Source organism: Centropristis striata, chromosome 6 (assembly GCF_030273125.1).
Source record: "Centropristis striata isolate RG_2023a ecotype Rhode Island chromosome 6, C.striata_1.0, whole genome shotgun sequence".
NCBI classification, from domain to species: Eukaryota; Metazoa; Chordata; class Actinopteri; order Perciformes; family Serranidae; genus Centropristis; species Centropristis striata.
Window position 1 is genome coordinate 11,246,813 of NC_081522.1, and position 69,267 is coordinate 11,316,079.

A 69,267-nucleotide genomic window follows, 5' to 3' on the forward strand; every position below is an offset into this window, starting at 1 on the left:
CAGGCCCCCCAGAGGGGCTGCAAGCCTGTGAAAGCCAGGCCTGCAGCCTCAGTGGAGAGGCAGTGACACACTCCCTCTCACACAGCCTGCAGCAAAGATTAAAGATGTATGTTTAGGGCAGATCAAATAGAATGCAGAATCCACATGCCCACAGAGAGAAAAACAACACATTAAAAAAGATTTTAAATAAAACCATACATACTGTATGCTGGAGGCTTTGTCTGAGCCTGGAGTCGTAGTGGCTGATAACGTCCGTCAAGCCTGCAATCATCAAAAGGAACAGGCGTCATGAAAACTAGAGCTACTGGTTGTGATTTGTGCGTTTTAAGGACAATGCCATCCTGAGGGGGAACCATGAAAGAAGCTGCAAAAAAATGACGGCTGGTGTAGGATGCTCTTCATGTAAATTAGCGTATAATGGGAGTGCGTTGCCCCTTTGAGATGGCAATCAGTCCTTGCAGACACAGATAAGTGGCACCTGGGACTCTAAGGTGTCACATAGTATAGCTAGTTTTATCTTTAATGTGTGAGAGGAAAGTAAAGCATTAAAACCTGAAGAACAGAGACGAAAGGAAGTGTGTACTGTGTACTACTTAGTGCTGATGAAAGTGCCTGAAGTCCTTAAGGGTTTGGCAGTAAACACTACAAACAGACAATCCCCAGAGAGGCCTATCACCTCCCTCCTCCTCCTCCTTCTCCTCCTCTGCCTCCCTGAGGAAGAGCTCTTTGAGAGGGAACACCATTAAGACCACACTGAGGGTAAAGACGCAGCATTTCTTTGAAAAGAAAAAAGAAAAAAGTCAAACCAGATGCCAGTAACCTTCGAAATAGATGCAACGCTTGTGCTGACTTGTGCTCTATCAAGTATCTTTAACACTGGAAAAAGTCACAGCTGAAGGTGTGAAGTGGACACCCAGCCACCACATGACACAGCGATATCCAATCAGTGAACAACGTTTTGACACATCAGCAGCACTCCAGAGGGCCTGTGTCGACTCAAGTGTCCACATTCCTGCTCAGTGGGCGATCGGCCCAGCCAGGAACCACACACACACACACACACACACACACACACACACACACACACACACAAACTGAGACAGACATGTACAATGCACAGGGTGGAGCAATGTTTCCTGTGAGAAGTGGAGATGAAAGGTCGCATTATGGTGTCAGATTAGACATGGCTTTGAGTCCGGCCCTCTCAGAGTCTCGGTCAGACACATTAGAGGGACATGTTTTCCCATCGCCTCATTTGAGGTGCGCTTGTGAGCCTCGTGAAATCCTCTCCCCTCCTTACATCCCACTTCCATCGCCTCAGGCACTCACAGAGAAAGAGAGGCGAGAGTGAGAAAGAGAAAGAGTGTATGTGTGTGTATGTGTTTGTGTGTGTGTGTGTGTGTGTGTGTGTGAAAGAGAGCGAGGATTTCACGAATGCCTTCATCATTTAAACGGCTGTGCTGTCGCTGGAGCGCAGCATGAATAATTCAGTGAGACTGCTCCTTCTTCAAACAGACAAATAGAACAGGATTACGCCTCCACAAAGCAAACGGTAAACACCACAATCAAAACAACAGAATTAATTAGGTAATTAGGGAGACAAAATAAATGTGAAATAATGATAAACTCTTCTGAGACCACAGCTGCAACTCTGTTACAGTATGCAAATATGCAGATTCAAGAGTTCAGAATACATTACAGGCTCAGAGGATTGTTTGGAATGAGTGGCACTGGCATCCATTTTTTAAAATGATGAGATTCAACACATAATCCACATCCAAGCACACGGCTGAGGAGGAATTTCAAAAGTGTATTTGCAAGACAGCCTTCCACAAATCTATATGAAGCCAATCAAATCAGTGCTGATGAATATTCAAAGTCTTTTTCAGGAGATCATCAGCTGAGAATGCATTGCTTACTTAATGTTTGTATTACTTAAAACCCTATTCTAAATGGACTCATACTCTTATTAATGTTTGTATTTGAGAGTTGAAAGAGATTATAAATCTTGTCTGGTGAGAGTATATTTGTATATACACACTGACACCATTGAGTAGGGAAAAAAAACAGATGGCGGCTTACATAATTGAAGAATGAACAGCAATCCAGCTCAAGGATTTGTAGTTCATTTGCAGTCTAGAGTTAAGGCATTTATCTCCTCCTCATTCCAGCTGGAGTATTTCACTGCTCTATAGCCGATTAAAAGTGTAAGCAAAGAGAATCCTTCTCATCTCTGAGAAATCCAACCATGAAGAACAAGTGACAAAAGCGTGCAGAGTAGTGGGCCTACAGAGAATTTTGTTTGCCTTGTGATGTGGAAAGGTCAGGGCTAAACCTTCTGCTAGCAGCAATTAATGTCTTTGACTCGTGGTGCAGGAAGTACAGTGATCATCAGCCGACATCCTCGGCTTTCATCGCATGACAGAGCCTGGCACGGGGGGCTTAGGTGAATATGAGCTATCCATTTCAAGCAATATTTAAATCACATTTCCAATTTGCAGCCCTTGAACAGCAGTTTAGAGCGGGATGAGGAGGTTGAGGCATAATGACAGCTTCTCCGGGGTTTATTGAAAGTGATGAATGCTCAGAAGAGGGGATTGCTCGATGTGAATTCATGAATTTGAAAGAGATTATTTAAGCAGAGATCAATTTGAAAGTCCTACAGCTCAACATTGATGCAATGTTTCAAGAGCGCGCGCGCGCGCGCACACACACACACACACACACACACACACACACAAAGAAATCCTGAGCACGACCATGATCACTGAGCCCTTTTGCTGCTGGAACAAATTAGCTCTCTAAATCTGATAATGCCTTCATCCAAACCAGTTTCATCAGCGATATCAGGGCAAGGGGGGACACTACATGACACACTAGAGTGAAGAGACACTGTGCAGATACTCTGCAGCCTAATCTACCCACTGTATATGCAGCAGCAGCATGTAATGATGTATGAGTAAGAGGATGAAAAACAAGCCTTGATGTCCACCAAAGCAGCAGGGGTCACAAAAATAAGGAACAATCAGTAGCCGTTATGGCTCAGAGTGAGTACAAATTTACAGCCGAACTGCCTCTAAACTGCTGGGAGCAACTACATTAGCCATTGCTGAATACAAATCCCTGAATACAGCATTAAAGGCTCTACAAGACTGACTGGAATACGGTGCTATCAAAAGGACCACGGGAACAGATCCCCCGTGTAGGAGGAAAGAAAAGAAAATACATCACTAATAAATGAACATGAGATACAAAGAAGAAGGAAAATCTGGGACAAAAAGAATGAGGCGCACATATTTCGTGTGAATCCCGGAGTCAAATGGAATAGCGAATGAAGAGCTGCTGCTGCTGTCCTGCAGGGGCAGGGCGGCTGTTTTTCTACAGAAGCACATCCCCATCTCTGCCAGCACTCATTTACTGATCTCATTAATATCCCTACTCTGAGGAGGAGAGAGACAGCAGCCGTGAAACAGCCTCCCCCATCTCCTCCTCCCTCCATCCTCCATGTGCCTGTTCCACTGGGTCCCCCTCCTTCTCCTCTCATCTCCGCCTCTCTGTAGTTCAGTAATTGGGCTCAGCTCATTGTTATTCAAAACCCTGTAGAACCAATTAGCTGCAGACCCCCTGACCCTGGGTTGCTATGTAATGGTGCAAGCTAAAGACTCTAAGTGAGGAAGCCAAGAGCAAAGGTTTTAAATTCCTTTAGTTCCTGATTAATAATCCTGTCAGGGCGATCAGAGACATTAAAGAGAGACTCTGGTTAGGCTCCTGCTTTTATGGCTTCTCCCTCATTTCTAGGCTGTCCATTAAAGCTTAATGATGCCGAGGGTCGCTCTCTCTCCTCTGTCTTGTCAGATAAATGTACAGTTAACAGGATGATGAGGAATCCTGATCCTCCAGCAAACTGGGACAAAGCAGGCCCATGACCCTGCTGGGAAGTAATAGGGCAGCAGGGGAAAGATGAGCGGAGAGGACAACAGAGGCAGTGGTGGCGTGGATGGTGGACCGAGATGTCCGGCTGCCCCGGAGGATAAAGATGAAAGAGACGGGCGGACAGAACCTGGGGTGGAAGGCAGAGATGAGAGGGATGCAGATAACACCTCATGCAACATTGATGAGAAGACTAAAAGTAAAGGAAGAGCAGTAGTGGAGGCTGCAGGGACGGCCTGCTGCTACAAGTGATTTGTTCAGCAGGGATACAAGAGTGCAGATGTTGCAGTGCAATATTAGATTGCCACTGAGGAAAAATAACTAATCAGCTACGCAGGACGATTGTTTGTTTACACCTGTTTGTGTACGCTGATATTATAGGAGCATATGTCCATGAATTGCTTAATTTTGTATGAGATAAACATGTGACATCCTGAGGCAACATTTAAATACTAAACAGCTCTCCAAGGCTAAAAGCAGCTATAATGATATAAACAATGAATCACATTTCTACTTGTATGTGAAAGCAACACTTAAGTAAGGACCCCATAGAGAATTAACATCACCAGTCTCCCTCATTTCTGCCCTTTTCACCTTATTGTTGTAGTTTTACAGCCCACAACTTGACTGCTTTGCCTCTCACAGCTCTCACCAGCCAAAAGCTAGAAAAACTCACTGTATGCTACCAGCCCAGCACCAAACTGCAGACAAACAAAGTTAGCGGCTAGCTTGTGAACATTGTGAAGCACTACGCAGCTACAGAGTCAGATGTTTCCTGCAGGAGCTGATGCAGACCTTCTTGGAACTAAAAAGGAGAGTGAATATTGGACATTTGTTGTTCCCAGAAAAATGACTTCAAGAGAATGATAATGTTGCTCCGTGTCTGCTGAATGTGTAAATAAGCAAATCTTTGCTTTACCAGAAGTCAACTTAAAAGTTGAAAGCATGTTAATGTTTACTTCACTATGTTTCTCCTGCCAGCAAAAGTCTGTTATTGCAGATTTAAAACAAATGTTCAGCATATTGGACCTTCTTTTGCTGTCTTGCAGGATGTATATCTGTCCATCAATATGCAGCTAAAACCCAAACTGAGTTAGCTTAGCTTAGCATCAAAACAAGAAACAGGGAAAACCGATAGCCTGGCCTTCTCCAAAGCTTAGACTGAATAAAAGAAGTGATTGTAGTCACAGTGACATCACCCATTAGTTTGTGGACATTTTAAAGCCTCAAGTTTGACATTTTGGCTGTCGTCATCTTGTTATTTTGAAGCAAAAAGGGACCATATTTGCAAGAGAGGGTGAAGCAAAGTTATCAGATCAGTTAGCAGTAGTTTGCTTGATTAGCAAGGTGCCAAAAATGAACTCCTGACTCCTTAGAGTATTTTTAAGTAAAACCGAACACTGAGCAAGACATTTTTTAGGTGAAAAACATGAACACCCAAAACCAGACATCATGGTAGCAACTTGCCATATCCTAAAGCCAACCCTGCTTTATTCACAGATAGATATAGTGGTATTAATCTTCTCAAGAATATGAATAAGCATGTTTTTCCCAATGTCAATCTATTCCTTTAAAAGTCGACTGTGAAACTATCTAGTTAAATTTATTCAAAACCACAAATAGATCTATTTTTAGCTTGCTGATGGTCTTTCTAGTTGATAGTTTCAGTTTAATTTAAATGTATTAAATCCCCCCCGGGGCCAGAACCATCATCTCCAAATCGGTCCATATAAGGCCACCGACTTGTCTTGTTTGTGAATCATCTCTGCATGCGGTTACACATTTTGAACCATGAGGACGCCAAGCTCACACCTGTTTTCTGAAACCTGTTTGGAAAAGTTGTAATGTTTGCATTCCTAGTGCTGAAGTGCTTATTTGGTTGAGTTCTCCAGGCTTGGCCGAGAGTTGTGGGAGGATTCACATGCAATGCTGTAAACACTGGCTGCTTCAAGCCCTCTGACACTGATGCATCGCCTCCGAGGCTGCTATAAATCCTTTTACAACAAACTCCATAAAGCTCTTTGGTGCCTAAATATTTATGGTTGCCTGAGTTTCCCTTGAGGGTTGTTTTCTGTCAAAGTACCAACAGCACTAAGTCATGTGGAGCGACTCCAGACATCTTATCTGAGAGTCAGGGTAAAGGGCCTGGTGGTCTGGCCATTTCCACCAGAAGAGGAACACACAGGGAGGAAGGGCCACTAATGATTGCTTCTCCCTCCATCACTTCTCCTCACCGGCCTCCTCTGTTAGTGGACTCAATTGACCCGGCAAACAAACATACTGCTGCGTGACCTCTGCTGACCAGACAGACAAACAAACAAACTTTTCCATGTCAAAACTACCAAGCCCGCCTCTGTCAGGGACCACAAGGCAGTCACTGTAGGACAAACACGCCGGAAATATCGACGGACAGGAGACAATAACGACATGACAGGCTGTAACGCGACCTGGCTGCTGGATGACTCATGGATCGGGAGGTCAAATGGTGTTATCACTGCAGCACACGCCATCAGCGTTCGGATAAGAGATGGTTGGAGAGTAAATACAGGTGTGCCGACTGTGGATCTCATATGTGGGTGCCTTCCTGAAGCGTGTCATTTTGCCCATCGCAGTGGTGCTGTCAGCTGCTAAACACGGTAGCTCCTTGAAACAAGTGTCTCTAAAAAAGCAGCAGCGGGCCTGATGAGTCCTCAAGCATCCTCCCAGTGCTGTGATTACTGACGTTTACCCTCTTTAATATGTGTAATTCCCATTTTCTCTGATTCATGAGTAAGAGCCCTCAGGGGGACCACAGTAAGTGGCAGTCTGCCAAAGCCCTCCTGTAGGAAAGGCTCTAAGTCACTTCTCCCTCAGCAGTTAGATACAGCATGACAGTTACAGGTTGTCTCACTTCACCTTTATTATTGTTATTTGCATCTTGGAGCCCTGATGATAGCTTGATTATACAATGCCTAATGTTATGTGCTTCACATGCAGGTGTGACATAATTATGACTGCATACCTATAAAAAGGCACTGAAAAATAGTAAGAAGATGTTTCACAAACATTGGCTATAAATGTAATGCAAATTGCTAAATGGCCAGAACCCATTTAATGACCACTGCTTAGTTCGAACGGCATCACTGACCACAAAGGATGCTAACACAGGTATTTTCTTAATCCCTTTTTCCAATACATTCATATAAAAAGACTTTAAGTCATAAAAAACATGTGCACTTAAATGCAATATCATACAACATCCCTGCACAGATGTACATTAGTGAGGCTTAATATTTGTTTTGTACTGTATCAGAAATGAGGCAATTTATTTAATCTATTATCATTATACAAGAACATTTTTAAAAGTAATATTAAGGGCCCTATTTAAATGATCATAGCACATGGTCTAAAGTGCATGGTGCAAGTGCATTTGTTTGAGCCTGCACCTGGTGCATCGTGATTTATATTTGATTTTTTATTCATCCTCTGTTCCATGAACAACTCCATATCACTAAATATGTGCAAATGCACGGATAACTGATCATGTTCAGCTGTAACCTGGCCTGATTTCCTCATACTATCATACTCATACTGATAGTCTCATACTATCAGGTTGGCTCCAAAGATCAATAGGTGAACTGATCTGACTTTTTCAGTCCCAATACCGATCCAATACCAGTGTTTAATTTATAAACCATATGCTGCACTGTGTGGAAGTCACTGGGATCACTTTTTTATGTGTAAGGCAACATCTGGGTTGATTTAACATTGCTTTCCTAACATTGAACAAATACAAAAATAGATATAGCTTAACAAAACGTAAACGGGAATTAAAATCTCTGTATGTAATGTATATACTGTAAAAACATAGAATTTAATTTAATTGAACAGCCCCATTATACTGATACCAGATCCAGTTATTTGAGTCAGTATCGGCCCAGTAAGTGTCATAAGTATCGGGAAGCCCTACAACGATCTACATACAAGCACAGACAAACAGCCTGTTGTCAAAATAACATTTCCAGCTTCACTTTAACAACTAACAGAAATTGAGAAACAAGTCAATATAATATTGGATTTCTTCCACTTCCTGGCAGGAGGTACTCTTCATCTCCACCAGCAGAGAGGATGTGAGAGGTAGTGGTTTCATTTAATGTCTAGTTAGTGTATTCTTTTCATCTCTGGGTTACAGAGTGTGCTACAGGCCAAACACAGAAGGCCCACTGTTGGAGAACAGCTACATGATGACAGACCCACCAAGAATGTTGCCCTGACCGCCATATGTAATACAGCACCAGAGTTCCCTTATTAAGGAGTGAAATAATTTCCACCAAAGTGGTTGGTGGTGCTGACAGCTCAGATTAATGCTCTCTGTAAAACAGCCAGAATAACAACTGCTCCTGCACGCATCGTGAAAACCAGTACGTTTGGCTGAGGGAAGCCTGCCAGCTCTACAAATTCATGCATATTTGGGTCTGTGAACATCTGCCAGCGCAAATAATTTATGCTGTTCTCTCAGTTAAGGGGCAATGAATCCCCTCTGAAAAGTTTTCTCCAACTTCTACAGTAAGCCTGCACCGCCCCCTTCCCCCCCTCTCCCTGGTGTGAAGTGGTGCAGACACACGCTCCAACCACAGACCAGGCTGAATGAGGAGGATCCTGAGGCGTGTGGGAAAGTCCCAGGCACCACTTCAGTGGACCAAGAGCCAACTGTTTCCTGTCCCTCTTCAGGCCTCAGGGTTAAAGCGCTCTGTCAAGGCCATATCCATAACATCCTCCATGCTGCAGCATGAATGGAGCCTTGGGTGGGATCTCCAACAGCAGCCCCAGACGCAGAGCAGATATCTGCATGCACGCCTCGCTGTTGGGGCCCTGTAGACATGTTTCTCCACTGGAGCGGTGAATATCTTATAGCATCGTGGAGGTGGATCAAAACATTTGAGCTCGCTGACACGACGGCACTTCCAGAAGCTCTGTTGTTGTGTTCCAACACAATGGTATCAGGTGATTAAACATCCGAGGGGAGTCGTATTGATATTCAAAACGCCACCACTAACAGATGGCATATTAATCATTAATTGATTCTCTGCCATTTCTGTTTGATCTACAGTACAAAATTCTGGGCTAATTTAGCTCCACTGTGTGCTGCTTGGTGATGATAGCTCCACTATTTATGAGCTTAGAGGGAACCTATCATTTTCCTCTAAAATTATAATAATACACTGCTCTCTGTTCCTGTAGTCAACACACCCTGTTAGACATGAAGCCAGCTCATACTCCATTATATCAGCTTGCAAATTAAATAACAACCGTCAAAATATTTTCGTCATTATACACCTGACAACTAATTATAACTTATAAAAAGTACCTGGAAGTAAAACGAAAGTAGTAATTTAATAAATGAACACTTTGCCCTTTGACTCACACGGTTGAAATGCATGAAAGGAAAGCCTAGAAAAACCTTGGATTAACTCTGCCAAATGTGTGTGTATGTGTGTATAAGGCGAGGCAAAAAGCTGTCAAGAAACTCCCCTGCCCTCCCCATTACTCCCCTCGTCTTCACCCTCTCCTCCCAGTCCAAACCGCTCTCCTCCTCTCCTCCAACGGACTGGCAGGAGGTCAGCATCGGGCCAATCCCCGGCAGCCCCAGAAGGGAGCTGCTGTCAACAAGCAACATGGATAGTTTGAACACTGAGGGCAACGCAGTGGCACGCCGAGGTCAGGAGGAATCACTCAACCAAGAACTGACCAACAGCACAGTTGGAGGAGATGCAACTGTCATAGTTCAGGCCTCCTAATGAGATATCACCATTACATTCCTACAAATCTGAAGTATGCTGCTGCCTGTCCTGTTAAGTAATTCATTTTGAAAAGGCATGTTTCTATAAAACTCCAAATATGCTGTGTATTTCACTCAGTTCAATAACTTTTAATTCTCATTTATTTTTGCATCCATTGGAAGCAGTATTTTGTTGCCTTGTTGGCAGTGCAACTACAAGAGCATCATACACTTATTTATTAGGTACACCTGGCCAAAATAACTGCAGCCTGATACAGTAGTCCTGCAATAAATAATGCTTAGCTTCATGTTTTAGAGAGGTGTTGGTTCAACTTTTTGGGGGCCTTTTCGTGTTGTTATGTCAAGAAGTGTTTCTAATATTAAGTCTACCCTCTGCTATTTAAATGGAATGAACATTAAATCCAACATTCAAGTTTTTCCACAGAAGTAGTATTCATTGCAGGGCTTTTTGTATTGGACTGAATTAGTTTATCTGCCTAATAAACTAGTAACTGTTTGTGGCTCCTTCTCCTCTCTGCTCTCAGCTCAGCTGCCTATTTGTCAGCTAAGTCTGCCCTCTGCAGGTTGACAGCTGTGTTCCCTGCTTGAATCCAAAAAGATTTATTTATATCACAACTTTCTTAAAAATTGGTAGAAAAAAAGATGTTCTCAACCAGAGAGGTGCATTCCAGTACCCATACTACCATGCTATTTAGAAGACAGAAAATGATTTAGATGCAGGATGACAAAAACACCAAGAAAGTCCTACTATGTCATTTTTTTAGAAGTATGCAAGCTAGCATGCTTTTCTGGCCATTCTGACTCACAACCCTTTGTGCAGCATATATATGAGCCACAGGGTCAAAGTTCAAGGCGCAATACTATGATGGCAGAATATCCCGATTGTATGCATACTGCATGCAACAGTGCATACTTTGTACAGGCAGCTGCACCATGTAATAAAAGATATAGAAGTATTACATTTGGAATGCAGCATAAAAGAAAGCTGTTTAACAACAGTCAAAGGCCACTTGTTCTAGTTCATGCTACTGAACTTAGAAACAGTAAAACACAGCTTTTCACCAACAGCAAGACCTGTTCACACACATGCCATCCATAGATGTTCACCTCCATGCTCTCTGGCTTCATCAAACAGTCAAAAACGAACATGAAGGCACAGAAGAGCAATCAGAAAATTTTCCACATTTCCCTGTGTCCTGCTGTTGCAATGTTTGGGGACATCTTGATATTTAAAATTTTCCCTCAATTGTCCCTTCATTTAAATCTTACTAAGCAAGACAAAGACAACTAGATATGAATGACAAGTTAAACCTAATAACAGATTACTTAAATTTAGAAAAATATATAGAATCTAGAAGAAACACAGAAACAAATCATTGATTTCTGAGACTCACCAATGTTTCTTGTTTTTGCTTTTATCTTAAGTAAAAGAAACTGGACAAATGGTTGAAAGCACTCACAGATTGATTGTCCAATGCAAAGAAACATGGTTTTATATTTGAGACATGTAAAAACAAACCCACATAAATATCACATAATCAAACTTAAATTATTATATACTGTTCCTTTGAAAAAAAACTATTTACTTTAAGTTTAACAGTTGATTTCACTAATGCTGAAGTTCTTCTTACAGCCTTTTGTTTTTGTGGCATCTCTCCAGTTCTTGTGCATGTATAGGGGTATCTGCATATAGTAGACCTTTACTTATACAGTGTTTAGGGGACATTACCTATGCTAATAAACAATTGTGATCAGGAGGGATCAGGAGTTGATTTGAAAGGTTAGGAAAATTTGATGTATGGATGGACCTGGCTTCTTCTATTTTTTTTCTTAGCAAAAAACTAAGAGAACGTATCAGAGAAATTAAAGAGAATGTTGCAGCATGAGGATGAATATTTAATCATCCTACCTTAAGATCTGATGATTCTTTACGGCTTTTTCTTTTTCTCCAGCACCCCATCAATAAAATATAGCACCACATCGTCACAGTAAAACCAATTTATTAGCAGTCCTGCTAGTTATTACAATGTGCGATATTGTGTCTGCCTCATTATGTCCTGTTTTACTATTTGCTTATATTGCATTAAATGACTCCACTCGTATTATACATTTTCTTGAATGATATTTCTCTTTTGTGTTATAAAATTCAAAATAAAAAACAAAATTTAAAGAGCTTCTTTTCAGACCTATGCCTCTTGAGATACAAGTTGTTGTTCTTTTTAAATATGAGGCGGCAAAATCCTGGAAAGAGGATCCAGCCCCCTCAAGAGGTGTCAGAGGTTAAATGACACCTCTGCCCTGCATTTATTTAGTGAAGGAGGCTCTCAGAAATGTCTTATCAAAAAAATCTAAATTAACATAAGAGACAAATCTACAGCGCAGAGGTGCAATCATACCCAGACACTCAGATGTGGATCAAAGCTGAGGGGAGACAGGGGGGAATAGCAGATGAAAGAGGTACACATTAAGCTGTTTACTAAGGTGACATGAAAAGGTGTTTTAGCTCAGCATTCAGCCTAATGAGAGAGCTAGACGGAGGGTTATCTTATTAGATATTCAGAGATGCCAGTTCACAGCCTTTTACATCCCTGCTCCACATCAAAAGAAAACTCAATTTTCTGGCAAGGTGAAGTCTAATAATAGTGAGGTCCCTGTAGATTAAATCAACATTTAACTATTTCATTGACTCGGCCACTAACAAGCTGTGGTGATGTCTCAACACTTTCACACTAAGTGGTGTGTATCGTGAGTCAAGGACACTGGCTCCCAACCTGGAGGCCCTTGACTCCTAACATGGGGGTCAGGGCCCCTACAAGGGGTCATAAGATAAACTTGAGGGGTATCTGAATGATTGACAGAGGAGGAAAGCAGAACATCAGTCAGTACACCACTTTGGGCCAGAATGAAATATCTCAGCAACTACTGGATAGATTCCCATGGCATTTTGTCCAAACATCCATGTTCTCTGGAAGTCCAACCCTACAGACTTTAGAGATCCTCTGATTTTCCCTCTTGTGTAATCATGAGGTCAAACTTTTCATTGAAATGTCTCAACAAATTGGATGGATTGCCAATAAATTTCCATGCTTCCCTAAAGATGAACTGTAACAGATTTGTTAATCCCCTGGCTTTTTGTCCGGCCCCAGCAGCAGCAGTATCTGTGTCGGATCAAGTTTCATTGCCAGCCGGGCTCATCACACACACACATGATAAACCCAGAGTGTAAATTGAGCAAAGGCCCCAACTTGCTCTGCAGCGTCCACGATTTCTTAGTCTCCCACTGAGTCGAGTCCTGCACACAAAACCACTACTATGCCGCATTGAAAACAGATGGATCAAACAGTCCTTCCCCTTTATTTGGACTGCTCTCTGTTATTGGAAAGAATTTCAGCAAGAATTACCAAATCTGGCCACCTTTCAGGAAAACAAATGGACACAGATGTAGTTTTCCATTTTACAGGCTGTTTATGTCTTGCAAATTCCTTCTCCAGAAGAGCGGGGTATGTTCTTTCATGTTTTAATGGCTCAGAGTGACCGCAGCCCTTTGTGGCAAATACACTTTTCCAATACTAATGACATACAGTCACACAAGGCTCTGGCAGCAGTGTGCTACTGAGGCTGCGTGCCCACTGTGTAATTAGTCTACCACTAACTCCTAGTCTGGGGAAACATTCACGACCACATGAAACACTGACGGTTTTTCACCTCAGAGAGTCTCAAGCAGATGGATACGCTCTGGAGGAATCATAAAGAGCACAAATGGCTTTCATCAATCAGATAAACTGGTAACATTTGTTGTCTAATGGGAGAGGAGATCTCAGTGGTCCCTGCAGCAGTTTGTATAGGGCTTACTATCAGAGGAGAGAGGGATTGGATGACAATCTTTTTATTGGAGTGAATGTCTCTTATGTGTTCCTGCTTGAAGAAACAAATATCTGGAAAATATCAAAGAAGCCAACAGTTTCTGATCCCAGCACCTCACAGAAACACCACCACTGCACTCGCATTTGTTACTTAGCTGCACAACTGTGTGACTTTAATGTTGTACAATCCTGCCATCTGGTGGCTCGCACACAATATTACACCAAAGGAACCTTTTGGGGGAAATCAGTATTGAGAGCTTTCACATTTAAAACAACAAAAAAAATAGGTTTTATTATTATATTTATGCATCAAATGACAATGTCAAGCAAGGTTGCTCATAGTGATGAAAATTTTGAGACTTATCAATTGGATCTGCAGCTCCCATCAGCTTTACAAGCTCTAACTGAGTTTCAGATTATTGTTTAGCTGTCCAACTTGCAACTTTATGGTTCTGGTGCACTAACTGCTCTCAGTGTTGTTTTTGGCCACAGCAGGAAGCAGCTGTTTTCAGTGGAAAAGCTCTGATAAACCCACTGTACACTACCGGCTCAACATAAACAGCAGATGGACAAAGTGAGCAGCTAGCTGGAGCATTTAGCAGCTTAAGAGCCACATATTTCCCTCAGGAGTTCAGGAGTTGGTGGAGAACAAAACAAAAGCTAAAAGACAGTGGCTTACATTCATCAAATGGACATGAGGACAGAAACATGCAAACACATGAATGCTGATTAAATAAGAACCAGTTTGCTCACAAGTTGTTCCAATGAACTTGAAGCAACGACAAGGAATTTTCATTTTGTGTTGATTTTGGCAGCCGCCATGGACAAAAGTATTTATTATCTTGATCTGGCTAGTGTGTGTGTTGGTTTTGGAAACGAGTCAAAGACTGTGTGATGAAGAAATGTATCTATTTGTGACTTTATAAAAGTTTAATAACTGTAATATGCAGACAATGAAACAAAAACATTGCTTCAGCCACCAACATAACTTTATATATTGGTGTAAAACCACATCTAACAATGTATATCATAAATAAAATAGACATTACAAACCTATCTATGAGGAAGAGGGTTAAGTCAGGATCAGATCCTGCAATTCTCTCTGTCCGTTGAATGACCAACCAAGGTTGACTCATGTTTTCAACCGTGATCTGTCACTGTTGATATAATGTATTAACAGATATAATGTGAAAAATAAAATTCATCAATTCTTTTTAGATAAATCTTCGGCTGCTTCCTTTTAACTGGCTAACATACTTATCACTGGCAAACTTTGCCTAGGAAAATGAAAGCATAGGCTCTTTCAGCCTGGGTGCCATAGATCCAATTTTGTGGGGAATTGGACTGGAGACAGGCATTAAAAATAACTTTATAGAAAAAGCCAGACTTCTTGTTGATAGTTGTATTTGCTTATGTATCGATACAGAGGCTTCAGTATTACATTGAAACTGGTTTAACCAGTTAAAAGGTCATAGTAGCTGCTTTAAAAAGGACATATCAGTGTTGTGTTCATAACTAGTTTCTGCTGTCCCCAAGTGGCCAAAACAACAACAAGGAAAATTAGATATTGCAAGTTTAATGGAAAGGTTTTACATTTTGGGAAAAATTCTTATTTGCACTATTTGAGAGTTATGTACCAGATCGTTTCTTGGTCCAGACCAAAGTCTACTGGAAGATACTGATGCCAACCAAGACATATCCAGCTAATTCAGCACATGGCTAACTGCCAGTAAAACAGCATTTATCTTTTAACACTAAGTTTTGTTTTTTAGTGATTAATCAAACAAGATATATGTTAATGAGGTGCAGATGAGAGATCCAGGCTATAGCTGTTTAACCCCGTTTCCAGTTTTTATGATTAAAAAATCATGCAGTGGGGTGAAAAGTATAATATTATACTCTGAAATTGAGGGGACCAGGAAGATAAAGTAGTTTAAAGTGAAGAAACATATGTAAAATATGTTAAAATTGTACGGTACTTGAATAAAACTACTTTCCCCCACTGACTTTTTTTACACCAGCACAAAAAAGATCCAAAGCTTATTTGCTCTAATATATAAAACAGAACCATGCATAGATGCTGAAATATTCTGTTAAATCCAATGATTATCCCCAAAGGGTAATGAGCTCAGGACATTTCTGATCCCGGATCCAAGTTGTCCCTGCAGACCTGTGTGAAGTGTGCCTTTGGGTTGGCAGACCAGAACAGAGAAATGTGAAGGGAAACCTGCTGAAACCATCACTCAGCCTCCGAAGCAGCCTCATTAGCTGTGGCTGTATCATGCATATGTCTCTCTCATCTATGGGGTACAGACAGCACGAAGGCTCTGTGTCACCAGGGTCACATGAAAGCCCTCACACCAGAGGAAGGCCTCTCTGTGACCCTGCCTCCAACGCTGAGCGCGGAGTGTTAATCGCAGCAGTAAATGGAGCCAAGAAAGGAGCAGGCACTGAGGTGTCCCCCTGAACGGATCTGCAGAGGAGTCCTGTGTGTGCCGGTCTTTCTGATGGGCTGTTAAAAGCCATCAGGGCGCTGTGATCTGAGCACACTCCAGTGAAAACGCATATGTTCCTGGTTAAGGCTGGGGGAAATTGGATTAAAGAAATTCTTCTTGAAACGGTCTGAATTGTTCTTGCCATAACAACTGCGAGCAGCTGACACAGACCAAACCACAAATCAGTCTGAAACTAATATTATGTTTCTCTTTCTCATGTCAAAAAAGTCACAACAGTGGAAAAGGGGAGGGGGGACTCTGCTGAACACATTTTAGTTCAGAGAGGTGAGGAGGACAAAGGGACATGGCCTGGATTAAAAAGCCTATTACATTTCTTCAAACCCCTCAGCCTGCACCACATGCTTTCCATCACAAGGATATTATTCCACCACTGGACGCTGTTTTAGTGAATCCACACCATCGGAGCAGTAAGAAATCATCTCAGCCAGTACAAAGGGAAAAGGCTCACAGGTGTCTCTGTAACCTCAGAGCTCGATCACAATCACCACTTTGCCTGAAATTATTTTTTTAAGTGGAGTAATAAAAGCTTTGAGGCAGAACGGCTGCTCAGGCCCAAGAACGTTTCTATTAACACCACATGTTCAATTCATAGCAAGTAAGTTGCCAGATTTATGTCACTTTTTGTTAAAGAAAAGGTTGGAATCGTAGCTGCAGTCACAAAGCCACAATTAGCTGAAATAAGTCAGTGTGTGCATGATGCTCAAACATCACCAGATTAACTAAACAAACCGCACAGAGTAGGGACATGAGATGACAATATCAGGGATTTATCAAATACTCCCATAGATTGTGTATAAAGATACTAATATCTGTATGCAGTCTATGGTTAATCTCAGCAGAGCCATGAATGAGTGGATGTAGAGCAGGGAAGTAAGAAGAAAGTTCTTCAACTAAAACAAGTTTTAGAATAGCTTAATCCATCTACACAGGTGTTTTCTGCATGTATATACCACTCATAAAATGTTTACCATGTCATGTTGGTATCATTTTTTTCAGCACAACCTCATCTTAATGACCTGACAATTATTTTCTCACTTTGACTTACAACTTTTTGACACACCCGCCAAAAATTTTTGAAAATTATGTTGTTTTTTTAACCCAGGTTGAAAAGATTCCACAGAAGAGTTAAATGAGGATCAAGTTCTATATTTTTAAACGTAATATATTTGATCTTATCTCCACTTATATCTGATCTTACTTGGCCGATCATCATCGAACAAAAATTTGCTTCGTTTTTACGTCATGACGTTCTTAAGAAGTAATGCCCCGGCGCTTTCGTTGACACCAGAGGGTTTAACAGACCTAAATCCAATTAAAAGTCAGACATTCATCTGTCACAGCAGAGAGAGAGAGTGAGAGAGCGGTAGAAGTGGTACCTGTGTTTATCCACACACGTGCTGCCTGATTGGACTTGCTCACAGGACTGAAGGCGTGTCCCATTTCCTAGTTTTACACCCTCACTTCCTTTCTTCGCCTCCTAGTCCCGCCCACTAGATGCGAGAAGAGGAGGAGGAGGCGAGGAAGAAATGAGGAGAGGAGTCACACCATGGGACATCATTCAGAAGTGATTTTAAAGCGACACCTTTAATATGTCAAGTGTCTGTTCAATGTTCTTTTCGATTTAATTTCTCATTATTTTGACAAAAACTTTTACAATTACAAATACAAATTCTTAGGCAAAAAGACAACCTTTCTGAATTATAAGAGCTGTTAAAGCATAGGCTATAACCACCGTAAGTGTTACAGGATATTTATTCAACTGTTTTATTATTCTCTTATTACAATCAGTCCCCCTGGTGTGTTCTTAATTCTAGGTTCAAGTTGTATGACATTGTAGGGCCTTTACATATACAGTATGTATATGAAAAATATGCTGAAGAAGATAATCCAATAATTGTTGTATATGAGAATATTATTGGTGTGTTTGTACTGAAATAAGACTTCACTTTGAGGTTGGAGCATGAAAGATTATTGACTTTTAACTTTAAGCAGTCTACAAAATAATTTAATCTCCATAGACAGGTTTATAATCAAGTGTTAAAATAGAACTGTTAGGTGTCAACAGTTTTTCCACTTCTTTGATCTTTTTTGACAGGTACAATATTTGAGTAAGGTTCAAGAAAGGGATCATATGTATTTGTTAGATTTTATTAACTTGTAGACTGGATTATCATTGAATTATTAATGTTCAGTTGTTAATCATATAATTTGGATTTAAATATTTAACCAGCATTTATTGCAATATTACATTTTAACATTTAACAATGCAACTCGATTGGCCTATTTCTTTGATACTTGTTTTTCATATTAAATTAGAATTGCAAAATCAAGCATGCAATAAGCATTTAAAACAGTTGTTTTAAATGATTGATAAATAATTGATAGTTTTGCTTTGAGTGATTCCTAATGTATAAATGCAGCTTTTATTATGCAGTTTCAGAGTGTCAGTTCAAATAACTTACTTTTTTTGAAGTTACTGACCAAACATGGCTGCTCTATGAAACATCTAGCTTTTCAGGCAAAATGTTCTTTCTAAATCCACTCTGGTGCATTACTGTATTAAGCATTTTCATGAACAAGAGATTAGAAAATGTAAGACAAGAAAACGCCATTAATAATAAGAAATTTAATCCCTGTTGATGTAAAAAAAAAAAAGAAAAAGGAAAATAAATCGTACAATGACCCAGCTATCTCGAATTAGCTTTAAATCAAAGTCAGACAGTTGCAAATGAGACTTTTATTAGAAAATGATGACAGCCTACAAGACAAATTTAGCCAGCATCTGAACCAAGACAGAAAAAACAAAAAAAAATAATCATGATTTTCAAAAGATCTTGGTGAACCACTGGACGACACAAGTATCATAAAAACTAAAAAGTGGTACTCAAAAACATACCAATACAGGAAGAGCGTACTCAGCAGCTTTCCACATGAAAGGAAATTAATTTGTCCAGGGATTAGTGTGACATCTTGTTCTGATTCTTCCTTATTAAATCAACAGACCTCGCACAATCCATTCTCCAAAGGCTTTTTGTGAAATCACATCCTTTTGAGGGGTAAGAATGTCGTCTCCAACACAGCTTCAGATCCTAAAATAAAACTTAAACTGCCTTGCGGTGGTACTCTGGAGGGGCAACTTCATAGTCACTTGCATTGAAGAGCGACGCAGAGTTCTTTACAAGATACCTGGAATGGAGTTATATTTTATTAATTTGTGCTGCAGATGGATCAATATGAGCTTTATTAACAACAGTTTAGTGAATACTCACTTGAGGAAGTCTTGTAGATAACTGAGCAGCAGTGCAAGGCTCTTCTCATCCAGGGGAGTGTACGCCAGCATAGCTCCAATTCTCACTTTGAAAACCAAACAAAGGCAGATTCTTACCCACTGCATGGCCTCTAACCTCATTCTCATTGAAAATTGAAAATACTTCAAAAGTTCCACTTTACTGATGCTCGAAGAGGTAATTCAAGTGATTAAAACCGCACAAAAAGCGAGTCATAGTGTTAAGATACAGATGAATAGTGAGATTCACAAAAAGGAAGCAGGCTGTGTTCTTATCTCTGTTATCTCTGTGTAGTTCTAGTTGACGTGGCTTAGAAGAGTTTTTTCACTTTAAAATAGAATAAAATAGCAAGTTAGGATGCTGTTATGATGGCTTGAATTGCACACCAATGCACACATTTCCCACATTTTTTAAAGGATTTTAAAGTGAGAAAACGTGTTAAAAGCGATATTTGCCATGCATCTAAGGATGCTTTTACATAAACCTTGTTTAGTTCTGACTTTTAGACCTTTACATTTGATCTGAACCAAAATTATAGGTGTGACATTGTGTGAAAAAGTGTGCAAGATTTAGCAAAGGGTCGCAGGTTGTAATCAAACCCGAGTAAAGAATAGTTTTGCTAATTCTACTTTGACTGGCAGCCGCTTTTCTCTGTAATAAATAAATACCGCAGCAGAGTAATGTTGTGCAGGTGCTTTTACCAAAGAGTCTGAGTAGGTGAGGGGCGCCGTAGATCTGAGACATAGACGTATCCGGGTGGTTGGCCAGGATATCTGCGTACTGCGGCCTCTCAAATTTGTAGAGAAGCTGTGTCCCCAGCATGACACTGAAATATTCCCGGATACCAGCAACCACCTCGTTCACAGCGAACTCCCTGACAGTGGAGGAAAAACAAGTTATATCTCTATGACAGACGGAGCAAACAAACAAGTCGTGTTTTTACACCTCCTGCTTGAGCTCCAACAGCCTTAAAAGTGTGAAAACAATAACCATCAGAGAAAATGACAAGTAAATGTGTATTTTTACTTGCTGTCAGAGTTTCCTCTTGATTTCTTGTAGTTTGCATAATCTTCAAGGACTGCATCAACATTCTTTTTGGCAGGTAGGTGGAAAAGCTGAAGACATGAAACGAAAGGACAAAAACAAACATGCAGATAAATAAATTTGGAAATGTTACAATGTCATGATATAAATAAATAAAATGCTGTGAGATTTTTAAGGTTAGTAACCTGTTTTTGCCGTGTAATCAGGTCCCAGTCGTCCACAAGCCATGGTTTCAGCTCTTCGGGGATTTTTACTTTAACCTCCACTCGATTTATGAAGGTCTCCTCCTGAGCAGACAAGAACAGATTCAATAAACGCAATGTTGACATTGAAATGTTTTATATATCCGAGTTTTCTTCTGTACAGCCGCAACTACAGAATTAAACTTTTTATTCTCCTTCAGTGCAGCATGAATTGGCAAAAATCCAAACAGAAAAAAACATGGCAGATTTATGAACTTACACTTTCAACAGTTGGGTCAACACGTGCCCTCTTCTTTCTTGGAGGGTGGGTCGGGTCTCCTCCTGAACTGGTCCCTTCTCCTGCACCAGGAGCTGATCGGACAGAAACGTATTTAACTGTGATTAATGGCTGAAACTAACAATTACTTTCATTATCAGTTTATCTGCCAATTATTTGATTGATTAACCAATTAATGATTTGGTCTAAAAAAATTAAACGAAAGTGAGAAAATAGTGAAAAATGTCAAGGCCAGTTCTATATTAATATTTAGTTTTATACAATATAAAACAAAGAAAAGCAGAAAATTTTCATATTACAGGGGCTGTATTTTCTGCCTTTTTTGCATGAAAATTACTTTGATTATTAAAATAGTTGCAGCTTTACTGTTACTTCATTCATTAAAGAATACATATCAAAGCTGTTGTGCACCCTGCTATGACTTATTCATACATTGTCTTGATAATTTAAAGCTTCTAATGCAATCTCAATGGAAAAACATTGAGCAACAAGCAAAAAGCTGCTGATTGCTAGTTTGTCAAATATGTAAATATGCAAAATGATAGACTTACTCTTTTGTTTGTTCTTTTTGGTTTTCCTATAAAAGATTTTAAAAAAAGAACAGGTGTTATTATATTAATAGAGAAATGATTACACCTCTGAAGCAGTTTGGAGATATTTACAGCAGGTGGCAGGTAAATAACGGATGACTTAAACTCACACATCATTTTTCTGCGGTGCAGGAGGTATCTTCTTATTCGGCGCAGCACCCCTCATTCTTCCTTCTACATAATGGTCTCTACATGAAAAAAGAAAGGAAAGGCATTATCAATTACTTAAGAATATCCATAAATTTTAAAGTCATTATATTTTCAGGACAACGACTGAAGTAATAATAATAATAAGGATTATATTAATCTGCAGTATTGAGAAATAAGAAATAAAAAATATCCAAATCCACAACCTGAGACCCCATACCTTACAAATTAACAAATATCTAAATAGTAGAATATTCAGGTCCAGCCCTATATAGTTGTTGAGTATAAGTATTTTAGTTCATTAGCTTTATTAGAAATACTACAATTATTAAGTCTGATATAGGCCTCACTTTTGGACATGGATTAAGCAAATAATCCTAAACAATTCCATTGTATAATACATTTGGGAAACTGTGATATTTTCTCTGATAATAATCCTGATATTAACACCTTATATTGGGGCATCTGTAGAAAAGACTACATAAAAAAAGGAAAATGGACTCACTGATTGGCCCTCTGAAGCTCTTTCTGTTTCTGCAGATTACTGTCCACATACTTAAGCACTCTGCTTTCAGGAACCCATTCGTCCCAGCTGGAAGAAAAATAAATAAATAAAGCACACTGGAAATCTGTACTGTACAACTCTTAAAGACTGGATGTATTTTAACTGAAACTTACTTCTTGTTCCAACCACTGTAATGAATAAAGTATTTGATTTGTTTGTCCTTGATGTTTATCTTAACACACTGCAAAGAAAGACATAAATTATTGTCAAAAAAGAAAAGTTTACATCAGAGACACAGAGGAGGATCACATGATCAGAGATACAGGCTAACTAAGGCAGCCTACCTTAGCTTCGTAGAGCAATGGCCCATGAAAACACAGCACCCTTTCACCTGAACAGAGTGTCGGTCAATTAAAATCAGTATAAGAGCAATCCAGGTAATACACGATGAAATTGTAAAGCTGACTAAACTACTTGTATACTAACAAGAATAATAATTACACCTTAATTATTAATTTTTAAATATCAGCATGTAAAACCGTTGCCTTTCTGATGGCAGAGAACAATCACCACATCAAAGTTTAAGAATAGGTTTTAGCGCTACATGCTGGGACTCAGATTACATTAAATTAATTTGGGTCAAGCGTTTTATTTAGTAGATTGGTCTGTTTAATATTTTACTAAACAGACCTAATGACTGGAGTTTGAGATATTGCAGCACATTGCATTATGTTAATTAATATGTTTCACTTGAGACAGTCACAATTATTATTATTATTATACATGTACATTAGAACATTAAATACATTAGATACTGTGTAACATTTAATAAGTATTGCTGAGAAACTTGATTAACATTTTTACATATATATATATATTTTTTTTATTCGCCACATTAACAATGAGCACTAGTTTTAATACACAATGCACTTAGCATATCGTCACACTGTTAAAATAATCGCCTAAGTAATTTTTTGTCAAAATGGTTTTTTTTTTGCCTAAATCATCTCCTCATGATGCCGGCCACCTATGGTAAAATCACCTACATCCTCAGTTGATCAGATCATGTGATTTTACCCCTTTAAGATAATGGAATATGTCAAGTGTGTGACTTAAGCTGATTTATTATGCCCAAGTCAAAATAAAATGTGACTTGGGCAATTTTTTGAACATGCCTTTGTGACTTATGCAAGATATGGTAATACTTAATTTTGAAGGTGTCTACATTTGAGTCACACAAGCCTGTCATAAACATGACATGGGATGTGTCATGAACATTAATGACACTTTGAAGTAACATTAATGCTCATGCTACTTGTCATGTCATGTTCCTGACAGGCTTGTGTGACTCTTATGTAGACACTTTCAAAATTAAGTGTTATCATATCTTGCTTAAGTCACAAAGGCATGTTCAAAAAATTGCCTAAGTCATTTATTTCTACACACAGTGTTATTACTATGCCAATAGCCATCCTTTGTTACATCTTTTTTGAGTGAAATTATCAATAAATGTCATATGTTACACTTTTGGTGATTTTTTTTGTGTTTCCTGCAAAACTTGAAAAAAATGAGTTAGGCGATTATTTTAACAGGGTGACGTTATTTAAAGAGAGCTGCAGAAAACCCTGACACACTATAAGAGCAGCAGTGAGCGGCTACAGCTAGTATGCTAACGATGAAATCAATGGGCAGCTAACTGCAGGAATGAAGCTCCTGCTTTCAGAGGGCCAAAACCGCTGAAATCTGACATTGTATTTTGACTTCACCGGTATGATACAAGTAACGTTAGACTATTGAGAAAAGAAAAGACTTTGTGCATAACGTGAACTAACGCTGCCGACAAAAACCATCAAGAAACGATTTTGTGTAACAACAATGAGCGCTAGCGGTTCGGCGGCGGCAGTTGCTAAAGCTAGCTAAGATTCCGGATCTTTTCGACAGCTCCAGCTCTGACCGACACCACAAATCTATCGGAAGTGAAAAAATGCAAGATGTTACCTTCTTGAAATTTAGGTTTCGGGTCCTGTTTCGGCGCCATTCACGGATTAAACTATCAAAATATGGGAAAAATTGCTAGCTCCCATTCCAGTCTGAAACGGCGCCGCTCTCTATAGACGTCATTACCAACGAGATGACGCAATAACACCGCGACCAAAGGTGTGCCTGAAATGTGATGTTAAATGAAATAGAAATAACACAGATTTCCTCCAGAACAACTCTACACCTAAATAAACGTTTCTAGCCAGCAATTGTGCGTAAATTGATCTGGTTAAAATATTTGTTCAACTTTTGATCAACAGTTTCTGACCATTTAAATTTGTAATTTAACATCAAAAACTTCAATTATTACCAGAAATATGCAGGAATGGGTTACTCCTTCATCCTGTTTTAATTTAAGTTAGTTGGCTGAAAACAGGCATTAACAGACAAAAATATATTCAGTATATATTGAGTGTTTAGTTTACGAGAACTTGGAGTGCTACCTCAAAATGTATTTATTTATTTGAGAAACAATACTGAGGATATGACCTCCTCCCAGTGGGGTTTGTTTGTCTGCTATGCAGCATTTACTTCATGCACAGGTCCTTTATATGAAGGGGAGAAAATAGTATTTGCAAATTAAGGTGCAATTTGTCCTGAAATATACACTGCAAACCCAGCATAGTGTTTCACACAAAACATTAAGAGCTGAAGGCCTCCTTTGGTTTCCTCAAATACACACCTCTCTCTTTGTCTGACCCTGGTGGCTGCCTTCCACTTAGGCATGCCAGCGCTGGGCTTGAGTACTGCGTATATTGGTTTGGCTCACTAACACACCCAAATGAAACCCAGCCATCATTGTTGCCGTTGGTTACACCTGTGCTTTTGTGCTGCTGTGGAAACACAAAAATGTGTGCTGCAATTAGGAGCAAAGGCAATTTGTTGTGGAGCCAACCAAGAGTCTGCCACCCAAATAATTATAGAAACATTCAAAACAGTTAATAATTATGGCTCTATAACTAATTATAATAAATGAATTAATTCATTGATACACAAAATAGTACTATAAACTGATTTAATTTGCATTCGGAGGATTAATAATGATAATTATAGATTTTTAAATTTGACTATTAATGATTCTACACTATTTCCTATTGTGTCTTTTTGCTATTCCGTTCATGTGTTTTCACCTACAGTGCAGCAGCAGGAGCTCCTGCAAATTTAAAAGATTAACAGTAGCTTTAAAAAAAAGTAATGATTTATTGATTGAGGGACCTTTTTCCCAGCAGGCATGCTAACTTGTTATAACAGGAAAAGCACAGGTGTTACTCATAACATTAACAATGGCTCTGTTGTATTAAAGTGTCCCAGTAAGCCCTGACAACGTGATAGTGAATCAGCATGAACAATAAACAGACCTTGAAACTAAAAAAGCCAAATAGAATTCAACCATCATTCTTTTTTATTATTTACACCTGGGATATTTCTACTCTGTCAAAATGTCTTTCATTAAAAGGCCCATTATAATTTTATACAGCAAAAACTCCATGTGGCACACAGGCCAAGTGGAAAAAGCACAAACAGGAGTTTATTTTATTTGAACAAGCAGAATTAAATAATGTTCTCTCTTGACTTTGCTTTTTGTGAGCTGTAGCTGAAATACAAAGAGCATTTCCTGAATCATTGGTTGGGGATGCTCACTCACCACATCAAGGTCTCTGTCAATTCAGTTGAAGACACAAAACAATCGATCTCAAGACTGAATGCAACACCTGTCGAGCCACCTCCTCAGTGTCACATGGCCCGTGGCTGTGAAAGCAATTTTCAGTGTCAAAGATTCCAGCAGTTTAAAATGGGCCAAATTTTTGGATTTTAATTTAACAGCAGGAATGCTGATCTGTTGATCTTTCCAGGGCCCACCTTCGCCCACTGTCATTAGGGATCGGCTCCAACCCCCCGTCCCTGTATCAGATGAGCGGTCCCAGATAATATAATGGATGGATGGAAGAATAAAATCTGATTCTGATAATTCAACTCAAAATATCGGCCGATACTATTTCAAAAGACCAGTGCTAATTCCCCCCAAATTTAAGTATCTCAACATCTACATTTACTGGATAGATACCGACATTCATAGTTCACAGAAGACAATTTGTCCTGAACTACTGCCAACATTTTTAGATTAGAAATGCACAATATGGGTCCCCAGCATTTAAAAAAAACTGTTGTGTGCCAACGTGTATATGTTGGACAATTTGCACAATAATCATTCATTAAAATAATCACCTTGACAGATAATTTTTCAACTATTGTTTGGCTTAGTGAGACAATATTGGTTTGGGAGGTCACTGAGGATGCTGAATCCATTTCTGATTAGTTGTTGTTGTTTTTTAAATTCAAAATGTTTGTTTTTTCACACAGAAGTGGTCTAATTGAAAAAATAAAATAACAAAAGCTGCAATTTAACTGACTGAACTGACTAAACAAACTGGATTAGAAGACACTTTTACTGCATGCTGTGGCAGGAGACATGCAGCTGAATCTAGACTGTCCTTGGAACAACTACAAAGGTGCACTTTCTTATATCTGTTTAATTCTTACAAATATCAAACAGCACAGTAGACCTTGTAGCAGTTCAAAATGATCAAAGCCTCTATTGAGTTATTGACATCATCTGATAGTAAAACAAACAGGAAATGTTACAATGCATGTCAAGCAACTATGACATCTTTAAATAGCATTAATTATATAATTACAAAAGAAATATCACATACAATGACAGCAATGCATATCCACAAATCAAACAAATGCTGAAAATATATATGATAATAAATAATCCTAATTGTGTACGCACAAGTCAAGAAAAATAAAGGGAGGGGATGTGTCCATAATAACTTCAATGGTTTTAACTTCTGGGCCAAAATGTATGTTGTGATACACTCAAAGACTAAGCTATCACAGTTCTCTTATAGGCTGTTGCAAATACACTTAACAAAAAGGCTATGCAACCTGTGGCTTCACTAAGGAACGGCATAGCACTCAAACAGGTGAGCTTTCTGGTGATTCGCAGAGACATGCAATGCCGAAAACTACTATCAAAGTGTTTCCTGCAACTGTGAATGCTTCACTGCTCCACACAGCCTTATGTAAAGAAGCAAGTGCTAAAATCAAACATAAAGACATCATGAAATGTCAAATTACAGAATTACCTCAAGTGGTCCAGAAAGATATCAACCGGCCGCTTTGTTGTAGTTTTCCGTGTATATTATTAAGTGTAGTATTAAATAAAACAGATGAACTTTAGAATAAAATACATAATAAGAAGGCTGCTTGCTGGACTAGTGCCATTCATTCACACATTGAAAAAGCCTGGTCCTAAAATACTGACTTACTCCCAATTTATATGTATTTTTGGTACAGTCTAAACTATACACTATTGTTCATATTTGCCTGCAACAGGTGAAGAGTGCAGTTATGACAACAGAAGGATCTAGCGTTTGCTTTGCAATTCTAGTGGCAACAGTTCCTAGAGGCATAAGGAATGCTTCTTTAAAAAAACAGCATACATCCAACATAACTTACATCATAAATAATTCCTTAAAAATAAAGATAATAATGACCACAGCATGAATGTCTTACAGAAAAATCTACAGTGATGGCAAAAATGTCCAGATCTTTCTGCTGTCAAAACATTTGACAGAAATGATGCCATTTAGAAAATAAAGAAAGTGTTACACATTTACCTGTTTTGCTGTGACTTGCCTTTTGTACATCTATAACAATGCCCATTTTCTTTATATTCTAAATATCATGTTACATAAGGTGTCACCTCATTGGGTTCTGTGCACATAACATTATACTGAAATAATGCCATTGACATGGAATATCGAAACAAAACTGTAAAAACCAGGTACAAAAGGTACAATATAATCAAAGGACCACATGAAGAGGTGTGAAAAAGTCTTCAGTATTCACAGAAAAATATCAACTGAAGTAACTCACCGGACAAGAAGGGTCCTAAGTTTATATACATATGATAAGTAAAATTGAAAATAGATTTTCCTCTCTGTACATAGCACTGTATTCTTTCATCTTCCTCTTGCTTATTTACAAAGAACTCCTGTTCTTGAGGTCTCCCTTGTCTTTCAGTTCTGTGAGGATCTAGTCAAGAGAGATAACGTCAGATATGGAGCCATAAATGGCTGCCGCCGCTGCCGCGGCTTCCACCGAGGACCTCGACAATCCTGAGATGGTGTGGCTGTCCCTGTCTCGCTCTCTGTCTTTGTCGCGGTCTCGCAGACTGCTGGAAGACACCAAACTACTGGTGCTCCCACTGTTGCTGCCTCCATTGGTGGCCACCAGCGTGCTGCTCCCAGGGGTGCCTGGCTGTTCCCGCAACATCTGAGAGGAGCCGTAGGGCAGGAAACGGTTGAGCAGCAAGTCGTGGTCCTCTGAGGCTGAGGCTGATGCAGCTGCTGCGGCGGCCATCACCATGTTGTAATGCTAAAAGGACGGAGAAGAGTTACCATGAATACAACGACCAAAAATAAACATCCTGCAGTATGATGCTGACAAAGTTCAGGTGTTTGAGTCAACATACCGGATTGTCGCCTTGGAGGAAGGAGAAGAAATTCAGATCTGTAAGAAAAGAAAGAAGGCTCAGTCCATTTACTTCATTCTGAATATACACTGATGATTGATTTAATAAGCAACAAACAGTTGGTCCGGCTGAAAATTGGTTAAGTCTGTCTTATACACTCCACAGTCATGTTTCCAAATCTCAGCTTAAGCTAATATGAGGCTTGAGCAGACTGAGTTAGTCCAATCAAGAGGATGTCTTGATCTTGATAGTCATGTGATCAGGTAAACTGCTGTGGTTTTGCCCCAGCAACAAGTCTGCACACGACTATCAGGACGTATTCCTTCACAACATCTCAGGAAGCAAAAAGCTTCGGAAGACATATTGCTTCATGATCCATACAGACAGAACAACTGATAACTGTGATCATTAACATTTTCCACATACATATGGGTATGTGATTAGTGTATTAAAGCAGACTTAACCAAAATCTAAACCTATTATTTATGGCTATAAATGACGGGTGTACCTGGCAGGTCACTGGTTGTGTGATAATAGTGGCGGTAGTCCTGGATAAGAGGTGGAGGGGGAGGAATGTAGCTGGTCTCCACAGGGGGCATGCTGGGAGCTCTGCTCACAGGTGAGGACTGGCTGTGCAGGTTCAGTACTCTGGGAGGAAACAACGTCACATCCAGTTACAGACAAAACAAGTAACATGACAGAACTGCGCACAAAGATCCCAAAAATACATCTGTTTATGGTGATGTAACGTCCTGTTTGTGGTCTGTGGACTCACCCTTTGTTTGGAGGTGGAGAGACAGGTGACAGCGAGGGACAGGCCCGCTTAGGAGGCGGCTCATCGTCTAGCTCGTCCTCTGAGGAGCTATCCAGTGTCAGGTCAATCACATCAACTTTCTTGCTGTTGTCATTAGACGATCCACGTTTCTGCTCATGCGGGTCTGTCCGCGACGAATCTACAAAGGAACAGTTTACTCACATTGTGCTTACAGATCTGAGTGAATGAGAGAGAACAAATCTGAAATGTAAGAGCGACATACCGCTGTCTACACCATTGTACGAAGCTGACACCTCCTGCACCTCTTTCTTCGACCTCATGGGGGACCAGTTTCCATCTTCTTTGAATTGGATTTCATCACAGTCAGAACAACTATTCAAGATTTCCATGAATAACCTGTGAAAACAGCACACCATTTCAATACTTCACCAACATTTAAACCTCAATCACATAAGATTTAGTAAAACTTTTAAAGCTGAAATGTATATCCTGCCATTCAGACCAACTAGCACTTTGAAAACAGGCTGTTTTGGTGGCAACTTCAGGCACAAATGATTCAATGAAATATGATGCACAAAGGTATATTAAAGCAATTCAATATCATGATTGATTTTTTTTGTTCCTTGTTATTTGTCTTCTGTATTTTCTGTCTGCAATTTTGTGATTTTATTTATATTGTCTTGATCAAGTCTCCCCAACAAAAGACATTGGTTGAATAAAGAAAAAAACAAAAATTTCACAATCATCCTGTTAGTGAATAATCTCCCAGGAATGTGTTGTGTAACATGTTGTGCTCACCCATCAATAATGAGGTGCTCATATGGAGCCTTTTTGTCACAGACCGGACACACCCATGTCGGCTTCTTCTCATTCATTTGGATGTAAAGTGTAGCATCGAAACACTGGAGGTGGGAACATGTTAACGCTCTGCAAGGGATAGTCAGCCTCATCTTCCCAAGCTTTAAAACAAAAACAACAAAAGATAAACAATCAATGTCACTTCCGAGAACTACCATAAATACTGCACCCTTTGGTTTTATAATGACATAATGTTGTGGTACAAGGCAAGTGTTCTAATTTTAGTATACCGTGTGGGAACTTTTATTGGCAACTTGAAAAAAAATAATTTTATGTTGATCTATTAATAGGCTAAGTGACTAACTGGTTCTACGGGTATTATACAGACTTCTAGGTATACTAGTCACAATTAACTATAATAACACAGGCTTTTGTTTTTAATAAACAGTATAGTAGAGTATTTACAGGACACAGGAGAGAGACTCGTAGACTGGTGGTGGCGATCTCACTCTCTGGATCTGCTGTTAATTTCTCTTTGACTGTGAGAAAGAAAAAGAAAAAAACAGAAATATTTAATATAAGAATTAAGATTGTTTAACCTAAGTCCCTCAAAATTCATCCTTGATCAACACAAACAGAAGAAAACACTGGAATTACTCCACATCATACAAAAATATCACAGAGGATAATTAAGTTCTATGTGCACATCAAAACTGCAGTGGGGAAAAAAATGCGCATAAAGGAGCTTTTCATGGAATCTTTAAGAAACACTGCAGATGCGAGTTGTTATGATTATGCGGTCAAACAGACCACAAAAATCCACAGGAGTTACTGTATAAAAGGAGTTAATTTATGTGATCAACTTTTCCATTTCCTGCTCTCTTCAGATGTAGCGGCAACACATATTCTCATGTTTTTAATACAAAAGAGGCAACTTACTCAGAGCTCTTGAGTGGTCAGGGTTCCTAATTCCTTTGGCCCTTAGTCTTTGCAACAACACCGCAGATGACTGCTGTCTCACCAGATAAACAGCCATGGAAAAACTCTGACAAAAGGAAGATAAAAGTAATGAGCACACACGCCACCCTGAGGTGACTAATATCCTCTCTAATGGGCTGAAGTGCACATTCCTAAAGCTTTGCCTGAATCTTCTTACCCTCCCAATTTCTGAGGTCCATGACACCACAATTGTGTTGGGGACTGTTGTGGACAGTCGAACAAGAGAGGTTATGTTGATGGGGCGACTGGGTCTTTTTGGTTCAACTCCATTTTTGGTTGGAGGAAGATATCCCTGCAGAATAAACATCAAACATCAGTGACCTTGTTTTTTCAGTAACTGGTGGAGATGCATAACAAATATGATAAGATAGACTGATAACAAAGTAACTGTCTGGACTCACCGGGAGATTACAGGGTTTGCCATTCACCTTCACACACAGATTAGGGGGGAAATGATCCTCCTGGGGACAGCTTGTCTCTGATAAACAAAATCTGAAAATGGAGAAAATAAATGATAAAAGCCGTAAGCTCAAATGTTGAGGGATGAATGTCAAAAGCTATTTGTTTCTTTAAACTTGCCACTTTCACAAAAAGGTTGGCTTGCTTGCTTATTTTACCATTTCAGTTGTGTCAAGTACAGCCACCTCCATCTATGATATAGGAGAGCACTTCTTAAAGGACACCATTTATCCATACAGTGAGAATTTAAAGATGCTTTACACGACTTTCAAAGCAAATCTATGGTTCGTAGTATGAACACGAGACTCTCATTCCCAACTCGTCTCATACAGACGTCGGGCCTCTACTTCTGGTTGCTTCAAAACTGAGACCAGCTAAAAACAGAACCACTATTGACTTAATACAAATAACTTCTTGGTTAAAAGAGAAAAAAGCTATGCTCTGAAGAAAATGGAAGACAAACCTTAACTGGACTTGTACAGCAAAGTCACATTTGTTCCCAGATATGTCCCTAAAGAATGAGAAGAGAAGTCAGATCAGGCTGGTAAAAAGTTTAATACACTATTTAATAATAACTTAGTTAACTCTGGTTATTTACTGTGTCAGACCTGGTTTCTACATCATGTAAACAGTACATTGTAAAATGCACTGGTAGTAACAAGCTAAGCAGTAGTTTCTCATTTCACAGTATCTCACTTAGAGTTTCTCACTTACATGGAGCTGCTGATCTGTTGAACTTGCTGTGGTGTTAATGCAAAGGCGTAACATGCTTCCTGGAAGCGTTGACTGTTGTCTGAGGCTACAAAAAAAAGGAACAGAACATGACAGTGAGAGGGGAAACCTACAGAAATCAGTAGGCATTAATGCAAAGTCGTATTGAAATTAGCATGGTTTGGAGTATAGTTTTGACAAGTCGAGATTCAAATATCCGTGGTCACAATCGTCCGTCAGCATGTAGACTAGGAAGAAGTGTTATAACTACACACAAGGCTGAGCAGGAAGTGGAGGACTCACCCAGACTGGTTGGCTTAATGAGCTCATCCAGAACATCGTAGAATGGCAATCTCTGGAGCTTAACATCAGGGTGTACAGGGTGCAGGGCGGAGGGGAGGTGAGGCAGACTCAGCTCATGCTTAGGCCCAAGTAAAGAAACAGGCAGCAGAGGCGATGGGGAACCGTGGCTGTCAAATCCCAGCTGGGCGAGCCCAGCGGGCAGGCTGGAGGCAGAATGGACACCGGGCAGAGCAAGGTCCACCGGCGAAACCATTTTGGTTGGAAAGCGCCGTCGGTAGAGCTCTTTGATCTTCATCTGTACTGCGGGACTGCAACCAGCCTTGAGTAGGTGGAGAGCTTTGGTCAAAAGTTCGTGTTTGCGTCCGTGCTTATTCCGTCCTGCATATCCCAACAACACCTGGAGCTCCGAAACTCGAAGGCTCATAACCATTTGCTGGTGAAAAGTGAAGAGTGGGAAAACAGTCCATTATTGCACCCTGGAAAAACTATTTTCCTATTCTGATGTAAAGAAAGAATTTCTCATATGACTTCAGACTTTATCATTGAGGCTGTTATTGATAAAGCATGTCTGAGTCAGTATACAAAAACACCTGTCAATGTTTCATTTTTGAGACATGCTTGTAGCAGGAAGATTCATATAATGTCTTTATCCTTTGTCTGCCTAGGATCTCAATTAAGGTGACACACTGAGAGCTTCATTATACAGTATATTTAACAAACACAACAAATCTAAGATGACTTTGGCAGAGTTTGCCCTATGGCTAGAAGCAGAGACTACACATAAATTAAACCTAATCTACTTTTTTATCTGTTAAATAGCTGCACACTCTATGAGTAATATTCTACAGGGTGTGGACATAATAACAATATATGTATCTGTACAAAATAATTTAATCTGATACACCAGAAACCTTTTCTTTAGACAGTGCTGGAGAAGTGTTAGTTCTATTTTCGAGAAAGTAGTTTGTGATGTTGTCTTGACTGTATTATACTATATGGTGGTTCTGTTAATTTGTTGTAGGAGATTGTTAAAATGACATAAAGATCAACAAAATGCAAGCTAGTGACACAAGGTTTTTTTTAATTCTCAACAAAACACATCCTATTGTCTGATAGTGAATTAAAGCAACACCACAAACCTTGTTAACCATATAATTACATCAATACCTCTAAGACACAGAAACAACGAAAACAAACAAAAAAGGAGTTATTGTTTCCATCATATTATTTTAAATGATATTGTACAGGTACTCGTGTTCTTATGCCCACCTGTATATTATAGTTTAGTAATCTCTTGTGAATCTCTGTTTAAACACACACACAAATAAGAAACATTATGTTGAAAATAAAAAAAGACAACCCGCAATTATCAAGAGCATATGCAAATGTAACTAACAATCTACTTAAACAATAAGGTAATCTGCGTGTTAATTGACAAACTCAACAAGCACTCAATTTTAACTGAAAACAATCTGGGCTGCAGCTTGAACTGCTTGGTATCTAGGCTGTTACAACGTGGTGTTGCATATCATCAGATATAACATAGACACATTCAGATATGACCAATAAATACGCTGCACTGTGACAATATGTTAATGGCTACAGGGGGTAATGCGGCTAATGTGAGGCGAAGGAGGAGTGTCAACAGTGCAGAGATTTGTTTGGAAACGGAGCATTTTAAGACAAACCCGCTTCACAATGATTAATTCCTGTGAATGAATAATGAATTACCAATAGTAGGAGAGGATAAGTGGAGGGAGACAGCGTACATTTAGCATACACTAGCTAACAGCGTCTGTATGAAACCGGTGTAATCTGACTGAAACAAAACTTAATGTTACAGTGTTAACTTTATCTCGCGTGTTTGAACAACAATCGCCATCATGAGTTACATTACAGCTATCTAGACTGTGGATAGTGACTATATTTCGTGGATTAACGTCACAGCAAATCAGAAATAACGCTAGTGGAAGCTAATCGGCGCTCGTCTTCCAGGGAATAGACAGAGCCCAACTTTAAACAGACTCTGTGGTTCACCGGGTGAACTGCTGACAATGTCAGGTCGCTCACACTACAGTACCACTGGGTACAAAGCGTTGACATGAATGTATCTTTTATACTGTACAAAAAGCGATATCTGGCCTTATGTGCAGGTGAACCGCACAGCAGAGGCAGCCTAACGGAACGTCGGCAACAATAACAAAGCTAATGCTAGCGAGCTAGCCAGCCAGCTAACAGTGTATCTGGCCTCGGCTGCTCTGCTGTTATGGTATTATATGCTTTGATAACAACATCCATCGGGTGTCTACTGTCAAGTAAAAATGATGCTATGCTTTGTAATTCAAATCTCACTGTGTGAAACGTCTATTTGTCAAGCTAATGTAGGGGCTCGCTTTACCTTCAGTTCCGCACTCTCCGCCATCTTGTTACATTAGGTGCGCATGCGCAACAGCCAACCTCAGGGGACAGAGCAGATTCAAAATTGTGTCGCTTCTGAGCCGCAGACAGCAGGGGGCGCTGCCGCTGCACAGAAACCCCACACTAGCTACTTTATGTGCCTACGAGTATTTCAATTGCGGAATTTTGTTCTGGTTGTATAGAGACACAAAAAATAACATGGACTGGTTAGGTAAGCTAAAATCGTGTTAATTATTTTTTAAATTTGACTACCTTATCTCGGGATACAATGATTAATCAATGTTTTGATTAGCTGATTGTCGCATACATTTCTAACTATTTTGATAATCAATCAATCATTTGCGAAATTTACCAAGAAAATATGGCAAACATTTACTTGTTCCATAAATGTGATGAATTGGCACTCTTTAAAAAAAAATATTACACTGAATATTAATTAATATTAAATGTAATCTATTTGTGTTTTTGACTGTTGGTCAGTCTTAAATATTACTTGAAGTTGTCACCACGGGATCTATGAACTTGGGTTGGACTGCTTACCACCATTTATGTCTTCTACAGTCCAAGCAATTAATCAGTTCATAAAATAAATTCTTTACAGAGACAATTATTATTATTAGTCGCATTTAATTTTCTGATATTGCAGACTAGAAATCTTAAATCTCTTTTTTGTCTTTGTAAATCAAACCTAGGCCTTCAACAGATCGTGTCAGTAATTGAACACACTGAGGTGAAAGTTGCTCAAAAATTCAAAGGCAGAGAAAATTTGCTGTTTCTCCTAACGTAAATTAGCCTAGTAAAATGAATTAGTGTTCTGACGGCTAATTGGCTATAGGTAAACACGGAAGGCAAGAATCCACATTTCTTTTAATAAAATGATTTATTCATTAGCGATGGAAACAAATATTACATGAACAAATAGGCCACTCTTAATAGAATATGTCGCTACTTACAGGGGTGTTCTAATTTAGCCTACTAACTTCTGTTTTGTGAGTCTTCAGAAACAAATAGGCATGGTTTGACCACTACAACTCATTATATTGTAGGCCTATTTCAATGCACAAGGTTTTTTATGGTAATTTCCATCATTTGTTTAAAGTGCATTACATCCAAATGAAGCTATTGGCCTGCGAAGAACAAAAGTAGTAGGCTAATTTACAATACTGAGAGGATAAGGAACAATGAATTGGCTAGTCAAATCTGCTATTATTGACAACAGAAGAACCGAAATAACAACCTATAACTATTACAAGATACATACATTGTCATTGCACTTTGCCACAAATAATAAATATCATCAATGGTATCATTTCAGTAAAACAAATTACACTGTATGCAAGATGGTTACATAAATATTGAGGGTGAAGATACACATTTTTTAAATTTTACAAATAATTACAACAATTTTTTCAACTAGATTCCTCAGAGATTTTTCCATGAAGCTGTTGGATAAATGTGTCCTTTGTTTTCTTTGTCATATAAATGTGTAGTAATCTGATTCACGGTGGCAGTAGAGGAGGTTTGAAGGAGCAGGATCCGCTGCAGTGGCGAGGAGTCAGCATCTTGCACGAAAAATGGTGTAAAGCGTCGTGAGCTTCTATGAAGAAGGAGATGAAATGATCAATAATGCACAAGTGTGTGGGGGTAATAACGGCCTTATTGAAAATTATATCAAAGTACAACACATAGATGCATCAAGCATGTCTGATTTAAACACAGCTAAAACATCCATTATTTCAAGGCATGCTCCGAAAGTATTTATATTGACTTAGGCCTATTTTAACCTCTGCGTGCAAAAATATAATTTGTACACCACCTGGCTGCTATTCCACCTAATTTCATGACAATAACTTTGTAACTTCTGCTGAATAGCCTATGACTTTTTTTTTTCTTCGTCCAACTTGCTGCATAAAGCGTCGAGACCTTATAACCATGACGCAAAGACTCACGTAAAATGCGCACGGAGTCCATGATAATCAATTTAAATAAAGGAAATAAAATATTGTTTATTCATGATTTGCAAAAAGTTTTGAGTCTATGTATAAATATGTTGGGATTAATACATTTATCAGAAGTAAATTGTGAGAAAAGTCAGGAAGTAAAAGTGATAGGTGTGTATTTTGCGTGTCAAAACAGTAAATGAAAGCCTACAGACAGCCCACGCACATCCTTGATATCCTGTACACACAGAGCATTCTGAGCTTATTGGCACATCAATCACGTCGGCAAACATGCCACAGTAAAAGTGGGAATCCGCTCCCTCTGCTTTATTTCTCTCACCTCTGACGATGTGCAGCTGCTGAACCATCTCCTCCCTGTAGGAAAGTTCCCTTTTCATTTGATCCTGGAAATTATCTGAGGAACAAATAGCAGACATGGATCTGAGTCAGTGATGTGTCTCCATTTAAAAAACAACAACACCACATGCATCGATAAAACATTTTTTTTTTTTTAAATCACAAACACACCAGCGATAAAAGAGCCAGTTTCACGCCCTAAAATAAAATATAAAATATGCGAACAGTAAAAAGAATCAACAAAAATGATATGAGGTTAGTTAGAGGAAGTAATCCTGAAATTATTCTTTTAGGCGATTGATAACACTTAAATGCATTTAAGTTCTCCAGTCGAAAGATTGACCGGCCTCTAGAGGGCGCTGTTCTCAAGATAAAGCGCCAAACCAGGTATCGACATCGTCCTGGCTCCTTATCGTGGCAAACATCATTTCATTACTATGGTGTGTAAATGCTTAAAATCAGGTTTTATATTGGAAATGGTATATTGGAATTTTTTTAATTATGTAAATTAATTAGGCTTATAGTAGTAATTATATTATATTATATTATATTATATTATATTATATTATATTATATTATAAATGTCACTGCTGGGTTTCATAATGTGGATGAATGCAGTATTGACAGTTGAAATTATAAAGTGTTAAAGGAATATGTTATTGTACACTCTTTAGAGAAATATTCCTTTTGATTTAAAATAAACCACCTGGGAAAATCTATTATGTTCAGCTGATGTTGTAGTGGACATGCAATTGTCTCTTGTTTGCAGATTGAGATGAGATTTGATCCTAAAACATGCCACCTTGATGGCAATAAGGAGTGTATTAAAGTAGAATAAATGTAGAACAGAGGCTTTTGCACCAAGTGTCTAAGAAGATAAGCCAGTTGTGCTGTCTTTTCACTAGATTGTGTTTTTAAAAACCCTAAAATACCACTTAAATATGTGATTTTTATTGAACCCAATTAATACTGATTTAATTGTTCTGAATTCATTTCTAAGACCTTCTTCTTACTTCTTACAGACGTGATGCTGTATATATATAGGTAGTGTATTTCAAACAACACACAACATATCATATTTGAGATCTTTTTAATTGTTAAAATAACCAGAATCTTATTGTCTATGACTTAGGTATATAATGTTTAATTATACCCAAAACTAATAAAGACTGATCTGGATTATATGCGCAGGTCTAGTAATTTAACCATTTAAAAAAAAAAACTTTTGTACAACATGATAGAGTCCCTTATTTTACTTTTTTTTATATAGATCTCAGATTTGCAAAATTAAATACATTTTTACAAACCAGAGATCTTTAAGCTATATTGTTCATTGTTGTTTTTCCCCCATTGATCTTACAGAGCGGCTCTATGCAGTGAATCCATTTTTCATTTTAATTAGACTCTCAAATAGCTTTCTAGCAAAACAGAGTTTTAAAAGTATCGTGTGGGGGAGATGTTTTCAAGCATTTTGGAGAGAAAGTGTTAAGGAGTTACAGTCAGTTAAAATCCTGCAGCAGTGAGAGTGTGAGTGGTGATTTGTCCTGCAATTCACCTGAGCTTCACATGAAGCACGCCAGTCTCTTCTTCTGGATGTGGTTACAGTTTTTATATTAAGATTTCAGATTTCAGATTTCACCAGTTCAAGTAAAATCCCATATATTCAAATGCAGAGGTTTTTTTTCATATTTTTCGCTACATTGATATTTAAAACAGCTTTATATCAATTCTGATATTTAAATTGAGTTAAAATGACATTTCCCTCAGCCTTTACATAATTATGTTTTTTGTGTGTTAACATTTTTTTTTTTACATTTCTGTATGTCTAACTTTGTTAGAAGTTATTTGTACTCACTGTATTTTTTCTGCCGACTAAATTAAGCCCCAATATATGTGTGCTTTCTTCCCAACAGAGAGCTATTTTTAAGGATGCATTGATGTCTTTGGACAGAGATTTAAAATCAAATCCCCCCCACTCATTGTTAAAATGGGTTTTGAAAGCATCTCTTCTCAGGCCGAGTGTGCCCCTGAACCACTTAGCATTTCTGGAAGAATGGTACCCTTTAACACATTTTTGCTGTGCAGAGAGGAGCACATGCACCCCACTGTGGAGGTGGATTTGGTCATGACATGGCAGAAGTTCATGTTTTGGCCTGAATCACAAACATGACAGCATAGCAACTCTTAACATGCAGCAGGAGGACTTAATAGTCTCTGTCAGTTAAATCACTGCTGTGGTGATACAAGCTAAAATTGTTTTTTTTAAATGCACTGTTGCACAATTTAGCTTACCTTTTAAGTTTTGAAATTCACGTTCCAGCTTTTTCCTCAGCTCAACTTGCTCTAACAGCTGCTTCTGTAGTTCCTCTAAAAAGCAGACAGAAATAGAAGATGTTGGAGGAGGACAGGTACAGTAAGCTTATGTATCATCTTCCTTTTAGGACACATTTCTATTTTTAATGACAGTGATGGGGACACTATCATTATTTACACTGAGTATTCAGAACAGCTCTTTCTGGGCCTGCAGTAAAAAACAAATTATTTTTAAATTCCTTTTTTCATTTTTTGGGACCAATGCGAAAGGCAAAAATAGAAAATAAAATAATAAAATATATTTTTTTATTCAATAAAAAGTACATTATTATTATATAGTTTTTAGGTTTATTAATTATAAATAATGATAATAATAATAATAATATCTTGTTAACTAAAACGTATATTATTATATGTTTTTATAGGTTTATTAAATAATAATAATAATAATAATGTTTTTAAGAGGTTTGCTATCTGTCAATCATTTTATCTAACAGTAAGACATGGTCCTACCTTTTGCCAGACTTTGTATGGCTCTTTGTGTTGGCAGAGGTCTGGCTGGTGCGTCCTCGCCTGAATACACAGGAAATAAATTATAATCCTCTATCTGCTTTTTTAAAAAAGTAGACTTGTACCGCTTAAAATGTAGTTTACAGCAGAGAAAATCCTTTTCTCTGACCTCGGTTTAACTTACCCTCGTCCGGCTCTCGCTGGTTGTCCTCGCTGCTTTGTTCATTAAAAGATTTCGTTTCGACCTCCTCCACTGTTGAAGACGGCTCTTCTTTACTTGCGCTCTCATCTTAAGGGAAAATAAATCGATGGAATATTTACCTCCTTTTCATTTCTTTCTTTTTTTTTAACAGCGAAATAGTTTTACAAAAAAAAAAAGAAAAAGAAAAAAAAGTCTAACCATTTGTTGTAAGAACTCCAGTCTGGTAATTCGCAGGTCTGAACTGATACGGACTGCTCCTTTGTTGCACCTCACTCCTCTCCGGTGTGTACACCTAAAGAAGACACAATCACCACCTCTTTTAAAATTACATACGACTATTTAAAATAATTTAATTAAAATCTACAATTAATAATTGAAAATATACTTCAAGTTGAAATGTATATATTTTTTATTAAAAGGTTTTATTTATGGTTTTTCCCCCAAAATGTTGTGGACATGCTGTTTGATGCTGACAGACACAAAAACACACAGATTGATCTATTTAAGAAATACACACAAAGCCAAAGAAAGAACCCCACTTGCAGAACACTTGAGAAAAATATTGCAGCTTGTATTTATGGCCAGTGTTTTTATGAGTCACTCACTTCGGTGAAAGACGCAGCTATGTGGCTGTCTGACAGCAGCTTGTTCTGCAGGTCTCTGTCAGAGGACTGGGCCACGTGCAGACTCAGTTTCTGGGACTCACTGCTCTCCTGCAGGCTCTTGGAGTCCAAGTCGGCCGGTGAGACACTGTGAGCCAAGCCGGGAGGAGTCCGAGGACACACCGAGGACAGAGGCCGGGAGTCCTCCTCCTCCTCTGGTGTTTTATTTGTCTCCACATCCACGTCCGGCTCACCCTCGCTGTCCACGCAGGGGGACATGGACCGGTAGCTCGAGCTCTCACTTAAAAAATCGGGCGATAAATAGCCGGTGCGACAGCCGTTATAAGCGCCCCTGTTGCCGTACAGCTTGGCGATGCAGTCTGCGTCTTTGATAACGGGTCTGAACGCGGACACGTAGCTGATCTTCCGGGGCGCCAGGGTCATTCCCTCCAGCGGCCTCGCCTCGTCCCCGGACTTGTCGTCTTCATTGCGCGTGGACTGAGTGCTCGAGCACCGCTCGTTTTCCACCATGCTGTCTTTGGACGTGTTGGTGCTCCGGTCGCTGTGCTCGGATATGTCCATGTCAGTCTGTCTCGGAGGACACAGCAGCTCGGGCGGGGGTTTGTGCTGACTCTGGGGGTAGGGGGGCATGGGCAGCGCGCCCGCCGCGGGCCAGAACATGGGGAAGGAGTGGTAGGCGCTGTCCTTGGTACCGGGCCACAGGACGCCGGGAAGGCCCGCCTTGCTCTGCTCTCCCAGCATGCCCTCGTCTTTCTTCTGGCACAGGCCGAAAGCTGGGAAGCCGTACGGATGAGGGAAGAGCGGCGGGGGGATCTTCTGCAGCATCCCGAAGCCTTTACTGGGCACGGGGATCACCGGGTAGCTGCGCGTGCTCGCCATGCCGCCCCGGTTGTCCTCGCAGCTCAGGATCTTTGGAGGTATCTCGGGTGACTCTCGGGGACGGCTGTGTCCATTAGATTTTAAAGAGCTGGACTCTGACCCGCTGCCTGGCAGCGTCCTCTTACGACTCCCCCCATTGAACATGGCCTTCACGTCTTCCCACGCGTGCAGTATATCTGTGGAAGACCCTTTATCTGATAATTTCAGATGCCGCCTCCAAGAATTAAAGTTAGCTGCATCTGGCTGTGTGTACTTGGACTCTGGTGTGCGATGCGAGTGAAATATAAATTTATTAGGAGAAAAATACATGTTGCAGTAGGAGCACTTGATGCACTTGGCCCTGGAGCTGTTGTATCTGGCCGGGATGAAGTTGCCTCGACTTCCCCACGCGCATTCGTGGGAAACATCAAAGGCAAAATTTTCTGGAAGTTTAGGAGGCGCGTGAGCTCCCAGGAAGGACTTACAGAGTCTCTCGGCCTCGCGCTTCGTGATCATCCCGCAGCGCCTGGAGGAGATGGGCATGGCACCGGCTCTCCGCAGGATCTCCAGCTGGACAGGGGTGCACTGGACGCAGGTGATCCCCAGCGCCACGCGCCGGTTGTGTATCTCGTTATAGCTGTAAGTCTTTAACAGCGTGTTGGATATTTGTGCAAGGCAAAGTCTCTCCTGACCATCTATCACCAAAGACACGATCGGTATTCCGTACAGCACCGTCTCTCCCACCTGGTTGGGCTTCAGGTTCTTGGTGCCCGGGTAGGAAAGTTCTTGTTTGGAGCTTGGCGAGGAGCTGGGGTCTCGTCCCGCAGGTATGGAGTCCATCCTTGGAGGCCTGGAAGCTGCAGAGACACACGAAGATGTGAGAATGTGTCAAAGTAATAACAGCCTCGAGTATAGCTTTGTAATAACCCTTTAATGGGACCTTTAAGTTCATTATTGTATTCAATATGCTAAACATAGAAACACAGAGAACAGACCCCAATTTCTAATAAAGTTCCATGAAAATTATTCTTTAGGCTATTTTTCGACCAATCCTTCAGAATAAAAGCAGACTCTTATTAAGCAGCAATGTTACATGTTAATGTCCAGTTAATACAATCCGTGCACTAAAAGATACACTTAAAATATTTCTATTTACCTACAACGTCACCTTTTTTCATTGTTAACAGCAAATTAACATTTTAAATAATTTAATAGTTTGATTTAAATAGTCTGAGCGTCAAAAACAGATGAACTGAAGTCAATTCAAACACAGACTGCCCTACAGCCGGGAACCACTTTCCAAAACTCACCTTTAATGTTCGCGCAGCTCCCCTCCGTCGTGAATGAGAAAAGCTGAGATCAAGTGAAAGTGGGAGCGATAAGAAGAAGTCTATAGTCTGTGCTGAGACGATGTAAAGATGTTGGCTTTAGTAGTGGGACGCAGTTGTCCGTGCAGCACCGCCTCCCTCCTGCTCACCGTCCTCCTCTCTCTCTGCTGTGGAGTGTGTGAGGATGGTTTGTGTTGCGCCGGCAGCAGCAGCAGCAGCAGCAGCGTCCACATGGCAGGCAGACTGTACAGCCCCCTCTACGACACACAGCAATCAAGTGACGGCAAAACTTATGGCGAGGCACTCCCACTCCCACACACACACACACACACACACACACACACACACACACACACACTGCATTAACTATGGATTCATGACCAATGAAGATGCTTTGAGTGTTTGGTCTTATAGCAGCCTGCAGGTTTACACATATGGACAGTGTTGCCTAGAATTATCAAATAAAAGCACTCACTAAACATTTTTAATGTTTAAATACTAAATTAACAAAATCCACACTACTCTTTCATTACTCTGGAGACTATTGTGTCAAACATAATGCGTTTAATTAATTCTTTTGCACTTTTATTTTGAAACACACACACACACACACACACACACACACACACACACACAACCCAATGTTACGGACATTATGCACGGAGGAGGCTGCGGTGGGATTTGGCTTTCCGCTTAAAACAGCAGGGGACCAGCGACACATTGTTGTGTGCACGGATGGAGTCGGGGCCCGCTGATGAATACAGGCCTTCAACACGTGCTCGGTTCCCACAGATTTATCGTTTACAAGCTACACTTCGCCTACATGCGTTTTGACAATAACCAGCTGCTCCAAAGGTCACTCTCTGCAAACTGAGCTTTGTTTTCTCTGAGCTGAAAAAAAATCAGACAGCGGAACATCGCGCGCAGACTCGCAACATAAGCGTTTAACTTTTTAGAGTCAATAAAGCTTTGGATGAATCATTTTCATTTGGCACGCGCGCGGCGCCAAGCACTGATGTAATATTGATGAATGAAAGAGGACACGTTCCTGTTGGTCCTATTGACTTCAGTGGGACAGAGGTGAACAGCAGTAATGACAATTTGTCAATAATTATTCACTAATTTCAAGAGAGGAAGATGTTTTGTTAATCTGGCATCATGGCGAGTAATTTTGATATAATAGGCTAATCTAATGTGGACGATTCAAAGGATAATTTATAGAGCAGTTACCAAATACAATAAAAATTCCTAATGAACAGTATCACAGTTTGTATTTACATTTAAAAAAAATAGAATAGAAAATAAGTGACTTAATGCCTAAAATGTGATTTGTTTCTTCAGCTGGAGAGGGGAAAACATAATGAAAAAAATATTATAAAATTATAATTGCCAATCTATTTTCTATCAAGTTTTATACCCGACATCAATAGCAAAAATATGCATTATACATTTAATGTGGAAAATGCATTTTGTTTGAGAAAAAAAAGTGAACAGACGGAAAATTCAACTTTAAGCGTCTTTTCACGTCAAATCAGATTTAAATGAAGGAGCTTTCTCCTCCATCTGCTTACCTATCGATTATTGAACAGGTCCAGCCTGTTAAACATCCACTGTCATCACCACAAACATCTTAATTAAAAGTCATTGTTGCTATCAGATACATTCAAAGCTTTATTGACAGTGTGAAGAACACCAACTGGAACCTAAAAGGCCTGCTCAAATAAAGAGACTGCAATAAAAAAAATCCCCATTTTCAAACTAAATGCAACATTCACACACTCATTCACTACAGGAAGTGGCTTAATAAGAGTTCCTATGAGAGAAAATGAGAAAAGTAACCCAAAAAGTCAGTAAGGTCATTATCAGGCTCATGCTTATATTCTACCTTTTTGTGCAAGAGAGAACAGCTCATTTAAAAGTGTGTCTACATTAATCACAGTGCTGCATCAAAGTATGATAATCACCTGAACACTCTATTAAAATAAAAGTGCCAGCCCAGGGGAAATCTTACCTTACTCTTTAATTGTTTTGAGGCTTTGATAGGCTTTTTAATCTAAGATTAATTTATGCATTCTTAAATAACTCTACATATGATTAATAAGCTTGAAAATTAAAAGGAGACTGAAGCAATTATAACAAGTGGTTGGTCATCACCTCATTAGATGGTATTAGAAAGATGCAGTTTGTGAGTGAGTGTGTGTGTGTGTGTGTGTGTGTGTGTGTGTGTGTGTGTGTGTTTGAGTGTGTGTGTGTGTGTGTGTGTGTGTGTTGCCTAGTAAAAACAGTGGAAGGGTAAGAGCAGAGCAGAGTGTGGAGAGACTGTTTGATAACAATCACAGGGAAAAGTGCTCCTGGCTAATTATTTTGGATCTTTCTAATATGTTGGAGCCACTATTTAGCCATTTATTAGAAATTTGAGATGATACATGACTTATTTTAACAGGCTTATTGTCAGTTACAGCGGCACAGATCCTAATCAAGATCATCTTGCTCAGTTCAAACCATTCACCTCTGTCCACAGTGTTGATCCTGAGTAGATTCTGAGCTGCAAAGACAACAAAAGATAAAAGATCAGCTGTTTGAGGGGCCACCGGAGAGGCGTAGTGAAAACAGTGAGACTTGCTAAATGGTTGCTAATGTGTAAACAAGACATCACTCCTCTCCTCCTCTGATGTTTATTTGTCTCCTAAAAGCCCACCCCTGGGTCCTGACCCCCACATCCTCCACCGCTAAACGGAACATTTCTTCTCGCAGGAGGTGGTGTGCAATATATGTGTGTGTGTGTGTGTGTGTGTGTGTGTGTGTGTTAGTGAGGAGGGGGGGAGTTGGGGGAGTTCATCACTGCATCAAATGAGGCTGAGCGCAGGGACCCTTTTGTCACAGACAGGGACTCATCTGCCAATGGTGAGCTGTGAGGTCCTAGGGGAAGGCAGGAACAAAGGTGCTAAAAGGCTGTGTGACAATGAGGGTGCTCCGAGGAGAACCTTCAAGTGCGGGACGCAGGCTGCACGGGACAAGCTGTGCCAATCACTCCACAATTACTTTTTTGTGTCAATCCAGAGGCCTTGTGTGGGCATTCATGAGGAGACGCAAGGACACGAACAGCCACGGCGAGGTCTATGTCTCTCTGTGCTCTGCTTCTTACACAGAGCTGACCCTAGGCTCGTTATGGCATATATGTATAGTAAATCACCTGCTCTTTGGTTGATTTAACTGTGGAAAACCAGAAAAGACATAAAAGAAACTCTAGAATTCAGTCTCTTTTTCACTGTGAACTCTAATCACAAGATAAGATTTTGGACTGGAAGGATTCCAAGGTGTATCTGTTACATATAGTTACATATAGACTTCTAAAGGATTGTTAAAAAAGAGAAAAAAAAAAAAAAAGAAAAAAAAAGTAAAATGTACATCTCACAAGAGCAAATATGCGATGTGTCGGGGAGGGCCAAGGATGCACTGAAGATAAGGCCCTTTTCTTCCTCTCTCCATGTGAAAAAAGAATAATAAATTTTAAGTATTTAAGTATTTAGTTTGTCATGTTTACCACTAGGCCTTGGCAATATGGCCAAAATCTATATTAAATAAATAATAAAACATTTCTGATGGGGATATATTCCATATCAAATAAGACAGATGTATACACATTTTGCATTGAAAATAATCAAATTTGTGTCAAATGCAACAAAATTAATTTCACTGCGTTAGATCAGACAACCTCTTCACAAATGTAAACTAAAAACGATTTTTTTCAAAATAGTAAGTTCATACTTGACCTTGGAAAACAGTGTTTCACAAAAGAAATCTTCCTCACAAGGTCCACAGTGAATTCATTTTGTTAGTTTTTAATTTCCGTTCGCTTGGAATTATTACTGATGGAATTAATATTGAATGATGATACCATGCTCATCATTTAACCGTATCTACAACAAATAAGCACAAATACAACCGCACACAGGCCTCTCTACTGCTAATTCATAATGACAACTCTTAAGCTTAATTGTCGTTGTACTGACTGCCCCACTATGTTTATTTTAGGGAGTTTAAGTTTTGTGTATCAACACTGTAAGCTACAGTGTAATAAAGAAAGATGCAGGAATTTGTATATATCCAACCCCGAGCAGTTTCAGTGGTGTAATGAGGAGTCAAGTGAGAATGGGAATTATCGTAATGATAACAAAGGTCTATGCACCATAGCTTGAGGCTATATTGTAGGGCATTACCATAAAGATGCGATGTGCTTGTATTGCAGGGTTTTTGTGAGGGAGCAGGCCAAAGAGATAATAACTATTAGTAGATGACAGTGCTTTGTGGGATTCCAGCTGTGGAGCCCAAATTTCCATACAGATAGAATGGCTCTGGGTGGATGATATGCGTGTGTGGGGGAAGGGCTGGGTGACTCAGTGGACTCATCACACGCACGCACACACACACCATAGTCTGCAAGTGGCAAATCTCAGTGTTTGACTCAGTCTTGGTGTCCCCAGTCAGACTTTGGGTTGAGGTGAAAGCCTCCGGTTTGAGCACTCTGCAGGTCTCTGAGGAGGAACTGTCCAGAGTACTGAAACAGCCCGCTGTTGCTCTGCTGACAGCTTTCAAAGTCAAGAAGTGCAAATAGCTAGGGCTCTCTCTTTCTGTTTGCATATGTGTGAGAGACAACCAGAGATTTCCATCAACATCACATGCAGGTGAGAAGGTCTACATGTCAGCACCAGGGATTGGGGGAAACCTTTCCTTACAAACAAAAAGTAAAAGCCCCCCTGCAAAAAAAACCCTGCCCTTTCAACTTTCAAGATTGCACACATTCCAGAAATACAAGGTGTACTCAATATGAAGGGTATAAAGATGAACTCAAGGAATAGCTCAAAAAATGTATATAAGCTTTCATAGAGACCAATCCATGTCACGTGACATCGTAGGGCACAAAAGACAAAGAAACATCTGTAAATCAGTGGAAATGGTTTACTTTACTTTACTTTTTAAGTTACTTACAAGTATGAATATTTAAATAGTGCTAATTTCAATCTCCAAAATCTAAGTTGTAAAATTCACTGATTGCTAAATTCTAGACTTTTTTCTTCTTCTGTTCATGTGAATGAGCCTGAGATCTAGCAGTTAGGAGGTGGTGTTAAAGGAAATGCTAGTGTGCTTTCTCTATGGGCCCATAGACGCAGAATATCTGGGTAATTTTAATACTAAAGTTGAACTGTTTTAGGCTTCATGCACCATTCAGCAACTTTCATAGGAATGTACGGGGCCCGGCCTCCAATGCTATATCCAGTTGTTGATAAATATTTTCAGACTAAAATTGATAAGATTGTTTTGTCAAAAATGAATACAGGTGAATGAATAAAGAAATGTGGCAGGTTGCTTAGCTTTTAAACACTTTTAGACACATATTTTTTTAAGAATGCATTTCCCAATAAATCTTTCTAAAAGTAGACAGGCAGGCAAAGAAATCAAAAACAAACTTACCTTTGGCTGTTTTCGTCTGTGACGTGATCTTCAACTTGCAGGTTCAAGTGGTTATTGTGAAGCTTCAGCAGCCTGGCTCTGTCCAAAAAACAAAAAACAAAAAACAAAACAAAACTACCAGCACCTTGTTTGTTAGTTCCTATAAAGATGAGAGCTTAGAATGAAATATGTTCTGTGGTTTTACAAGGGGAAAGCTACTCTTGGAAGACACCAAATTCTGCAGGTGGATTTCTGTCCTTAAGACAGAGCCAGGCTAGTAGTTTCCAGTCTTCATGCTAAACTAAAAAAATGTGTCCTGGCTGTAGCTCCATTTCTAAGGACATACATGAGAGTGGTATCACTCTTCTAAACCATTCATTTAAAGGGTGAAAAGTGGAACTGGTTTTACATAGTAATTAATTAAACTGGTATTCCCTCTATGTGAACTTGAACAGAAGCTTGAGAGAGAGTGTCATTGTGACCCAGAAAGGACACGTAGATGAGAGGATTCAGGGCTGAGTGAGACAGAAAAAGTGTGAGATTAGAAGGTAACCGTGATGAATTATCTATGGGAGGGGGTTAGGTTAATAATAGTAGATGTGGTGGTGGAGGAGAGTTAAAATCTGCCGTCTCCTGAGTTCCAGTCAATCCACTGGTGTAAATAAATCCACAAACATCTGTAAACAATGGTGCACATGTTTTCTATTAAACAAACACAGCTGTTTAAAACAGGGCCCAGGAGATTGAACAGTTAAGAGGGCCGGGGTCCCGGAACTGAGCAGGTTTTTTTGGTCAAATTCCAGTGGCAGGCCTGCTGTGTGCATTTACGTAAGGGCGAGGCTAACAGAGAGGAGACAAAGATAGTGAGAGCAGAGAGCGTGAGGAAACCAATCACCCTGTAATTATCCCCCTGGTGTGTGAACTGCCCAACTCTCCGTCCTTGATAGATTCACCTGACCCAATAACACAACACACAGCCACAATGGACTGGAGGCGGGATAAAGACAACACCATAGATCAGCCAGGGATCAGCAATGAGACAAAGACCTAACATCTGGGAGCTGCGGTGAAATTAAAGAACCGAAAGACCGAACCAATCCTGTTACAGCTTTCCATTAATAGCCTGGGAGCTGCTTGAGAAACGGCACAAGTGAGGTAATGCAGGATTCAATTTCATTTGATATTAAAGAAACACCCCTTGGCATCTCTCTCCTGCTCTTTCTCATACTCTCTCCCTCTGCTGCTCACACATCACTCTGTTACCTTAGAGTGATGTATTAAGCCATTTAAATTAACAATGAAATGACTTATTCTAATACGCCCGTCCTGAAGAGAGCCTGGGATGCTTGGTGGAGTGGGACATCAACACCACTTCTAAACCTCAGGCTGGGCAGCCAAGCATGTCGCTCCTTTCAGATAGCCCAAACAATCTGGCCAGCTCTCCATCCAAAAGGCAGACATTCATATGGTCATTATGATGCGGAGAGGGTGAATAACACCACTGAGCCTGTCATTACTGGACCCCGAAAACTGCACCTCCCAAAGACGAGTAAATACATGTTGTTTCTGTGGTGGAATTGAGAGAAAAAGAATCAGTAAATACACCAAAGTCCTATAAAGAAAATGAGTTTTTGGGAGTTTGAGGCAGCGAAGCGGGAGCTGCGGTCTTTATGAACTTCAGCAGCAGCTTGTAAAATCTCATATTACAGCTTCTCATCTAGTCTATGTCTGATACAGACTTCTAAATCATTCATACTAAGGCCTTGGTCAGCTGAATACAAATGAGGATACAGTGGGTGCCCCGTCTGTCCCTGAGGGGGTGTACAGAAATAGATCTGAGAAAAGCACAGTTTGATTGATGCTGCTACACTCTGAATAATGATCGGTTCAGAGGTCAAACTACTTCAGTGGCATGCATTATATCATTAATTACAGACATCAATAAACAATAGGACATTGTCCATATGTTTTAAGTGTGCGTCTGCCTCCTCTGCTCCCTTCTGGATGATTTCACAATTAGTAACCGTTACACGTTGACCTTAAAAATACAGGGGAAAAAAGACACTTGCAAGCTATTGATCGCATTCTCTGAGTATCACAGTAGAAAAATGTGGTGTAGTAATTACACGTGATGAGAGAAGCACATTTCGATCTCACAGTTACATATGCAATTAAAATATTATTCATTACCTCTTAAATAAAAGCCTGGTTCTGGAATCCCATTAAATTTGGGATAATTGTGTGTGTTTAATTATAAGCCGTGGCAGGAAGGAAGGAAGGAAGGGAGGAAGGAAGTTTCGGAGAAAGTAACAGAATGTGCTGTGACCTAGATAGCGGAGGAGACATTTTGTTTTAAAAGTGACCTTGCTGTGAAACCTCAGCTCAGAATAGCTCAGATAGTTTTCCGTGGACTCTCTGTGCACAGACCTGTCACTTTCGGCTCCAGTTAAACAGAGCTTTAAGCAGTAAACAGGGCCATCAAATGCTCACATTGTTTGCTGATTAGATGTTATAATTTTAGTCGGAATACAGCACCGTCATACTATAGTTAGACTGTAACAGCTTCAGAGAAAACAAATGCTGCTGGATTGTTTAAACTGGCAGAACAGCAGCTGCTAAGAACTGTACTCGATGGCTAAGGTATTTGGTTGAGCACATCTATTTTCTAACACTTTTATTCCACTACATGTAACAGCTGGTAGTAAATATGTAGATGAATGGAATAATTTGACATTTTGGGAAATACACCAACATTGATTCCACTCTTATAACTGTCTATTAAATATGAATCTAAGCAACTGGTTAGCTTAGCAGAATAGAAGAAAGAATAAAACACTTTGGCTCTCTATGAAGATAAGTCCGTATTATCATTTTATCATTGCATTTTTTGTACAAATTAAACGATTTAGAGCTTTTGGTAAGAGATTTTTCTTTCTAAAGCCAGGCTAGCTGTTTTTCCCTCGTTTCTAGTCTTTATGCTAGGCTAAAATAACTAGCTGCAGCTTCACATTCACCCTAACCCATACTGACACTAAATTATGTTGTTCTTATAAATCTTAATATCAGCGAGTGTTCATCTAAGATTTAACATACAAAACCTATGATCAGTTTGTAAAATATAATGCGCTAATACACATCAAACTACCCAACGCATATAGCTAAATTTAGCCCAATTCCACCAAGTTACAACATTAAACTTTAATGTCACTCACAAGGGTTGATCTTCTGCATAATGTGTTCTTTTACTTAAAGTATAATACCACAAGTACATTTGCACTTTTGTACTTTTCTTAATAAAATAAGATTTTAACCTAAAGGCCAGAGTTGACAGCTTTGCATCCCAGCACTGATTGGCCTGCCAGAGATGCTAGGTTGAGCTAGCTAGTGTCTGCTAGAATTGTGAGTAACCAGTTACTATGATCACAAACAAAAAGAGTAATGACTAGAAGATGAAACTTCAAACTCAATACTTCAGTTTCTGCTGAGATTGTATCTTTAAAGTTAAATATTTAATGTAGGACTTTTACTTCATGGATATTTAATATTAAATGCTTGTATTGCTGTACTAAAGCAACATATCCAAATGCTTCCTCTAGCACTGCATATATTCAGACTCATGTCCTCAGATTTGCTGCAGCCCATGTACAAGTTCATGTATAAGCTGTCTGCTGCCCCGGCCCAACATCCCCTGCTGGCTCCCTCAGAGCAGCTTGGCTCGGGCCGGTGGCTTCAACCTGCAGGCAGCCATAGGACAGCCCAAGCGGAGCTGTCTGCCACTCCTGTGCTTCATTAGGAAACAAAATATAAGGTTTCCACTCCATTAGGAATGACTTTAGGAGTGAAAGCACATAAGACGCCGACTCACCTCATCAACAATGCATTGCAATAACGGCTGAGGATGAATGGGAGCGAGCAGAGAGGGGAGAGAGAAAACAGCATTAGCCTGTATACAATGTCTTTACAGCAGAGTGGAAAGGAAAAAAAATCATTAATGCAATAAAATGTGGTCAGATTAATCAAACGCCTCAAACTCTTATGAAAATATTACAGGGAGAGAATTTTCTATTACATCTAATGGTATCTAATCTAATACTGGCAGTTAAAGGCTTGGGCATCTATTTATTGTGAAACACAATTTAGGAAGTTTAAAGGGAAGCAGTGAAGCATGCGTGCCACATAGCCGTCAGGAACATAGGCAGAGATCTTTTATTTTCTTTCCTCCAACTCATAAAAGCTTACCATTAAAGACTGTAGGTCTCTCTGAGTTTGGGAGGGGGGTACACAAAGAGGAAAGGCAATATGTAATTAGCGTGTCATAATCAAAATGACCCACTCGGACACTTTATGATCAGCAAGACAAAATTACTGCACCACTGGTGGCAATCTGTGGCCATGTGTTAACGCCATTAACATAATGAAAATACACAAATGTTAATAGCCCGCCTCTTCATACCGACGAGGAGCTGAAGCACAATGTTAATTTCACAGAGCATTTTCACTAACCTCAGGTTGTGGGGGAAACGGCGGGCTGAGAAAACATACAATCTTTTTGTAAATGGCTTGGAAGACGAAAAAAAAGTCTCCTTGTCTCTTAAAACAATCTGTGAAAAGTATCATTCCCCCGCTGCACATCTCCAGTGAGAGACTCTATGGAAGATCTCATTTTCAATTAAAATCTCATTTGCTTGGAAGTTGAAATGAAATCATGTTGTGAATTAGCACATGAATTTACATACTGGGATGGCTGCCAGTGTGCATGGAGACTAATTTACCTTAAAGATTGATTTTTTTTTTTTTTTTTTTTGAAAGGATCTCAGTGATGGCGTGAGAGCAATGATGCATAAGTGAGATCTGAGAAAACATTTACCAACATCCAGCAGCAATGAAAAACTGGATTGTAAGATGTAAATAGTGAGGAAAGGCCAAATCTGTCTCTGCTGATGCACAGTTGAGGAGCTTCGCTTAAGAGAGGAAAAGAGTTTCTGTAAGTTACAAAAGAAATCACTTTACAAACTTTTGAAATCTTCACAAACTTACATTAACGGATTTTAGGTTCACTGTTAATGGCTGCATCAAATTAGATCACTTGAAAATATAAAGAACATGTTGAAATGTTCATGTTCTTTTTTTTAAAAGAATGAATAAACATAACAAATGACCATTTGTATAGCATTAACTAAAACCCTATTTCCTTGAATTCTTGAAGAAAACTTTTTTTTCTTGCAGGCCTCCACACAATAACCAAATAAATCCAAAAACTGAAAAACCTTCTAGATGAACTAGATAGATGGGGGCTTTGTTAACAACAGCAAAATGATATCAAAATATCAGTTACGAACTACTATTACTTGTCCAGACATTAACCGCATGAGAAAGTATGGTGGAAGTGTTTTAATAGTACAAATTTAGCGCCGACACTCTGGTCGGTTGGTCAAAATATGTCTAGTTCGACCAAATTATCATTGGTCGGACAATTGCTGGTGTTTCTATGCTATGACTGAATGTCTGTGAAACTAAAAATGTGTGGCCAGCAGTATTAATTGCTCCTCCATTGTTGTTGTTGTCATGTTGTTTTTTGTTCAGCACTGTGGTTGATGGTTGGTATTTGTGGTATTCGTCCTGGCCCTCCTCCACTGTGATTGATTTGCTGGGTTAGGGTTAGGTAAAACATTTTCAACTCTTGGTGATGAGAAATAAACACCAAGTATGCAGCGCTCAACTGGAACAGATGCTGCAACACTGTTGTGTTTGTAGCCAAAGTATTCTCATGAAGGGGTTCATGTGATTTCCTACGAAAAATTCTGCCGCGTGATTCGTATGATTTCCTCAGAATTTGACGTGATGAACGCTTCTTTCAACACGTGATAGAAACACATTGTTGCCTTGAGACTTCCACTGTTGTAACCTACTAATGCTGTAAAACAGTGATGTTGAGACACCAAAACTGCTTAATTAAGGTTAGGCAACAAAACCACAATTCTACGGTTGGGAATAAAAGTAATTAAAGCCTAAAATAAGCACTACTTCAGGACATACTGTAACTAACGGGACAGAAACACCAGTGCCCTGGTTGAAAGACTGGGGGTCTGAGCCATCTCCCACCACACACCAGTCTAGAGATAATGTGCATTTTTCGCCCCCTGTCAAACTGATTGGTTCAAGAGTTGTCTATGTATAATTTCAGTCAGCTAATCATTGTCTTTGGTTTATTACAGCCCTAGTGAAAGTGCATGTATTTGGGAAGTAGTGAGCAAATGACAGATAGATTTGTATTATGCTGCACGAGTTATGAGAGAGTTTGTGTTCTTAAATAATTTTGCTTCTGTTAAATGCAACCTCCATTTACTTCAATTTGAGGATTTACTCCTTTTCTGGCTTTTCCATTAGAGAGTAATTGATATACAGATGGTCATTTAAGGGTGAAGGATTCTTTTAATTATGGATTTGCAAAGATTTTATGCCGCGCTGTTTCTGTCATCGTCTTGCAAGGACAAATTACTCACTCCTCAGCACTGACGCTAGACATCTAGTGCTTGTCCTTTTTGTTTGTCAAGCTTTTAAGATACCCACCTGCATCCAGCTACACTTGATAGTCTAACATCCAGAATACACTCCTTCAATCAGCTATCCAGCGGGCCTTGGATTGTCCACAGTAAATTACTTGCTCATTTTGCTAGGCCTTCTCTGACAAAGGGCTACAGCTGTTATTGATTCATTCTTTCAATTAAATAAAGCTTTGCTCTCACCACTCCTTGTAAATACCTAGAGACCCCCTATCCAACACAATATCCATTCTTCTTACACTGGTAACATTATCAGTCTGCACGCAAAATTAATTCCCCCACTATTGCTGAAATAACTATAATTGCAAACTACGCAGAGAGAGAAATTGGAAAGGGGTTTTAATATACATTTCCAGGTGTATTCTCCATTTGTTCAAGTCAATAACATTTTTCATTAACATTTGTAATAAAAAAAGAGAGCAAGTTCTGTCCCCTGCTCATTTCCTTTTTAATTCAGAGATGAATTCACGGCACACTTTCCAAACTGCTATGTGCTACACTTTCTCATTTAATTTGGTTTAAGACATCCAAATGAGATTAATGTTGGCTATCAACTATAAAACATTTTAATTTACATATTTATCAGTTGAATGAGCCATGACTCACAATAGGTAAGATGTATTAACATGATTGCATGTTGATGCAACACTTTAATATAATAGAAAATCAATATGTGGATGAAAGTGGATAGCAACTGTAAGAATGTAATTCTTGTCATTTTGGATATTTATTGAGTTATTTCTTTGACAGACTAAGTATTTATAAGGTTGACTTGGAAATTTCATTTGCTACTTCAAAAGCAGCACACTGTTATGTGAATGGCTAAGGAGGAATGAAGAAAAGCAGGGAGACGGTCAGTGTGCAAGGACATTCAGGTGTCTCCACAGACAGGCCAAGAAGAAAAGGAGAGAAGAAGAGAGAGAGAGACCCCGTCTGTCCTCTCGACTTCATTGTCATCCAGCTGACGATCCTGCAGGTGGGCAGAAATCAGTGCAGCTTGGCCTCAGCTGTACTGAGGTCAGCTCTCCGCTCGTCTGTGCTGGAATTATGGGCTAGCCTTTAGCCCGCGGCGCACAGATTTAGCTGTGACCCTGAACACGGCCTCCCCCAGAGGTTGACAAATTTTATCACCACATTTTCCCAACTTTGCTCAGAAAAAAACCAACCGGAGTCACCAACCCACAGCCAATCCAGCCCCATCAGTAGCTTCCCCCTAACCTCATATCTCATCTCAGACATAATGGGAAAATCAGACCTCTGTGAGCAGGAATCTTTTAAGATTCATGGAAAATAAGGGCAAGCGCTGGAATGACAAGGGACAGTCAGTGCTCACAGCTTTTACTGCGGAAAAATTAGCATAAAACTAAGAATTATTAGGTTGTCATTATCAAATTATGCTCTGTTACACAATAGAACTTTTACAGATTATCTACAATAATTTAAATAGCAGTATTAGAAAAGTAAGGATCACTTAATTGACACCGTTTTAACAATGTTTTAGAAAATAGCAACATACATTTTAAAGTGATAAGAAGTTTTCTAATTTTCACAATTATAAACTACAGAAACATAAATAATACTTATATATTTAATCTAAAATAGGCAAATGGTTCTAAAATGCTCAGAACTAAAAAATATACAGCATTCGTATACCTAATACACAGAATATTATGTTTGGTAAACACATGCTGAACAAACAAATGTCTATGTTTTGGATGTAAATCTTGTCTTTAGAATAAAATCCTGACAAATGCCGTGGCAGTGTTTGCACCTCTCTACAAACGATTTGGAAGTACGTAGTCCTACCCCAAGACAAGGAAGAGAGGAAAAATGAGCTAACACAAGAGACATAATAAATCAGAAAGCTCTTTGCTAGCGGCTGCATGCACATTAGACCAGATCTTCAAGATTTTCAGAGCAAACCGTGGAGCAAAACTCCATTACCTCCTGACACAGAATGCAAATGAATCACAACATGGGGTGGGATGGAATTAAAGACCCTTCTCTAATCAATGACAAGCCAGGATGAAACCCTCTCTTCCATGGCTCTGCCATAGGCAAACTTCAAGCCCCCTGAAAACACACACACACACACACACACACACACACACACACACACACACACACACACACACACACACACACGCTCAAAGACAGACAGAGGGACATACGCATGCACACATTTGGCATGATCTCTTTGGCTATTTTCCAGTTTGACTTTTTCAAACTGGTTGTGAGGACGTGAGCCTCCTGCATGACGGTCTTGTCTTAACCTGCCGCCCCCCTTTATATGTCTCTGTGTTTCAGAAATAGCATCTGATTTTTGTCAGGTGGATGGTGCCGGACTCAGGCTGTGAGGTGAAGGGAAGAGCTGTCTCTGTTCTGGTGTGTTCTGTTCTGCTCAGACAGATGCACAGGCCTGTGTAAATGACAGCCTGAGCCCGAGGATGTCTGCTGGCTGCCACGCGGCCTGCTACAGCCTGCAGGTGAAGTGTCTGTGGCGCCATATGGAGCAGGGAAAATTAACAACGAGAGGAAATTCTCCAGAACAGCGGGAGGCCTTGCTAGTCTCTCCTCCAAACAAAATTTAAAGACGTAGAGAAACAAGAGAGGGGGAGTGATAAAATTAATGGGGTTCAACATTTTAACACAACACCGACGGCAATGTTTGCACAGAAAAACAAGAATTCCCTTTACAGTTTAGTCACATTGCACTCCTGCATTATAAATCAGTGCCTGGCTTAAGTAGTTTGACCTGTTCTATAAATGTACATTAACCCTGCTGGTGCTCCCTCCCAGGTTCGAGCCTGCTCCACGAGCCCAGCACAGTGGCTGTTAGTGCAGGTGAGCTGCCTGCATCCCTGGTGGCTCCTTATGCTTGCTGCCATCATAGTAGAGGCGCCCCCCGTGGAGCCTCTCTTGGTTTGGGTCATTGATTACAAAGAGCCTCCTGGTTTTGTCTGACAGATGTGAATCCATGCTATTTAATTTGGAGAGTTACCCTCAAAGGGACCACCATTAGCTATCCAATCTGACCACAAATAGTGTTCCATTAAGCAAAGAGTTTGAGAAGCTCTGGTGGTGCGTCTCCTGACAGCATGGAGGAAGCCTTGGCATATTACACTGAATGTTAAATGCTTGGTTGTTTAAACAAAAGGGAGATCTTACTTTAAAGAACGTCTTTGTTTTAGAGATACATAAAGAGTCCCCTCAGCGGGTTTCTTCAGGCATATTAGAGCTGAAACTGTCCTTGTTTAGTGTCTAAAGAGGGTGGGGTTGGTAGTTAAAATGTTAATAAGTGCAATTCAGTTTTAATTTAACAGCCCTCTGCATTCCTAATTACTCCACTAGCTGTGAATAAATGAGGAAGAGAGCTCATCTCTTGCCCTCTGCTTTCAACACAAAACACATTCTTACCATTTTCGATATGGAGCTAAAGAGGACTGTGAGAAAAGTGATCTCAACTCATCGTCTCTTCATGAACAAAGCAGCATGGCTCAGTTGGCGATTCTAGCTATTATTTTCTCAGTAGGCAGACGGCTTCAAATCTTAGTGAGAGCTTTTACGGATTTTGTTGATAAAGTAAGGAGACAAGTGCGAAAAGTGCGAGGAAGCAAAACATTGAAAGAAGGAGAGACAATAAAAGGAATCTGATGATCATAAAATGATCTTTTTAGAACATTCAACAATAGAAGCACGCATCCCTGTGCAGCCACGGAATAGAACTGTGCATAAATTACTTTATGTAATCATACAATGTAGATTAGCATGATAATGGTGGGTGTTAATAGATGCCAGGAAGCAGGGAGTGACAGCACTTTGAAATGAGACATGCTTGGGGCAGTGGGCTCACACACACTCATGCATACACACAGCATTGGGGAATAGCCAGTGAGGCTCTCGTGCCATTACGACAAATGTGAGTGACGGGGAAGAAAGGCACATCTAGCCAGCTGCCTGAAGGCTGCTACAGTATTTCCACAAGTCTATAGGCTCCTGGTCTCATGGGGAGCTCTATTAATTGTGAGCAAAATGGTCCACCATTAGATCTAATGCTTTAAGAGACCAGAGGACATCTTACCCAGCCACAAGGGCCAGATTCAAAAGCTTGTTGAAATAATGCCATCCTAGATTAGCCAAAATTGTACCTGCAATTTTTTATCTTTTTGATTAAGAACTGGATTAAACCTGAAGAGAACAAGTATAATTTCAGTAGGGGTGGGACAAAATATTCATATGCTATGTATTGTCGAAACACTGGCGCCAAATATGAATATTTTTATTAGAATATGTAAGTGCTTTAAATGGATTCCCCCTGCCAATTGTATTTTGTTGTTGCTACTTCATGACCAGCACAGTCACCAGCAAAAAGCTTTAAATTGGGAGAATGGTGTTCATGTCCTGTTGTTTTGCCCTGACAAAGTTTTTGTGTTCTGTTGTTGGAAGCTATGTGTGAAATTAGTGTTTTTTAAAGCCTGTTCTTTTTACCCAACTGTAACCAAGTGGTTTTGACAGCTAACCTTAACCAAAGTTTTTATTTTATTTTATGTTTAAAACAGCAACTATCATGTGTGGAAAACAGCAATTGTCACATGTTCATGTGACGCTTGCAGCATGTTTAAAACAGCGGTTGTCATGTGTCACAATTTAAACGGGTTGCAGCAGTTCAGAAATGTTCATATTCAAGATATTTATGGTTCAACAATGTAAAGATTTGGCATCAAACATCTAGGGTTTAGAGAAACATATAATTCCAATTCTGGGGACTGGTTTGTCAACTGTTCATAGGGGCATTTATCAAATTAGATGTTTCCTTCCTTTTAACCCCAGAACTGTTCTGCTTTCTGGCATTTCAGCATGTTGCCAGGTTTTGGCTATGCCACACATGGACATGGACTAATTGCAGTACGTGTTTATGAAGTACATGAAATAAAAGTAATAAAAGTGAAGCGGATATGGTCAAAACGCATTCTGTATAGCCTTCAGTGAGATTTAAGTGAGCAGATCAGCAGGACCACAGCTCTAATCTCCTCCTTAAAAGCCTAGATGAAGAGCAACCTGCATGATGACAAAGCTTTGAAGACAGCTCTGCAGTCACCCAAAACCCTCATTTCTAATAACATTGTAGCCATTAGTTAATCAGACTAAATTTAGCTCCCTGCGGAGACAAAAGAGGGGTAACAAGAAGACTCAGATAAGCCTAAGAATAGGTCAAGGGCACTTATTTAAAAAGCCCCCTTGAACACAGTTGGCACATTTAACAAAAATAACAAGTCCCACTTCCTTTCATTCTTCAAAGCCCTGGCAGATCACAAAGCCCGGCAGGGGTGCAAGGTGGAAACATAAGGACCTATAGATTTACAGACCAAGCGAGTGTGACCACTCCTGTGGATTAATCCAAATCAGAATGGCTTTAAGACAACAGCATTTTGATCACTCTGATCCGGCTTATCCACAGGCCGCCAAGATTTGTACTCATGTATATCGAGCTACATCCGCACTAAACTCCTCACTGTGGGGTCTGAATGCAACTTGAGGATGAGACATTATGTCCAACTAATGATAAAGAGACATTTCAACCTAAAATCAAAAATACATTTTTTTTGTTTTACCTGTAATCTAGATGGCTTTGATGGGGGTTGCAGAGTGATATCGACTGGAGAGATATCCGCCGTCTCTCGAATATAATGGAGCTAAATGGAACTTGTTTGTTGTGCTCAAAGAAAAGAAAAAAACTCAACAGCAACAACAGTCTCTTTTCAGATGTCATGACCCGGTTACTTGGCAACTCAAACCAAAACTATGAAAATAAACCACAGAGTAAGAGGTAAAAAAAAAATTATTTTGCAAGATTTGGGGGTGAACTGTCCCTTTAATAAGTTGCTTTGACAGTTTTGTTAACAGGCAAAAATAAGGGTCACATACTAATGGCCACTACACAAAGACTTATTCAGAATTAATACTCTTTATCGTGTTTAGCATGCTTTTCTACAACTCTGACTGCACTGCCATTTTCCTTACTGACCTCTATCACGTGCATATTCTCAGACACAAGCACCTTCCTGTTCAGGACAATGGTCGCAGCCTCCAGAGTCCAGTCATATAGAAAACGGGGCTCCTGCTCAGGGAGCCTGCACTGCTGACCTTCTGACAGCCAGAGCTGAGGAGAAAGCTACATTCATGAAGCAGATCTGGGGGTCAACGTCACCACACAAGCACTCCGAGGAGAGCTGACTGAAAATTAATTAAAAACGCTAGTGTGCGGTGAATGACAGGAGGCTTTTGTTGGTTGTCTGCATTGACGGAGGAGGCAGGACGGTCCCGTGTCCCTGGTTGCTGGCGAGCCCCTGGTGGCCTCAGCCATTGTCTCGCTGCCAAGCTCTTGCCTTATCAGCGGCAGCATATCAATGAAGCTGCTGTCTTGTTTTTGCAAATGGTAATTACAACATCCACATTTTTGTGCATTAAAACAATCACATCTTAGTCAGGAGTAAGGAGTGTTGGAGGAGAATGGTGGACATTTAAACAGACCTCAGGGAGGATGTGCCGAGGTAAACAAAGAAATCTCATCTTTGTTTCCAACCATGCATTCAATAACGTAAACAGACGCACACGTTGGCGATGATTGTTAACCCACATATCAACCGAATATACAGTTCAAATGACAATCCAACGATCTCATGGATAAATCTCCTCCAGTCTGCGGTCTTCCCACCGTGATATAGAGGAAAAGATTTAGAGTCATTTAAGCAGGATGAAGCTCAGAGTTTAATGTGGTCCATCAATCCCGTTCACACAGGGCTGCAGTGTCTACATCTGTCCTGTGAGACCATCAGAGTAGTTTAGTGGCATGTTGCAGTTTAAAGGTGCAACAGAAGAGTCAGGTAACAAGGGACAAAATAGTCTCGCCAACTCTCAGTTTTAACTACCCAGGTTCCCTTTTGCCCACACTCATTAAATGCAGAATGCATTTGTCCTTGTAGCTTTTCACACACACACACACACACAGACACACACACACACACACAGACACACACACACACACACACACACTGTTGTTCACAACTCACCACATTCAAAGGCGATGGCCATTAGGTGTAAATGGATGGTGTTCTGCCCAAGTCTCAGCTGAGCACATGTTTCAGGAGCAAAGCAAATGCAAAGGCCAGCAGATCCATTAAACTCCATCCAATAACACAGGGCACTGTCTGCAACACAAAAGGTTCTATTTTGGCAAAATAACACACAACATGAGGCTCAGAAAAAATAGCTCAACAGTTGAAGGTAAAAACTATTTGATAAACCACTGAAAACGTTATTATATTATTATTTTCATTAAACTCCTATTTTACAAAGCAGAAGGACACCACAATTACAGCAGCATACATATAAATACATTTATTTACAAAATGTCCAAAAAAAAATCATGCAAATGATTGTCTGGTTTCAGCTTCTCCTATGTGAGTATTTTTGCTTTTCTGCATTTCACATAAATAAATATTAAATATCTTTGGGTTTTAGACTGTTGGCTGGTTTAAAAAACAGGAAGGGCTCAAAAACACCTGCAACACTTCATCAGGGTCATCCTCATCGGCACTGGTTCACATTTAAGTTATTCTCTATACCAAAAGTGTTTTTTGACCTCTTCAGACTTTTTTCTGTTATATAAAACATTTTCAAATTTCACTTCACTTTCTTCTGGGAAATTGTAATAAGCCTTTTCTAATGTTTTATTGTCAAAACAATTAAGCAATATTAAATACTGGCAGATTAATCGATAATGAGAATAAGTGTTAGTCGCCGCTCTGTTTCTATATGCAACTAACGTATATTTGACAAAAGAATAGGGAGGAGGGAAGCAAGGGAACTGGTTTGATGAATTATTAAACAAAACACTAAACAGGGCGATCAGGCTCTGTCGCTAAGGTGAACATTAGAATTGTTAAGATGTACAAACAGAGAACATTTGAGACTTATTGCAGTACACATACATGATTCTACACGTGTCGTCTGGCCAACTTTCAGCAGCCTATCCAACTGATACATGATAATATACCGCATTATATTCTGGCAATGTAAGAGCGAATGTTTAACTTTACACAGGGGATAATTAAGCTGTTATCTATGCTTGCATCAAAGCCACCAGACCATTGTCAAAAATAGTTATCTTGCAGAACAAGGTAGTTGTTATTCTCACACGGCTTTGATCAGTTAGCTAATTTGTGTTACTGTGTGGCTTTGGTGTTTTAAATGGTTAGTTTGGATTCACCAATGTCACACAATAACACCAACAAGCTAAACAATCCACATAGCAGAACAGCAACTCCTGTGTACTGCGACTTAAAATTACTGTTTTTGTTCATGGAATTTGGCTCTGATGAGAGCATAAATAACTTCAGTTCCTTGGATGTAAAGTTAAACAGGGCTGTCTGATGGTTAGGTATAGTGGTAAAATATATTCTAGATATATTGTAGACTTAAACTAATTTATTTTTAAGCAGCTAAAATATATTTACAGCAGTGCACTGCTTTGCGTCCGTGTCTGTCCTAATACACTGAGTATGGGTAAGTACCTCATATGACCTCACTTCAATGAATCCAAACCATCTCTTTAATGGTTTTCTGATTGGTACAACTGATCAGCAACATCAATGACAACAAATCCTTGCACTTGGCACTTAAAGATCAATAGGTCAGACTTAAGAAGTTTGTAAAAAAAAAAGTTATAGACAAGAAATTAATATATTTTGGATGGTACAATAAAAGCAGGAGGCAGGAGATTGCTCTGTTGAAGGGCAGGCTACAGGGTCAAAAGAGCTGTGGTAAGCTCTATAGCCACAGTCAAGTGACTCAATTACAACATTTGCTCTTTGTGTTGACCCCTCAATTAGTGTGGAACTGTAACAATCTGCCCACCAAATACAGTCATTCATCACCAACTGCCCAAACCACCAGCCTGCTTCTCCGAGCCACCTCAGTAGAGAAGAGGGCAGGCAGAGGTCAAATTAAAGTCTGGCCTTTGTAACTACCCCCCTTAATATCCTCTGTTCAACAGGATAAGCTCTGATAGCGCCGCAGTCATTACACATGCAGTGCAACACGCCACTAGGCATTAGAGCAACATAGAGGAGACATGACTGCAAGACTCCAGGAACAACACCACGTTTCAGAGGTTGGGGATTTAAAATCGTTCACCATCTGATGTCGATATAAAGACGTATATTGGTTTAAGAATGTGAAGGTAATCTGCAGGTTAATAACTATATTTGCACCCTCCCTCTCAAAGGTAATGAACAATGTTTAAAAGCAGTGCGGTAAGTAAGGGTAATGTAGGAGTAACTAAGGGAGTGATAGCACAGATATCCAGATAAGGTCTAAGCTGGTGTTAGTTTGGTGGCTGTTGCCCCACCAGCTCCAGCCATGCTAGACCATTCAGAGAAGCTCTCAGCTCTTGGTTACACTGTCATCACTGGGCAGCAGAGCCACGCTCCTCTTACCCCTCTCCTGCTGTGGTTAGGGTTGCAGGCACAGTAAAAGCGAAGCACTGATGATTTAATTATGATACTGGTTCATTCAGTCACCGAGGTTAGGTTTCCAGTCAAGGGTGAACTGATATGAGCTAAGTTTGGTTTACGTTTACAGAAGCATGTTGGATTCCAAGCAGATAACATTTAATCTCCCTGGAAGGCCAGCCAGAGGGTGTGGGGTCTGCAGGGAAAAACGTCCCATCCTAGCCTCTTGTCGCTCTGCTCTCAGAGGCCTAGTTTATTCATGATATATAACTATCCACTGTCTTGCTACCTGCACCGGTTTATCTCCCATCAAGTGAGTGACGCAATTCACTCTGGGGATTCAGTTACTCAGAAAAAAGCTTCACAGGATCCTGACTGACTGCTTTGATTAATGGCCAACGTCTGCACCTGAGTGGTAACTATCATAATTGATATTCAACTCAACCCTGACGGCTACAGCGCTTACTTCACCTCAAAGCTTTATCTTATGGAAAATGCAGCAATGTATCCAAACAGCCTGTCTTTTGTTACTCAGAGCAGATCCCTCCCCGCACAACTGTTCAGTCTGTTATGACTCCAGGGTCCTCTCTTCACTTTTTAGTTTGATGGCTTGCTCTTCCTTTAAACTACAATCAATACCTTTTAAGCAAAAATGGCATTTCTTAATTAAAGCAAGAGGGAGATATCAATCTGGAGCCATTATGCACCAGGCCTTATGGTGTCTGACATTTAGTTGTGATTACACTAGTGCCTGTATACTGTCATGGAAGTCATTAGACTGCTGTCATCTCAACATGTTTTCCTGGCCTCATTAACACTGCTTTCATATTGCAACGTGACTCCTACCTATAAGCTAAAACTTGTAAGAGTGTTTACTTTTGCCATTAGCATTCTTCCTGAGGAATTCTTTTTGATTAACAGTTTATGGTCCTGCCCTGCAACTACTGGATTGGTGGCAATGCTTGAAGACATTCACAGTCTGCAGAGGATGCATCCTATGGAGCCTCATAAAATACCATTTTGAGCGCACAAAGTAGTAACTCATGGCCTCGTTAGATTTTTTTTCTCCCCCATGTCCCCAGAGGCGTTTTCATAGGATCTTACAGAGTTTGGTAATCCTCAGTAATTTCTTCTAGTGCCATCATCAGGTTAAAATCTTTAATACTTTAAGCTTATGACCAAAGACATTACAGTCCCATCAGTCCCAAACCTGAGACCAGGACTTTGATCAAGGAAGCAACAGATCTGTGAGTTTAAAGACTTCTTGTACGCAAAAACACTGTACATTGGTTTACAATACTAGGAGACAGGATAGTAGAACAGAAAGTTGTTTCAGTGTCAATTATTTATCTTTCCTCAAGACAATTAAAAGGTAAACAGAAAAAATATATGGTGTCGCCCAATGGTTTGTAAAGGACAGTTTTGAAGCCTTTAGTCTGGCATTTTGGCTGTTGCCACCGTAATTTTTACAAGCTAAAAGTGACCATATTTGGATGACAGGGTGCACATGGGGAGGACAAAAGTTGGTGGATCAACTAATGCCAGCTAGCTAGCTTAGCAAGGTGCATCCATAATTCATGTTAAATGTGATATTAGTTGGGATGCTAATTTTGTCTGGGAAAATAGGCAACTAAAATGTTATAATATGTTTTGGTTAAAACAAAGGTCAAAATTATTAAACGAAAACACCCCAAAACAAGTAGCAAACTATTTAAACTATTTATGTTTCTCTGGAGCTCTTTGCCCCGGCGTGATATAGTGAGGGATTTGTTTTTCTTTATGCAGGGCTATACTGTTGGTTTGAAAGCAGTGGGGTTGTATCTCAAGGGCCTACAGGAAATGTGCAAACAGCAAGGCCACGTGAAAGGGAGCTGTAGGGAGCCTGACCCTTGAAATGGTGTCCCAGTCACCTGCATCTTATTTACATCCCAGTCTGGGCTGCAGCGAACGCTCTGACATCAACTATTTATGCCGCTTTCTAAAGCACCCATCAGATGACAGTCATGACCCCAGTGAGAAGCAAGGGGCTGTGTTACAAATATTTACGTCCCAGCTTAGCAGCACCAGCAACAGAATCTTATTTTACTTCTTTTTCTACTTTTTGTTTTACGTGGCCACTGTTTTCATCTCTTTCTTTTGTGGGGCCCTCTGAGGCATGCTTTGTAATTTTGGGCTATAAATAAATAAAACCTGACTTGTCTTGAGTTGAAAGGAACACCATCTGCTGAGCATTTAAAGACCATACACACTATTCTGTTCAACACCCTCTCCCTAAAAGCTGTTGTCTAACACTAACCTGTAATAGAGAAAACGGAAAACATACATCACGAACTTGACACGAGTGCCAGACTGGGAAATTATTTTTAAGTAGCAATGTGGTTCCTGAATGATTGAATTTGCGTTAACACTGATAAAATGTTCAGTTGAAACTAGCTTGTAAAATAAAGCAACATATTTCTTTCATCATCTAAGTTGCAGCCTCCAACACTACATATTCTTTTGCAGGCACAAGTACTCCCTTAGCTGTTTTTTGTTGTTGTTTTAATTAAAAAGACAGATGGGTGAGTAAAAAAACAGGGTGTATTTGTGTGTATTCAAACAGTTCTCTTTCTCTGTGTAACTGCATGCGATCCTGCCTGACAGATACACGGAGAAAAGCCCAATAGACCACCTGGCAGAATTATTTTCTGGGAAAGCAATCTAATGTAATATCCCCCATGACCTGCTCCACACAAATAACCCAGGCGTAGCGGTCAGCCTGGTTGGGTTTTTACAGGAGTTGCTGCATGTACATGAGGTGGAGCACAAAACAAATTACAAAGCAGGTAAATGGCCACAAGGCTCGGCCTCGCGCACTGTACTGAACACAGTGTCTCACGCCGGCTGCACGAGGATACATCCCACACAACATCTATTCTGTGGAGGCTGCTGGAAGCTAAATGATATTGCTGGCGTTCATAATCAATTCTGTGGGATTAGTTAAAAGTGGAAGACAAAACACTAACAAATCAGGTGGCTTCTTCTAAAACAGCACTATAAAGACATAGAGCAGCAGAGCATATAGATTTTCCACGGGGCTCAATTGTGTGAGAAGTTGTTGGGCTTGCATTATTGACTTTCTCAGTATGGTGGAACCGTGGTAGTTAGGTGCCTTTCCTCAACTCTAATTATGGTGTCATAAACAGCAGAGACCATTAATGAAACCCACTCATGGCTTTAAAACCGCAGATAGGATTTGGAGAGGAGAGGGGGGGGGGGGGTTAAGAGCGGTCTTAGAGTAGTCATGGTATCAATCACAGCAAACTACTCCTCTGTTGAGTAACGAGCATGAGAGCTGGTCAATAAGTCAGCCAAAGAGCCAACAGACTGTAATAGAGACACAGCGGAGGATGGGAGACAGAGGTATTTGACCTGAGACTGGCTGTCATGTTCACGAGGCCGCAGCCGTGCATCATCGAGGAGAAAAAGTCACTGTGGCTGTCTGCAAAAATCAATATCATACAATAAGATGACATGTCCCGTGTTGCCTCTAACATAACACAAAACTCTCTTAATGATCTGATTTTATTTCGTTTTCCTTTGCCATGTAAATTATTGAGCTGACAACTGTTTTCTCTACAGCAGCTTTCACAGAAATTAGATGTAAGTAACAAAGGAAATTTGCAAAGGTCAGGGTGTATGACTGAATACTAAAGATATATCCCTCTACGTCTAAACATCCGGGCATCAAAGCAGGTCACCTCAAGTTCAGCTGCTACGAGAGGTGGAAGATCAATATAACATTTTCTGTACAATAAAACTATAATACCAGGATGAAGAAGCTGATGGGAAATCTTGTGACAAATTTGTTTGGTTAGAGTTGTTTCATCTAATTTTGATAAAAGCTACCAGAACAGAATTAATGAATCCAAGGCCCCTATAGGAGTCACAGGATAAAAGGAGTCCCTTTAAATTTCCTTTACATCACTCAACACTATTAGGAGCCATCATCAAAGAACAGACATCTATAGTGAGTTTTCAGTCAAACACCTCAAAACTGGTCTATAAGTAAAACATAAGCTCTGACTATTTTGACTGTTGAAGAAAAGCTGCAAAAAAGTTGTGGCAGCTGTGTACTTCATTACATTGTGGTTCTTGATTTGAGTAATCTAACAAAATATGTTGCAAATTATATTTAGGGCATATTTTCAGTAATCTCGTTTTCCACTGAAGGAAGATATTGTAAGCACCAAGGTCATTTTACGTTATTCCATGGGTATATTTGCAAGACTTGAAATCATAATAAAATTCTGCACTTCAACTGCTCATTTTTTTAAATCTTAATTCCTACTGTAATGTATGACAAAACTGGTCAAAATTCAAAGATAATATTTCCAAAATCAAAAAAGTCATCACATGCAGCTTTAAGTAAATGATATGTAGATCT

General features: G+C 39.8%; 3 protein-coding genes across 3 annotated transcripts; all 3 read right to left on the reverse strand.

Moving 5' to 3' along the window:
* Positions 1 to 18,699: 18,699 nt before the first annotated feature.
* morf4l1 (mortality factor 4 like 1) lies at positions 18,700 to 24,293 on the reverse strand. The gene is made up of 12 exons (XM_059335154.1): positions 24,140 to 24,293; positions 22,486 to 22,532; positions 22,315 to 22,382; positions 22,142 to 22,228; positions 21,600 to 21,677; positions 21,451 to 21,476; positions 20,882 to 20,973; positions 20,605 to 20,706; positions 20,402 to 20,490; positions 20,077 to 20,249; positions 19,358 to 19,442; positions 18,700 to 19,274 (listed from the first exon to the last, which is right to left on the reverse strand). The coding sequence occupies exons 1-12, from the start codon at positions 24,177 to 24,179 to the stop codon at positions 19,190 to 19,192; spliced, it is 972 nt and encodes a 323-aa protein (XP_059191137.1). The 5' UTR covers positions 24,180 to 24,293; the 3' UTR covers positions 18,700 to 19,189.
* A 3,322-nt stretch (positions 24,294 to 27,615) lies between these two features.
* On the reverse strand, positions 27,616 to 35,215 carry pias1b (protein inhibitor of activated STAT, 1b). The gene is made up of 14 exons (XM_059335892.1): positions 35,165 to 35,215; positions 32,767 to 33,199; positions 32,467 to 32,551; positions 32,216 to 32,263; positions 31,695 to 31,785; positions 31,451 to 31,585; positions 31,234 to 31,339; positions 30,760 to 30,833; positions 30,295 to 30,455; positions 29,759 to 29,892; positions 29,497 to 29,674; positions 29,230 to 29,369; positions 28,722 to 28,759; positions 27,616 to 28,624 (listed from the first exon to the last, which is right to left on the reverse strand). Exons 1-14 carry the CDS (start codon positions 35,186 to 35,188, stop codon positions 28,283 to 28,285), a joined length of 1,989 nt encoding a protein of 662 aa, XP_059191875.1. The 5' UTR covers positions 35,189 to 35,215; the 3' UTR covers positions 27,616 to 28,282.
* A 946-nt stretch (positions 35,216 to 36,161) lies between these two features.
* Positions 36,162 to 43,423, reverse strand: skor1b (SKI family transcriptional corepressor 1b). Its single transcript, XM_059335730.1, has 8 exons — positions 43,298 to 43,423; positions 41,112 to 42,844; positions 40,705 to 40,798; positions 40,489 to 40,593; positions 40,308 to 40,367; positions 39,774 to 39,848; positions 37,465 to 37,539; positions 36,162 to 36,781 (listed from the first exon to the last, which is right to left on the reverse strand). Exons 2-8 carry the CDS (start codon positions 42,825 to 42,827, stop codon positions 36,684 to 36,686), a joined length of 2,223 nt encoding a protein of 740 aa, XP_059191713.1. The 5' UTR covers positions 42,828 to 42,844; positions 43,298 to 43,423; the 3' UTR covers positions 36,162 to 36,683.
* Positions 43,424 to 69,267: the final 25,844 nt, after the last annotated feature.

Bases quoted from the DNA above. Each gene is read 5' to 3' on its own strand.
- morf4l1 (XM_059335154.1), bottom strand. From the start codon at position 24,179: ATGGCGCCGAAACAGGACCCGAAACCTAAATTTCAAGAAG. The intron at 22,383-22,485 runs GTAGGCTGCCTT...CTTTCTTTGCAG, and splicing joins CATTGCTCTACGAAGCTAAG to TGTGTTAAGATAAACATCAA. The intron at 20,974-21,450 runs GTAAGTCTATCA...CTGTCCGATCAG, and splicing joins CAAAAAGAACAAACAAAAGA to CTCCTGGTGCAGGAGAAGGG.
- pias1b (XM_059335892.1), bottom strand. From the start codon at position 35,188: ATGGCGGAGAGTGCGGAACTGAAG. The intron at 32,264-32,466 runs GTAAGTGAGAAA...CTCATTCTTTAG, and splicing joins CAACAGATCAGCAGCTCCAT to GGACATATCTGGGAACAAAT. The intron at 29,893-30,294 runs GTGAGCACAACA...CTGTTTTCACAG, and splicing joins GAGCACCTCATTATTGATGG to GTTATTCATGGAAATCTTGA.
- skor1b (XM_059335730.1), bottom strand. From the start codon at position 42,827: ATGGACTCCATACCTGCGGGACGAGACCCCAGCTCCTCGCCAAGCTCC. The intron at 40,368-40,488 runs GTAAGTTAAACC...CTGTGTATTCAG, and splicing joins CCAGCGAGAGCCGGACGAGG to GCGAGGACGCACCAGCCAGA. The intron at 39,849-40,307 runs GTAGGACCATGT...TCTGCTTTTTAG, and splicing joins CATACAAAGTCTGGCAAAAG to AGGAACTACAGAAGCAGCTG.